The following is a 72,089-nucleotide window of genomic DNA, read 5'->3' on the forward strand; positions in this document are numbered from 1 at the left end:
CTGGAATCTCAGCTATTCTAGCATTATTTTCCTACCAACAGTTGCTTGATAACTTTGCTATTCCAGCATTATTTTTCTACCATCAGTTGCTTCAAATTTTTGCTATTTATATTACTATTATTAATTTCTTATAATCTTTGCTATTCTAGCATTAATTTTCAAATTGTTGCTTTAAATTTTGTTATGTTTAATGCTTTCCTACTAGCAATTATTTTTACTCTTTCTCTACTATGAAGCCCACCTCTCAGGTTTGCTTTTTAACAGTAGGATTATTATGTGTGTATCTAGGATCCCTTTTTTTTTTTTTTTAACAAATATTAAATATGGTGCAAAAATACCTTTTTTGATATTAAATAACAAAACCACAGCTGTATGTCTAACCACAACTCATTTAAATTTTGTGTAAAATATATAATTACCAGTAATCATTTGATTGATATTCATATAAGAGAAGACAAATAAGAAAACTTAAAAAAGATTTATTTTGTTTAAGAATCATTAACTTTAGCAATATTAAAACATATATCCTGGATTTTATCAGATATATATCTGTTTCTTTTCTTCATAGCCTCCTCCATTTCTGTGGCAGTAACTCTTCTTTTCATTAGATATTCTCTCATCTGACCTGAAATAAAAATAAAATGTTAATATGGAAAAAGGCTAATAAAAATAAAAACAAGTTTTTAAAAAACAATAGCACTTGGAAAAGTCTTAACCTTGCCAAAAAAAATCTGTTTGTTAAAGAGCAAAAATATTCCAGCTGTGGATGAATTGATGTCTATTTCTGAATAGTTAAAAGCTGAACTTTGTAGTAGTTCTGGTAGTTCTTCAGTAAAAAATAAACAACAAATTTTTAAATCTTTACAAAAAATTCAATTAAGACAATATTTAGTTTGAACTTTCACAATTTTAAACATTTATGTAGCATCTAAGTGATATTTTAAACATCTTTCACTGTAAAATTTTACATTAAGTAGCAGGAAAGCTTCTGCAATTTTTTATATGAGCATGTTAGTCGCTACATTGCCTTTACCTGGGTGACGAGTATGTTGTGTAATCCCTGCCATTCAGATATGTATGACGTTCTTTTTTTTTTTTTAAATTAATAGAATTTTCAAAGCAATTTATGAAATAAGCTCTGAAATATAAATATTGGATATATAACACAAAAATATATGCATTATACATTGTTGGTATTATCTCATTACGTCCTGACAATATTTGAATTTTGGCCTCATAAGAAACTGAAGCGAATACTCCAATAAAATAGTAAAGTTAAACAGCAGAATCTATGTTTTAACCAAATAAACACCTTTTTCGTATCTAAAAACTTAGTGTAGGGAAATATTTTATCAAATTTATAACAAATAGAACTACACTGTCTCCACTACTTAAATTAGCAAAGTTGCAAAAGGCAGAGAGCATATTGTAATTAAAACTGTTGTGATCAGGATTAATTAATGATATCAGAGCCAAAGTAAAAACAGTCATTTATGTAATTTCAATCAGACACATTTGTTAAGGCATTCATAAATTAATAAAATAACTTTCAACTTATAAATTAAAATAGTTCTCATAACTAACACACTGTTACATTCCCTGTCTTTGCCAATGCAGTCAAAGGAAACCGAATATAAACAAACAATATGACAAATTTTGAGACTTCAAAGGAAGTGGTGTTCAGCAAGTGTGGAATTTAAAATAAAGAAGTCAGGCTTCAGAATATATTTTTAGTAAATGGATTGACATATACTTTCCTTCTTTTGCTAATACTATTGACACTGAAATAAAATTTCAGATAATTAATTTTAATTTAATTGATTTTAATTCAGATAACTGGTAAGAAAGGCAAATGTTATATTATTCAAAAATTACAAAGATGTTAAAATCTCAATTGTGAGTTTTTTGTAATTTATTAATGCATCTATTGCACAGCAGTATACACCTTTTATGTTATAAAAAAAGTTTATCAAATGAATAAATACCTTACTCAATAAGCAATGCTTAAATATGCTAAGACCATTTTACAAGGAGTAATCCTATATTTATTTATTAGGAGGAGTAACCCTATTAATTCCTTTTTTTTTCTGAAAGATTTTCTGTAAAATGGATTGAGTAATAAACTCTCAAAATAAAAGTAAAATTTAAAGAAAAATAAATATTACTTGATTTAGTATATACTAAGGTTAGTTGGTTTAAATTAGATATTTTAATTTTTTTAATTACAAAGTCATACAAACATGCATGTGTTTTAAATTATTTTAATATTTTCAAAATGCTTTTTTTTACATTAAGATATTTTAACAAAAAATATTTAAAATTCATTTGTCTTTCCATTTTATATTTAATCTAATGCTACACTGTGTTTTTAAGAGGATGTCATACCATGGGAGTAACTTTTCATCACAAATTTTGTTTCAATTCCATAACTAGACCTGAAAAATAACTACGCACCACTGTGGGAAGTCAAAAAAAAAAAAAAAAGAGAGAGAGAGAGATGAAACTTAAATTAAAAAAAACTAGTACCTTTTCCGAATCGTTATATGCATATAGTATACATATAACCATTTAATGATCCCAAAACATCAAAATTGAGACTCAAGATAACAGAATTTTCAATTCTATGTCTCCATTATGACTTGTACAGAATTCTGTCAAGCTTTTTCTGAACGATACTTATTTTGTGAAAATTTAGACATAATTTTTGAAAATTAAAAATTATATTAAAAAATCAACACACAATTATAACAAAAATATGGATTTATTGTTTCCTACGAGACACATAATAAAATTTTAAGAAAAAATACTTAGTGAAACGACCATTTTTTCCTGAAGTTGAATTTGTGAAGGTACCGCTAAATGGTAGTAAATTTGGCTTGGACAGACCCCTGTTGCAGGTAACTTAAATTTTACTGATGGATCAAAATTTTGATGCTTCAGTATCTATCAATTTGGCTTGGAAAGATTCATGTGAAAGGAGAGTTCCATCACAATTCCCATATTTCGAAGTTGTAAGGAATAGATTAAATGTATTTTGCCTCTCCAAATATTTAAAAAGAAAGTTCTTTTAATTTAGTATGTTTAACTAATTTTTCACATATTTATATTTTTATTGTTAAATTAACTTTTTATAGTCATATTATCTCTAATATGAATCTTTTGCAAAAATATATTTTAAACTAAGTAAAAAATGTCCAAATGAAAAGGACCTATTGCTATCAATTACAGAAAGAAAAAAAAACGGGGGAAATAATTCTTGGAGTTTTCTTTTTCCACAACATAATTTTGTTTAAAGTTTCCTTAAGCAAAGCAACCCCTCATTAAAAACAGTCATCCCTCTAACACAAACACTAGATGGCGTGATCAAAACCTTGATTAACACATAATTTTAAACTAAATACTTAAGTACTTCACTTACTTCCTGCCAATTCTAACACCATAATTCTCACACCCTTCTGTCCATGCTGTCAGTTTATTGGCTCCTGTAATGTCCTCTTCAATGGATTTTCTAAATCAAAATAAAACATTCACATTATAAATTTAAAGTTATAAATATTCATAAAAAAATAAGTTTTATAAATAGTTATTGGAAAATGGGTGATTAACCAAATTTAATATGAATTGTATATTCTGAGAGAATACACATATTTCTAACTGAAATGCTAAGTAGAAAACATAAGTTAGTTACTCTAAGTTAAGTCACGATTAGAGCAAATGAACACATAAAGAATAAGTGTTAAAATTTAAAAGTATTGTTCATTGGTTTAAGTCTCAACTTAAATAAAAAAATTTTAGAGAAATCAGCAATTTCAAAATACATGAAGCATTCAAATACAAGTTTTTCCAAATATCCACTGATATTCATAGCTTTGAAATTTTTGTTAATATATTGTTGTGTTAATAAAGCAAAATTGCATTAATACTCGGACGGCAATAAATTATAGCATTTTCTAAATAACAGTTTAATAGAAAAAAATTTTTGGTAAAATTTTTTTAGAACTACGAACAAAGGAAAAATATGTTGTTTTTTTTTCATCCTTCATTTACGTCTTCATTACAAAAAGCGGTATTATTTAAAAGAGAATGGATTTATTTTGCAAAAAGCATTTCAACTAATTCCTATAAAATACAATCCTTATACACCATATTTTCATTATAATATAGGAATGTCACCTTTTTAAGTGAAAATACAGCAGGTAGATTAACTAAGAGCCACACATGTATTTGCTCATGTAGACAGCATATATGCTAATTTTTATGTTCTACGAGTTGTGATCAGTAAATTCAGTGTAATTTTTTTTATTAGTAAACTTGATAATATGTTTTCAGAAAATCAAATATTTTTAATTGTTAGACACAAAATAAAGAGCATATAGAAGTGGTTATTATAACTAAAAGCACAATTCAAGAGTCTGAATATCGTATTAAATGTAATCAGGATTTTAAAAACCACATAGCGATAGTAGTTTTAACTGTCTAAAAGCAGTCAAAACCCCATTTGAATTTATAAAAAATCGGAGAAAATAAGGTAAAACTAAGCGTAATCACTGAAATTTGCATAATAACACAATAAAAATATTTGCTTTTTTAAAACCATTTGAAATTCCAGAGCAATAACAATGGAAAAAGCAATTGAGAAACAACATAGATTTACTTGTGTTTAGAAGCTTTCCCTTGTTGCATATCAACAGTCAGCAGGCTACATCTGGCTCACTAGTCGCAGGCTGTGCACCACTATAATATTTCAAATATAGAGCAAAAGAAACAGCATTAAAATAAATAGAAGTAGATACATACACTAATAAAAATAAATCTAATTATAGATGAAAAAGCTGAAGATAAATTCACAACACCTTTTGTTATAGTGATTTTATTTTAATCAACCAACTTAAATTTTTTTAAATTTCCTACATTTTCTTTTTGTTTACTTTGCAAAATAATTTTTTAAATCCCGGCTGTGAATTCGTGAATTTATTATAAATCAATTTAAATATTTCTAATGTTAGCTATAACATAGGGGTGCACAACCTGCGGCCCGCGGGCCAAATGCGGCCCGCCAACCCTCAATGTGCGGCCCGCTACCGCAATCTGAACAAAATGAAAAAAAAATAATTAAATTTTTTTTTTAAATAAAAAAAAATTCGGAAATTTGAAATTTACGCATTTAAGTTTTTGACGCACCCAATTTCATTCAATGTAGTTTTCGATCGCTTTTTTTCGATGGTTACCTCTACTGATTTAGGCATAGTTTTGAAAATACCATTATTTTGAACACATCATTATTACGATAGACGAATTTCTAATTTTAGTTATTACTTTTGACTCTCTTCGAGTGCTCCGATTTTATCGTAAATTCAATGACTTTCCGGTAGTTATTGCTGCCCATTTTCACGTATTTTCTGATATCGCGATTTTTAAAAAATTTATGAAACGCTTTATTTGTGCAAACTTCATGAAAAATCTAATCTTTTTCGGCAGTTGTTGCTACTCATTTCCGCATGGTTTTTGATATTTTGGCACGATATTATTACGAATCGCGATTAAATAATCGCTCATTTAGATAACCATTTTTTGACGTGGTTTATTTGTGCCAATTTTATTGCAAATCAAATTATTTTTCAATCGTTATTTTGGCAATTATTGTTACACATCTCTACAAGGTTTTGAAAGTCCGATATTTTTTATACGCTATTTTGATACTTTAATTTCGCATTTAAATACATAAAATTTTGACGCGTTTTATTTACACCAATTTCACCACAAATATAAAGGTATTTTGATAATTTCCTTTGTAGTTATTACTACACTTTTTACCCGTGATTTAAAAAAAATTGATGTTTTTCATATAATTTGACAGCACGCGAGTTTTGAATCGCGCATTAAAATAATTACTTTTTATGTGCTGTATTTGTGTCGATTTTTACATAAATATAAGAGGTTTTTCGAACGTCTTTTTACTTGTAATTTAGAATATCCTGATATTTTAGCACAATATTACAACTCTTAAAATTCGATACTGTTTTAATTTTTTTTTTGGAACTTAAAAAATAATTACGTATTTTAGCAAAATCGATACCTTCCTAAAAAGAATAAAAATGAAAAATAAAAACAAGTTGTGTACATTTATATTAAACGCGTTCCCCTTTGCTAAAAAATAATTCAAAATGCGTGTATATTTCTTTAGTTCAAGTTAACATCACACACTCAACCTATTCTTTTTGTTGTTACATGATTTAAAAATCACATGTCGAGATTTGTATTTATACGTTTTAAAAATCATACGTTTTAATTCTTCGCGTAATTTAAAATTCACGCATCGTAATTCGTATTTACGCGATCTTAAAATTGCGCAGCGCATTTCGTATTAAAAATAACGAGATTTAAAAATCATTCATCGCGATTCATATTCACGCGATTTAAAAATCATGCGCTGTGAGTAGTCTTTTCGCAATTTAAAATTGTACATCTCAATTCGTATTCACGCAGTTTGAAAAACACACATTGCGTTTTATATTTGCGCAATTTAAAAAGCACACATAACAATTAGTATTTAGGCAATTATAAAATAACACATCGCTATTTGTATTCACGTGATTTAAAAATATGGAAATGAAGAACACCATCTAGGACAAATTCCAAAAGTGATTCAGATTCAAATTTAATACTACCCACAACAACAGCTTCTGTCATAAGACTGTTTTCCAGAATAAATTTGGCCTGTTCAAAATTACAGAGCAGTCTTTTAACAAATTCATTTAATGACTCGAAAAAGCATGATCAAGTGAATCACATGATCAAGTGAATAAAATTATCCCAATATTTAAAAATTTTGCAAATTACAGGATAACCATTAAGAAAATTTTTTAACCATCTTCTTATGCTATACTTCCACCATTTCATATCATTCATGATTGTACGCTGGGAAATGATTTGTATATCATTAAATTTTAACAGTAAAAAATATAATCAAAATAAGTTTCGTTAAGTAATGTAAATGTTACTAATTGTTTATGCATATGTGTATTAATTGTAAATAGAAAGTGTCATGTTAAAAAAATATTCGCCATAAAAAATTTTAAACAAGTATCTTAATAGTTTTTTATTATTAAGGAAAATAGTTTATTCAAGATTAATACTTTCTTTCTTTCTTCCCTATCTCTGCCCCTGCTTCCTATCATTAATTTAAAATAAATGTTTTAAAGTTTAAGTATATTCCCCTTCTAAATGCTAAATCTTATTTTCCGCAGATGGGGTTTTGTTTCAATTTTTATCATTTTTAACCCTATAAATCTTCTTTAAATCAAAGTATTTAACTTGTATTTATTTTAATAACTAGAAAAAAATTTTTAAATTTATTTCTATGAACAAATTTTTTAAAGTTAAAATTTATGTTAAAATGGACTTATGTATTATGTAATATGACTTTCAAAAAACATGTATTTTCCTATAGTTTTTTAATTATTTCAATTTATCTAAATTTTCTTCTGATTAACTGATTCTGTTTTTTCTTAGAAGGCTCAGTTTTTTCTTAGTTTAGAAGTTTTTAACTTTAAACATTTAAAAGTATTTAATTTTATGCTAAGATATTACAAGGTTAACTTAGAAAAAGAATTTAGTGGTTAGAACAATGTTTTTATAACAATTACTACCTAAAATTGCTATAAATATGTTTGTCTAAATACTTTGAGTGTTCCCTTTGGCATGCGGCCCTTCACTAGTCAATCTGCTGCGCATGTGGCCCTTCACTCAAAAAGGTTGTGCACCCCTACTATAACAAAATTTAAAAAAAATATTGATTACATTGATATAACAATGCTCAAGAAAATTAATGATTTTTAAAATGTTTTAGTCCTTACATATTTATTAATTTTTTTTTTTTTAAATGTATTTACTTATTTAAAATTATGCAAATGCCATTGACAAATCAAGCATGTTTTTCAAAAAGATTCAAATAAAAATAGTTAGGTTAAAAATAAATATTTGAAATAATTGATAGACATTTATAGACTCTAATTTGTAATATATTTTTGGAAATTCTAAATCACAAATTTGATTCATTATTAAATTGTTCAAATTATTAATTGTAAATCACAAAATTGCTCATTATTAAATACTCGGAAATTAAAATTCAAAAGTTTTGTTTACTTAATATTTCCATTAGAAAATATTATCTTAAATAAAATAAAACAGTTAATTTTTTTTTTCTTTTTACAAAAAGAATTTATTTTAACATTACATTTCAATAGAATAGGATAACAGCAAGCCAAAATTTTAATCATAACTGCGAATAAATAAATTTTAAAATAAAAAAATTATTTTAATAGAAATTATACAAACGTTACTTTAACATTATCTTCAAATGCTAAAACTATTATACAACATGACGCAAACAATTAGAGAAATTAAATATGATTTAAAAGCTAATTTCGTCACAAAAAAAAATTAGGACGGTAATATAAATATTTAAGATGCAAAATTTTTACTGTAAACTAAAATAAGACTTAAACAGAATCTTTCTTAAAAGAATTCAAAATGTAAATAGACTGCTAAGCCTAACTTGATTGCAATTCAATGCTAATAACAACATTATAATATAGATAATAAATGCGCACGCATTATTTAAATGGAACTCAAATCAACTATTAATAATAAAGATAAAGTACATTTAAATAATAGTGATAATAATAAATAACATAAAGAAAACTCACCTCATTCATACGAATCTGCCGCCACCATGTGTGTAAACACTTGGAGCAAGGTGCAAACGAGTTTAGTCATGAAGAGAGCGCACGGATCAAAAGTTGAAAAAGTTCAGTGAAAGTTCACTAATTGAGGGGAGTAAAAGAACGTTCAGTCTATTTAGTCACAGAGAGCGCATTTTAATAGAATTTTATTAAAATGTACATTTTTTTTTCTTTCTATGTTATTACTTGAATGCGCTTTTTATATTGCATATAAATATTTATGAGAAAAGCAACAAATAGAAAAAAGAAATTAACTCAATTAACTAAATATAATCGATGAAAAATAGTTTTATTGAATAAAATTTTCAACTTATTAATTATTTATTTTATTAAGAAACAAATTTATTATGACATTCAGTTATTTATTTAGTTTATTAAAAATTAAAAAAAACATCAATTTTTTTATTTATTTTCCTTTTTTAAACTATCTCGTATTAATTTCCGAGTTGTTTTCTATCAATTATATATATATAATTAAGGGTTTTATGTTCCTTGTAATAATAAATAAATATTTTAAAATAAATCTACATATTTAATAACTCTATATAAACATATTTAATAAAATGCATATAGATAATAAATAAATATATATTTTTTTATCTAGTTATCGCAAAAATGTACTGTATTTCTTAACTTTACATTCACTAAAAAAAACAGTTTTTGATATTTGCTTTCGAAAATAATGACAGAATTGTGACAATGACAACAATTATGAAAAAAATAAATAAATAAGGACAACATTGTTCTAACAGTTTTTCTTTCTCTCTTTTTTATGTACTTGCACATTAATTAAATGCTGGCTAATATGAAGATTTTATTAAAGCTTATTGACGAAATTAAACTTTTAAAATCACAGTGATCAAGCTTAACACTGAATACTGCAAAGATCTCGAAAATTAATTAAATTGAACAATAAAGGACATATTTTTAATAAAAATTTAAGTACTTTCTAATAAAAATAAGTAACTAATTTTTTCACGAAAATTTTCTTATGTTACGGTGTGATTTGCCGGAGAAGCAAGCTACGCTCATTATGAATAGGTCTTTCAAATTTATTTTAAACGTTACATAATTCAAGGTATTGAGCATTTGATTTCTAAAGCTGTACGAGAGCTGTGGGTGATTTTTATGGATTTCTAAATATTAGCGTAGCTACTTTTGGGGCACCCAGGGCAAACACATTAGGCGGAGCAAACACGTGGAACACCCTCAATCTCTGGATACCAAATACTTTTAACAGGTAATGAAATATCTTTTTATTGAAAATTTAATTTTGGGATCCCCTGGGTCCTGTTTTCCCAACTTCCCTGGATTGTCCTGTTTTCCCAACTGTTAAGACACTCCTGTTTCTTACGACACAATGGCAATTCAAACAGGCACTCATACTTTACCGCATTTTTAGAATTGACCCCAGAGGGCATTTTCATTTTGGTTAAAATAGTTTAAATGTTTAATAGTGAAAACGTGAACTATCAAATATTACTTTCGTTATAAAGTTAACACAACAGTTATATTTACTAGTTTGAAAAGAACTAAATGGGAAACAAAAATATGATTCAGGCAGAGTCGTAGCACCAGAGTTGCACCCCGGGCTATTGGCGACTGTTTGAGAAACATCCCAAAGGATGAGAGAGAAAGTTTTTTATTGTTTTTCATTTAGTTTTTTAGATTTTATTTTCAATTGCAAAATTCCTTAAACGGTAACTAGTTTAATAATCGAAAAAGCACAATATTCATTTTAGAGTAACTGCGGAACATATTGACACCTTAGAGTTGAAATACTATCTCAACTATATGCTTGACACAGGTGGAAAATCTCAAGAACCATTCCTACTGCATAAAAAATATTTTCTTTTATGGTTTTTGGTTATGAGAATAAGAAACTGATTAGTGAAATATCTTTTCCGACGAAGAATTTACTAATAAGGTTTTGTTTGAATTTCCATCAAATTGGCATATGTAATTTTTACGCATGCAGCGTGAATAGCTCTACTGACCAAGCAAGAAAAACCACGTGGGTTAACTTTTCACTTGTTACGTAGCCCATTGTCTTTATAAACATTAACTACATGCTTTATAAACCAATTGTGGTGACGTACAAATATCTATGACTTACATTATAAAAATAAATTGGATGTTGTATGTCACATGGTGATTCAAACGAATAAACGAAGGCTTGTCATATTATGATTTTATATTTTTATTTTATATTCGTCTTTGAACAGCCAACCCAGATAATAATAATACTACATAAATAAAATTATTACACAAAATAATTATGTGTGTTCATTCTGAAAATACTTACAATTTTTATTAAATGCACATTTTGCGCAATTAAAAGGCATTATGTAATAAAGATGGACTTTGTTTTTATTTTTCTCGTTACACGTGAAAAATAGGTTAATTTAATTTTGATCTGTACCTCAGAAACATCACTTCAAATTAAAATCGGACATAAATTTGAATGAAAGTATCTTAAGGGAATATATTTTTCTGCAATATTGACTAAATTTTCTTAACGTGATATTCTATGTAATGTAAAAAGTCACGGGCCTTGTTCTGTTGTTGCCTAAGAAATTCATTTGGCTATAAATGTCAAGCTATATATTTTAATGATTATTTTTTATGACTCAGTTATAAATGTATAGTATTGATTTAAATCTCTGTTAAAATTTCTCAAATAGAACTATATATGAAAATGCTGGCTATTTCGGTTAGAAAACCTAAATTAATTTTTTTTTTAAAATCCATATCATTATTATGTTTTTAAACATCCTCATGTTTCCAGAAAACCTTGTTAATAATATGTTTTGGTTAAATTATAGCGAATGCAATATTTAATTTGAATGTAATCCCAAAAATATTTCTAAATGAAGCAAATTTAAATACATTATGTATTCCAGCGATAATGAACTTGTATTAAAGTTAGATTCAGGTTGAAATTTCTGCTATTTATTTGCTAGACAAGCTTGAAATGCAATATACCAGCAAAATAAGAAAGGGAAAAAAAAACATCATGATCAAGCAAAAATATTTGCTGGTACCAGCAAAATTACTAGCATGTCATGGTATGTATTGGCACACTTTATTTGCTTGTCTAGCATACAGATACCAGCTTGTGTTGCTGGAATATCTTGCAAGTCTAGCAACAATAACGACCATCACTTGCTAGTTTTCAATGCTATTCCAGCATGAGAATTCTACCATCGGTTGCTAGGAATTTTTACTATTCCAGCAAGACAATTCTACCATCGGTTGCTAGGAATTTTTGCTATTCCATCACGAGAATTCTACCATCGGTTGCTAGGAACTTTTTCTATTCAATTCAGAAACATCACTTCAAATTAAAGTCGGACATAAATTTGAATGAAAGAATTTTAAGGGAATATATTTTTCTGTAATATTGACTAAATTTTTTTTAACGTGATATTCTATGTAATGTAAAAAGTCACGGGCCTTGTTCTGTTGCTCCCTAAGAAATTCATTTGACTATAAATGTCAAGCTATATATTTTACTGATTATTTTTTATGACTCAGTTATAAATGTATAGTATTGATTTAAATCTCTGATAGAATTTCTCAAATAGAACTATATATGAAAATGCTGGCTTTTTCGGTTAGAAAACCTAAATTAATTTTTTTTTTAAAATCCATATCATTATTATGTTTTTAAACATCCTCATGTTTCCAGAAAACCTTGTTAATAATATGTTTTGGTTAAATTATAGCGAATGCAATATTTAATTTGAATGTAATACCAAAAATATTTCTAAATGAAGCAAATTTAAATACGTTATTTATTCCAGCAATAATGAGCTTGTATTAAAGTTAGATTCAAGTTAAAATTTTTGCTATTTATTTGCTAGACAAGCTTGAAATGCAATATACCACCAAAAAAAAAAGAGAAAAAAAAACCCAGCATGATCTAGCAAAAATATTTGCTGGTACCAGGAAAAAAACTAGCTTGCCATACCGTGTATTGGCACACTTTATTTGCTTGTCTAGCATACAGATACCAGCTTGTGTTGCTGGAATATCTTGCTAGTCTAGCAACAATCACGACCATCACTTGCTAGTTTTCTATGCTATTCCAGCATGAGAATTCTACAATCGGTTGCTAGGAATTTTTGCTATTCCAGCAAGAGAATTCTACCATCCATTGCTAGGAGTTCTTGCTATTCCAGCAAGAGAATTCTACTATCCGTTGCTAGGAATTTTTGCTATTCCAGCACGAGAATTCTACCATCGGTTGCTAGGAACTTTTGCTATTCAATTCAGAAACATCACTTCAAATTAAAGTCGGACATAAATTTGAATGAAAGAATTTTAAGGGAATATATTTTTCTGTAATATTGACTAAATTTTTTTTAACGTGATATTCTATGTAATGTAAAAAGTCACGGGCCTTGTTCTGTTGCTGCCTAAGAAATTCATTTAACTATAAATGTCAAGCTATATATTTTACTGATTATTTTTTATGACTCAGTTATAAATGTATAGTATTGATTTAAATCTCTGTTAGAATTTCTCAAATAGAACTATATATGAAAATGCTGACTATTTCGGTTAGAAAACCTAAATTAATTTTTTAATAAAAATCCATATCATTATTATGTTCTTAAACATCCTCATGTTTTCAGAAAACCTTGTTAATAATATATTTTGGTTAAATTATAGCGAATGCAATATTTAATTTCAATGTAATCCCAAAAATATTTCTAAATGAAGCAAATTTAAATACGTTATTTATTCCAGCAATAATGAGCTTGTATTAAAGTTAGATTCAGGTTAAAATTTTTGCTATTTATTTGCTAGACAAGCTTGAAATGCAATATACCACCAAAAAAAAGGAGAAAAAAAAACCCAGCATGATCTAGCAAAAATATTTGCTGGTACCAGCAAAAAAACTAGCTTGCCATACCGTGTATTGGCACACTTTATTTGCTTGTCTAGCATACAGATACCAGCTTGTGCTGCTGGAATATCTTGCTTGTCTAGCAACAATCACGACCATCACTTGCTAGTTTTCTATGCTATTCCAGCATGAGAATTCTACCATCGGTTGCTAGGAATTTTTGCTATTCCAGCAAGAGAATTCTACCATCCGTTGCTAGGAGTTTTTGCTATTCCAGCAAGAGAATTCTACCATCCGTTGCTAGGAATTTTTGCTATTCCAGCATGAGTTTGAAATCAGCATATTTTTGTTACTGGTACCAGTCTGAATTTTGATGAACATGCATGAATTTTGTCTTATATGAGACTTAATAAATATACAAACAATACTTTTGGATTGATAACAACAAAGTGGAACAGTTTTTACCGCTTTTTCCAACTAAAGATAAAGTCTGTAAGGTTTTTACTTTTAACACATAACCATCTGGAAGAGACCTTATGAAGAAGCAAACTGTTTTGCATTTTTTATTCTTACATTTTACAAATTTTATATTTATTTATTCTCCATAATAACAATTTCATAATCTTAATAATAAAATTTAAGCAAGTTCTGGGGACCTACTTTAAATAAATATAACAAGGTCTAAGGATTTGACAAAAATAAAAAATGCTATTTTCGCCTAAGCTGTCTGTAGAGCATATTAAACTGGCAAGTATAAAAAAACATGTAACAGATTGTTCAGGTATTTACCTTTCCATGCTTGGGAGCCAGCTTAAACAGCTAATAAGCATGAGATGCTTGCACATAGCTTATCATGCTATTACGATGAATGCTAGGTATCTAGCATGTGATGCTGGCAAGCAAAAAGAAAGCATATAATAGCTTGTTAAGGTACCTACCTCTACATGCTTGGGAGCCAGCTTAAACAGCTAATAAGCATGACATGCTTGTACATAGCTTATCATGCTAGTACGATGTATGCTGGGTATCTAACAAGTGATGCTGGCAAGCATAAAAAAGCATATAATAGCTTGTTAAGGTACCTACCTCCCCATGCTTGGGAGCCAGCATAAACAGCTAATAAGCATGAGATGCTCGTACATAGCTTATCATGCTGGTAAGATGTATGCTAGGTATCTTGCATGGGATGCTGGCAAGCATACACTAGCATGAAAATCTAGCAGACCTAGCAATACATAGCAAAAACTAGCATATTTTTGTTGCTGGTACCAGCATGAATTTTGACGTGGGCAGGATGTTAAGAGTTCGCCGTGCGACATGCGGCCTGGCATTGTCTTGCTGGAATACCGTGTTGGATGCGCCCTGCAACAAGGGCAGAACAACGGGATACACAACTTGTGTGACGTAGCGGTCCGCTGTCAAACTGCCGTGAATGTGTACCAGGGGCGTTCTGCGATCAATCATTATGCCACCCCAAACCATGATGCCCGGTGTAGGACCGTTGTGACGCTCGGCGTAATGTGCTGGTTCGTAGCGTTCTCCGGGTCGCCGCCATACCCGTCGAAGGCCGTCATTTCTCCACAGACAGAAACGAGATTCATCCGTGAACAATACCTGATGCCATTGGATGGTCCAGGTACGATGACGATGACACCACGCCAGGCGTCTACCCCTGTGTAAAGCTGTCAACGGTACCCCTGTTGCTGGTACACGTGCACGTAACTGTACTTCATGCAATCTGTTGCGTATGGTTTGGATGGACACAGATCCACCTGCTCCTGAAGGCAACCGGATTCGGAAGGCACGTGCCGTGGAGAAAGGGTCTCGAATAGTCAAATGGCTAATACGCCGGTCTGTGAGCTCTGACGTGCACCTGTGCGCACCACTTCCTCTTCGGCGTGCACGTAGACCTTCCTGAATCCATCGTGTGACACAACGTTGAATGGTACTCACGTTGTGCCCAACACGAGTTGCTATTGCGCGCAGCGACAAGCCAAGTTCATAGAGTTCGATAATACGGTCACGTTCCCCGGTCGTTAACTGATGGTATTGAGCTCGCCGACGTCTCAGAGGCATTTTCTACGCTTTTTCGAAAGTCGCAAATGCTGCGCACAACCTCAGATGCCGTTTATGAGAAGGGACAGTTGCTGGTCTTTATAGCCCGAATATGCGTACCACGTGATCAGATGCGTGCGCAAATTTAATCATTTGCATATCCATCTCACTACTTTCGCTCCTGAAATTTGCATGACGCTACGTGCATTATTTCTTGGTGTTGCAATTTCACTTTTGAGGAGTGTATATAAATTAAAAACACTATCAAAATTAACGGGGTTGTTGCCCTGTTATTATATATATATATATATATATATATATATATATATATATATATATATATATATATATATATATATATATATATATATATATATATATATATATATATATATATATATATATATATATATATATATATATATATATGCTCTGATTTTTTCAAGGTAGGAACTAACTATGATAAACTATTCCTAAAGCCACTGGACGGAATAGTTTGGATGTATGACCTTTTATACTGGATTAGTTAAATATTTTTTAGTTACTTTTTAATATTTGTAGCCTCTTAAAATTAATTTAATTTTAATTGTCCAGTATATTAAACAGTTTATTTATTTATTTATTTATTTAATTATTTTTATTTTTGTATAAGTGGAATGGGCTCTGGTTCGTAAAGAACCACCCCAAATGAATGCAGGTGATACGTGTATTCTTTAAAATTATGTAAGGTTGTATGAATGAAGAATAAAACCTATAAACGGTTTTCTATTCCTGTATGCAGGCTCTGATTTTTAAATAAGTCACCCTATGAAAGATGGATATGTGTATTCTGTAAAATTATGTTAGATTTTATGAATGAAGGATAAGTCTATAAACGGCTTTCTATCCTGACAGACTGACTTTTAAATTAATTTCCCTATTAATGATTTTTTTTTTTATTTTTAAGACTGCTAATTTATTCAATCCGTTAAACATTTTTATTATTATTTCAATTTTATTACCTTTTTACTAATTGTTTCTCATAGATGGCAGCACTAATATTTTACCTAAACATTTTTTCTTCTTCTTCTATCAAATGTTTTTTTTTTTAATTTTATTATATTCGATTCAAGCTATAAGCAATATTTTACATCTTCGCGATTTTTGTTAACTGTTTTATTATTGTACTTTTAAACCTAAACCGCGTTTTAATTCACGCCGGTAAGTTTGATTTCCTTTTACATTTTTCTTTTATTTCATGATTTTTTACAACTTAAGGTTTTTTGCGATATCGACACATATAAAGAATAATTTTTATCTTAGGATAATTATTCTTTATTCAGAAATATCGCATTATTTATGGCAATTAGATGTGTCTTGACAACGACTATTTGCTTTTACCATTCTTGTTTCTCTACCATTTAGTTTTTTATTCTTATTTTATTCATGTTTTTCATGTTAATTTGTGTTTTTATATATATATATATACAAGAAAACATGAGGAAAGTTAAGAAAAACAATAAGTTTCATTTATTGCGCTTAAGCTGCAAGTAAACAGAACTCATCAGATAAGTTCAAAATGAAGATAAAAAGAAGGTTTCTCTTGGATTATCACTAATAATCAACCGATTTTAGATTTCATTAAACATAATGAAATTAATTCTATTGCGAATTTTGAAAATATCATTTGCTGCGATTTTGATTATTGGGAAATTCTGATTAATTTTCGTCTTTTTAGTAATTATCTTTACAATGGAAAGGATATTTTTCTTCAAATTGATGGAATACCTCAAGGATCTAATTATTCATCTCTCTTAGCTAACTTATTTTTGCATTATTATGAAAAAAATTGTACTCTTAGTATTAAATTTGTTTTTAGATATATTGATGACTTAATTATCTTTAATTTCCAAGATTTTACTATTTTATTGAGTGATATATACCCTGAGGAATTAATCTTGCTTCGTAATCATGATGATAATATTAATTTCAATTTTTTGGATTTGGGTATTATAAAAGTTGAAAATATCTGCTTTGTTGATTTATACGATAAAAGAAATGATTTTAATTTTAATATTAAAAACTAATTACTTGGAATTCTAATGTTTCTAGGAGAATCTATTTAAATACCACTTTTAATGAAATGAACAGAATTAAAAGAATATGTAGTAATATTTATTTATCCTTTCAAAATTTGATAAAAAACAATGGATACCCAACTAAAGTAATAAAATTTTATATAAAATCATTGAATTAATCGTATATTTTTGTGGATATATTCACTAAACATTTTTTTTGTTAATTTATGTTATTTTCCCATGTGCAAATTCATTTCGCGTAAATCTATTGCCAAAATTATTTACTAAATAATTTCCTTTGTTAATCTATAAAATTTTTCCATGTGCAAATTCATTTCGGGCAAATCCGTGGGTAAAATTGTTTGCTAAAAATTTCTTTATTAATTTATACAACTTTTTCATGTGCAAATCCATTTCGGGCAAATCCGTGGCTAAAATTATCTACTAAATTTTTATTTGTTAATTTTTCCATGTGCAAATCCATTTCGGGCAAATCCGTGTTAAAATTATCTATTAAAATTTTTTTCCTTTGATAATTCATAAAATTTTTCCATGTGCTAATCCATTTCGTGCAAATCCGCGGCTAAAATTATTTGCAAAACAGGCAATTTATGTTTCTCTTTTCTATTTTATGTTTTTTCCTAAATAATTTTCTTAAACTATTTATGGTCAATTTTTAAAATTATCCAGTATAATATTACCTTGCGCACATCCATTTCGGGCCCATCCTTGGTAACTAACAAATCAATGCACAGAATAGCAAATCACTTCAGCAGTGCAGTAAGAACGGCACTTTAAAACCCTCTATTTACACTCAATTTGCGCTTTTGTTTTCATAATTTGTAATCTGGCAATCTTTCTGCGAAAACATTTTTAAATCATTCTTGAAAAATTTCCCGTCCATCATGCCGTCATTCAGTCCCTGCCGTCCATGTAAGTAGATCTGATTTCGCTACTCGCTTTATAGTCTATTTTTTATATTGTTTTTTCTTTTTCATTTATTTTATTTTCTGTTTTTACATGTCATTTTTATTTATTTTTACTTTTTGTGTTCTATTTTATTTGCTGTAATTTTTGTAAAAAAAATTTTTTTGAGTGCTCCTCACACTATTTATTAATATATTTTGCTTTGGCTTTATTAATACAATATCAGAAAGCACTCTGTTTTGCGGATATAATCGTGCGGACTGATGAAAAGATTATATCTCTTTTTTCTTCGGTTTTTAAAATAAAATTTCATCTCTTTTTTTTTTTTGAAACTGTTGTTTGTTATTTTTTTTACTTATTATTCCCCCCCCCCCTTTTTTTCATATGTCTATAATTTTTCTTTGTTTTGTCTTCATTTTGAACTTATATATATACTATGCTATGCTATGCTGTGCTGTGCAATGCAATGCAATGCAATGCAATGCAATACAATACAATACAATACAATACAATACTATATATATATATATATATATATAAGAAGCAGTTAAGAATGATAATAAAGAAAAATTAAATTAAGAATTAAAGATTCTTTAAGTTTAAGCTGATTAAGTTAAGGTTCTTCTATCTAAGAAATACTCAAATAAAATCACTTAGCTGGTTCTTACCAGGGCTAGAGAGAACGTATAGAAGGGCTGGTTCATTTCATACTCAAAGGTGAAGTTGCAATTTCCCACCTCATGAAGTCACTCCGCACACAGATCTCAAAAATCAGAACTAGAGGATAAAGAACCAATAACATAAGATGAAAAAATGCGCTGTAAACAAGGAAAGGGGTAAAAAAAATTTAAAATGAGGAAAAAAAATAAAAATAATTGAAAATATAAAGAAAAATTAATTTTCAATTATGAAAAATACAACAACGAAGAGATATAATTTCATCATTAGCTCACACTATTATATCGGCAAAAATAGTATTTTCCGATATTGTATTGGTATAGCCAAAACAAAATATGTCAATACAATACTGAGGCACTTAGGAATATCTTGCACTATTGATTTAAAAATATTTTCGTAACTAAATTGCCAGATTACAAAATATGAAATTAAAGCGATAGAGGGTAGTCTCATATATTTTTAAAGCGTGTTCATACCGAAGTAACGAGTAGCATCTGATAAATAGGATGTCCCAGCATTACTGGGCAAACCTTAAGAGGAGGTAGGGGACATAACAAGGATTCAGATTTGCATAGTCCATGGTCGGAAATGTCATGAGAAAGTAACATGAAAGAAAGGTACAAAAAACAAAGAGACACAAGACTGAGATCAACTGAAATATTTATTGGTCAAAGATATTATAGTGCTGTGGTAGATGATGGTTGAAAATGTCTTAAAAGATGCTCAAAGTTTTTACCATTGCAAGCAATGCATGCGATAACACCGTCGGGCCATGAATCGGCGGACTTGAATTGGCGATTCTTGTAACCAGATCCCGCACTCAGCACTTTTTAGTGCATATGAAGGAAAGAAATCCATGCTGTTTAAATCAGGAGAGCATGGTGACCAGGGAACCGATCCATCACGCCCTTTACATCGGTGACCATACACCTAATTGAAATGTTCGGCGAACATATTTGGAGATGCCCCATTTTGTTGAAACCACATATGGCGCTTAACGTGTAGTGGTACAGGTTCAAGTATGCTTGGTAGCAGATCTTGCAAAAAGATGAAATAACTTGCCGCTGTTAGAGGTGATGGCAACAAGTAAGGTCCGACTAAGAGGTTTATGGGGAAAGAAGTTATCGACTATACCAACCTTCATCTATCAAAAGTTACCTCAAGATTGAATCGAGTTAGCATGTCCTGTATACTAGTGAATTGATGTCTAATAATCGTAGTGGTAGTTACGCCACAATACTCCCCCACAAGAATTTTATTAGGGATAGAATTTGATGAACGGATACCACTAGTTGCCGTATTTGCAAAAATTCGGGAAAGCTGTGTTAAGTTCATCAGATTTTGAGCACTTGTGGTGAAAGCTGCATTAATTTCACCAAGGTTTGAGTGCTTGACGTGAAAGCTGTTTTAAGTTCGTGGTTGTGTGTGTGGACCCTCCTGTGTCCTAATAGCAGACGAGAGAGTGCTGGAACAATATGCGTGTAAATGAGACTGAGAGGCAGCAGCACGATGAGGACGACGTAGCAGTCACAAATAGCAATTTAATTTTTTAATGTGTACCATAAAACACGTCCGGGTCACCAATGTAGGGAAAGAAGTTATCGATTATACCAACCTTCATCTATCAAAATGTACCTCAAGATTGAATCGAGTTAGCATGTCTTATATACTAGTGAATTGATGTCTAATAATCGTAGTGGTGGTTACGCCACAGGTTTAGCGACCACACTAGCCCAAACATTCACTAAAAGTGATGTAAGGCCGCATGTGGTCTCACTCCAAGGGTATTCACGCCAGCTGATAAATGCGCATTTTGGTGATTAAACACATCATCTAGCGTGAAGTACGTCTCATCCGTAACTAAAATTAATCGCAAATGCGAGTCTCGGCGACATTGGTCGAGATACCACTGTTCAAAACGCACACGCGCTGGATGATTTGTGGGGAGCAGTGACAGTACTAATTGGAGATGGTATGGTAAGTCTACCTTCATGTTTCAAAACAAGATGAGCACTACTCAGAGATCCTCCTACAGTAGCAGCGACAGCTAGTATGCCTCGAACGGCATCCAGCACATTTTGTTCTATGTTGGGAGTTTAAGCTACTCGTGGCCAGCCATTGCATTGCATATTACCTCGTAATGATCCATATTCGCACAAATTGCAATGCATATTAATAAACATTCAGTGGCCTGGTGCATCTCTCTGTGGATATCTTTCGCGATGCAATCTTTGTGCTGCTCGGCCATTTCCTTCTGTCAATCAGTACATCACATGAATATCTGCCAGCTCGCTGTTTGTAAAACGTGGCATACTCCAAAAGCTCAAATGACAGCTGAAATACAGGTTTGTGTCCTCCAATGCGTTTGTAAACAGCATCACCTAGAGGTAGACGATGGCGTTTCAGACAATGCGTTGCTATGCAAATCTATCCTTGTGATGTCCCTTACCTCCCTTCATAACTTGTCCCAGTAATCCTGGGACACCCTGTTTATCAAATGCTTCTAGTAACTTCAGTATGAACGTGCTTTAAAAATTTATTTCACTACCTTCTTTTTATGCTTTAATTTGATAATTTGTAATTTGGCAACTTGGTTACGAAAATTTTTTTGAAATCATTATTGCAAGATATTTGTAAGTACATGACATCTCTCTCGGTCTCTCGCTTTATATGTTCCTATTTGTGTATTATTGTGTGTATTTCGCTTGATGTTTTGCGATTTTTGCTAGATAATTTTTTTTACAAATCTATTTCTTTCATTTTTTTGGTGCTTTCCACAGTATTGTATTCATATATTCTGAGTTGAATTATTGTGAGAAATTTGATTTTATACTTAAAATACTTTTATACTTTTGTAAATACTAAGTATTATACAAAATATTACTATTATATAAGTCCAATAATTTGATTAGAAACCTTTTCTTCTCAGAGTGAGATACGTGAAAATTGTCATATTATGTAATGCCATTCCATTGAAATATCTAAAGATTGCACTTAATTTAATAAACTCGTTGCAGTTAGCAACATTATCATAACTTAATTTTAAGTAAATGAGGTAAGTAAAGATTCAGTTTCGTTTTCAAAATTGTTTGTAAAAGATTAAAACGCAAACATTTATTTGGAGATTCAATCTACAAAATATTATTTTCTAAAGGAAATGTAGATTTGTTGACAAACAAAAGCTTTGAGTGAATTAACATAAGTGTTGATGTAAATAACACCTCTATTCAAGGTGAGTAAAGTTCAACTAAAGATTAAATTACGAAACTTATTTAGATAAACGAATTAATTTTCGGCTCATTTGAAACTTTATTCAGGGATACTTAATTAAGTTATTACCATGTAATGCTAAGTCCATGTAATTTTCAATACGAATGTAAAATTGATGTTCGTTTGATTTGCTGAAAAAATATTTCGAAATTTATTTATAATAATTAATAAGTTTTTGTTTTAACGTAGTTGAAAGTCTTACTGCTTCTAAATTATACCCACAAGCCCGTTTTTTTTAAAAATAATTTTTCGTTTTGGTATTTTTTTTTGTTGTTGACACTTTTTTATGCTAACTTGATCTTTATTTTTGTGTTGACTTGATCCTTTGATGAGACACACTTTGTCCATAAATGCTGACATTCAATGATTGTAATCAATAATTACATTCAATATTTCATATTGCTTATAAATTATAAACAAGTGTTTTTTTATAGGAATAGTTTTTATTATTTTTTATTTTGGTGAAAATTTTATCGTCGACATAATATTTACGACATTGATCGCAAGTAAATTAGACAAAAATTACTGGTTTTGGTACAGTTGTGTCCAGTTGTTTCGAAGTAAACAAGATTGTATTATTTTCGTTAACATATAAAAATATGAATACTCATATAAGTAACATTTATTGTTTGTTGTATAACAAATTAGTAATGTTAAAAAATCAATAAAAATGTTATCTAGCTTGAAAAAGTAGTGTTTGAAAATGATATAAATGCAAGTAAATACTTAAAAATTCATCCTTTCGAAGTTTTCCTTTAATTTAATTATTTAGATAAGTTTTGTATTTTGTCAGTATTGCTTTAAAGTGACACTTTTGTTAGCATTAATTTATTCACTCTCTTGATTTACGAAAGAAATAGAAGATCTCTTGATATAAAATACTAGTTGGTAGAGTTGGCTAGTACTTAACAGCTAATTCGCATGCGTTATTAACTCATATTTGCTTAGAAGATTGCACTTTCAAGGTTTGTTGCAAAATGCTAGCGGTATATGAAAATAAGGATGAGCTATGGCATAAAAACAATCTTCCCAGTGGCAAACTGTAAAGTACTATCCGACCAGCCCGTTCCCCCAATCACCGCTCGCTCAACCTCCACCAATCATCGTGCTGGAAAAGTATTTCAATTACCATAAGGCGCACTACTAATGAGCTAATCTTAATTGCCAATTAAATATTTAAATGAATGAGTAGAAGTAGTAGTACTTTATTTACATCGCAATATAACTGCACAATGGATAATTGGCGACAATCAGCGAAACATCCCTGAGGAAGATATGTGATCAAAATTTTAAACTTCTGAAGAGCGGATGGCTTTCCCGTTTTAGTAGTCCGATAACATGGGTGTGAAGTCGAAAATTTTACGGTAGAACGATTTAACTAGGATTGATACCGCGCACTCTTGGTCTCTACGCAAGCTGATCAAAGTGGTCACCCACCAGCTCACTAACCGCAGGCCAGTGATGTTTGACTTCGGTGAATTACTGGGAACCGCGTTTTGTGATCCATCAACCGTGGAACCTAGATAAATGAGTTATTGTTTACCATGCAGTATTTTACATTGAATCGATTGGAACCAAGATTCTACTATCTGTAGATGAGACAGAATGGTTTTACGTACAAAAAATACAATGTTTGACTTGTACCTATTTGCGCTATTGTCAAGAACATTCCATTGTTTGGTCAAAAACTTACTTTTCAATTTTTTTTCTGCTGAAATATCTTATGATACTTCAATTGTTCGAAATCAAAACAAATGAAATTATAAAGACTACGGAATTTTATAAATCTGTTATGTGATTGTTGTATTTTTCGTGTTCCTGTTATTGCCTGTAACTGCAGATTACAGTTAAATAAATAAAAGCGTCGACAGCAGGTCATGATAAATAGTTTTCTCCCGCGTGATCCATAGGGTAATATAATATTTAATCTACATGTTGTTTCGAATAACATTTGGACAAATCAAGGCCTACAGCCATTGGTCTCTTGTGAATTAAGTCAGGAAGGTGCGCCTTATGTTTGACAAGAGAGCACCGCAAAAGATGAAAGTACGTTTTAGCTCAGAGCCCCAAGGACAGACAGCAGCACCATTCATTAGCTTAATTTACATGATGTTTATAACTAAAATGGGGGCACCTGTAGTGAGATTCAGCAATAGAAAAACCAAATTTGGAAAGAAAGAAAATCAAAAAGGAAGATTTCGGATAAAATGTTAAATATGAAAATAACGAAAAAACAGATTTAAAAATTTAGCCATCCAATAAGGAGAAATATGGCGTTAGTGATATATCGATAAGCTCATTTTTTTCCGATTAAAAATAAACTTGAAAAGTGAAAATTTAGAAGAGTTTCTATAATACGAAACATATGATAGTTTACTCATTAATTAATATAATTTTTCTAAAACGTAATTCTTCGCAATTTTATGCTTTCACATGGTTTAATTTCACATTTGTTTTTAGCGACCATCACCGTTTTCTCTCTTACGACGAGTTTTGCAATTATTCCCCCCCCCCCAAAAAAGAATCGCCTTTCCCATATTTTTATTTTGTCTGTTTAACAAATTTGATACCATTTAAACTGAACACAAGTGTTTTTGAGTACTCAAATTAGTTATAAACATCGTATTTGCTATTTGCATCTTCAAATGCTATTTTGTAAATTTTTTAAAATAAAAATAAGTGTTTGACCACTCATTATTATGGTTAAAGTCACAAATAACTGTTACAGGCATCTGTTACACAATCTGTCACTTCTTCGGTAAACGCACATTATTTTTAATATTTTTAACAGATACTTGCACTTAATGTTGTTTTGATAACATTTGTAAGAACTTGAAAACAAATGAAGTTACTAAAAAGAAGCTGCAACAATAAATTTTTCTTCACCAGTAGCTCACAATAAATTATAAACTTAAACATTCATCTTGTTGTAAATACACATAGAAAAACAGGAAAAAACAGGGAAAACTAATGAATTTCCTCGCCAAAACGACACTTAGCTAGTGTTCGAATGATTAATAAAGATGTAAGTGACCTTCCATTAAAAATGACGGGAAGGGAGAAATATATTTCTTATCTATAGGATATTTTTTCATCAGTTCTTTCTTATGTACCATTATTTCTTTATGGTTGCACATTACGTTGAGAAAAGATATCTTTAATGTGCTGGTGTTGTGCTTAATGGTTTGCTTAATGGTTAAAAAGAGTGGAGATTAGCATCACCACGGTTTTCATTATCTTACTTCAAGGTCAACTGTTATAAGACTGTCAACTGCTGTTAGAAATAAATACAAAACAGCCGAAAAAAATAAACTAATATTTTTCTTGCTACAATTATAAAAAAGAAAAATTTTACGCAGTATAATCAATAATGTAATGTAACGTGATTTGACATGAAATTAAACGGTTAAATTTATGGTTGTTTAAGACTATTGAAATCATCTGGAATAGTTCAGCGTCTTCATTTGAAATCCACAAAACATATAAAAAAAATAAAGTTTTAAAAATTGAAAATCAGTTTTTTAAGTAGTAAAAATATTGTTGAATGTCTTGTAGGATATCATTAGAAAAAAAATTTTTACTCTATTTTTTTTTAAAGAAAAAGGTAATTTTTAAAGTAAAGATTTTTTTTCGCATTAAAAAGTTTTTGTCCTACGATAATTCACTGAAGAATTATTAATATAAAGTTGTAAATTCATTTTCGGATCCTATCTGTAAAGATCGAAATTTATTGAATTATTTGTTTCTAAGTGTACTTGAATTAAAATTTTAGACCAGAACTTTTTCTATTAAGTGCATAGATTCATCACGAAATATTTAAAGTATAAATGTGCTAGTACTTTTTACCGTAATTTGGTTCTGAATTCTTTACACTGTAAGGCTTACAGTCTACTATGAGATTTAAAACTATACATCAAATTTTTACCAAAGCTGTAAAATAATTACAGAATTTTGATTCATTTTTATTACTTAGTGAAAAATAATAATTTTTTTTATCAATAGAAATATTTTTTAAACAGCGAAAATTTATGAAATCATTAAGAGATAAGCAGGAAATTATAAGCAAATTATGTTTCAAATCATTACTTTCAGTAAATTAAATACATAGAGGAAGAATTTTTTTAATAGGTATAATGAGCCACCGTCAGAAAAAACTTTGTGTTTTGATTAAGAGATATAATGAATAAAAAAGGAAAATTAGATAACTTGTATTAGAAGAGAAGATGAAGTTTTGGATGACTATTCGTTACTCAAGGAATAATTTAATGAAGGTATAACAAACAAATAAAAACTTAGTGAAAAAATTTATTTTTTACTTCAAACTACCTTTTTATGAGAAAGAAATCTTTCAAATCAAAAGGAGAATATTTTACTAATTTTTGTTTTGTTTTGCAGGAAATGAAATATTGCAAAATCCTGAATAGTTTTCATCATTTCTTTCTCGGATTAGTTTTGAATAAATTTAGTTGTATATATTAGTTTTACCTAGATGAATAATGAATGAGTTTTTAAATAAAATCGTATTAATAATTCAATTTTTTAGTCGTTAAATTCTTAAATTTATAAAATAATTTTGAATGACGAGAAATTGAAAATGTTTTATTGATAATTTCAACGCTATAGCAGATGATGTCTTTTTCAAAAATTTATATTAATTACTAGTCGCGTTTGGTCTTTCAAAGATGTTTGGTCTTTCAATCACAAAAAGGATTGCATCCATAATTAAAATAAATTAATTCAAATTTTTTTTCCTACCCACGCATTATTTATCCAATATTATATCATTAAAATCTTTTGTAAGCATTAAAAATCGTCATTGTTGGAAGATTAATGTATTTCTGACACAGAAATCAAATCAAATCTCATAACGTATAACTTTGCTAGCCGAAGTCGATTTTGAAGTATATATTTTTTCTCTCAGAGTCCCAATTTCAAATATATACTGCCATAATTTCTTTTTGAGCCGCGATGACTCAGTGGTTAAGGCACTGAACTGTCATTAGGAAGAACTGGGGTTCGATCCCAAGTGGAGGCTCGAAGCCCACCCTGCTTCAAATCTATGGGTACCAACTTGTCTATGAAGTAAGGGCGGTCTATGCGCAGTGCTGACCACATTATCACAATCATGCTGTTAGTCACGAAATTGTGGAGCCTTAACCTCCATGACTCCCCTGGCCCACAACGGGCTGTTGCGGGAATGCTTTACTTCATAATTCCTCTGTGGATGAGGTTATCAAGATAAGAATTAGTTCGAGAACTTTAAATTGCTGAAAAAAAAAACGAATTCTCAACTGTTAAACTCGTAGTAAAAAAAAACATGTTCGTTTTTCTACAACCTGCTGAAACACAAGAATAAAAATTTAACACGCTGAAGGATTCATTTTCATGTACGATCTCAACACAAGTGTTTTTTGAAATTTCAATTTGTTTGAAAGTTATTTTAAATTAAGGTGATTTTCTCGCCACTTTTTCACCCTCTTTTTGGATTTATTTAATGAGTATTTATCCATTTTTGCATAAACATTTATTTCTATCTTAAGATATTCATTTTACATGCTTACGGTTGATCTGATGCCAAAAGTAACGATTAAAAAAAATGAATAACTAAGAAAACTTGAGAGAGTGAAAACTTAGATGTTGCAGGTCTAAATTTCAGGATTTCTTATCAAAATTTTTAAAAATATGAAAAACTGAAGAGATAGATAAAATTTGATTTCGATTTTAGCCGTTATATAATAACAATTGAAACTACATCTCATTTATTGTTTCGTATTGAGTTCCTGTATTTCTAAGTTTAAGTATCGTTTTCATTCAAAAATAGCTGGTAATCCAAGTGATTATAACAATTAACTTATTAAAAATGCTCATATATAAAATTGAAATTATTATCGATTTTAATAACAAAATGTTATTTTTTGTAAAAAAAATATCACCTTTAGAGAAAAAACGATGATGAAAAATAAGCAACGAAAGGGGTTGGTGGGCGGAGCGAGCAGGAGCTCCCTATCATGAAATAAAGAGTAAAGAAGTACCACATGGAGAACAAAGTATGATTAAAACTATCCGGTGTAAACTACCAAAGTATGATATGAACTACAAACTAAGGTTAAAGTTACAGTTTTTCTGGCTGTACAGGAACACGAAAAAGTGCGGAAATTTTTATCGAAGCGCTTCGTAAGGATCTTAGTTAAAATAACCATAAACTATAATGTTATAATGTGTGATAAAATTCAGTAAAAGTGGCAAAATTTGATAATTTTATAATGATTTTTCAGTGCATGGAATAAAAACCACCAATTTTGTTCTTTTTAGTTTTGTACTTTTTACTAAATTTTTAGTAAAAAGAAATGTAATTTTGAAAACCAAAATTTCTGTTAAACTTTTTCTTATATAAACGAAAAAATTACTAAATAAATGGTTTAAGTAAATTTCAAAATAAAATATATTTATTAAAATTATTAAATAGTTCCATTAACATTAAATACTGCATTGTACTAATGTTAAGAAGGAAAAAACAGGTTACCAAAATTTTTTTTATGGTAATAAATTTACTTTATGCGCTGTATGAGCAATTGACACAAAAGGTTTTTTAAAATTTGTAGACATTAAAAGGATTAATAACATTCAATACAAGTACTTCATCATTATTATTTTTTTTACAATTTTCCTCACACCCAATTCCAAAAAGTATCTTACTTATTTATGCAGAGCAAGAAATGTGATAAAAAGATATAGGTCCCCTTTTTTTTATTCCGCCACACAAAAAGAGATAAAATAACTATTTTCCCACTTTACTTCCTGAGAAAAACCAATGATTCTTTCTACAGTTTTTTGCAAGTTCTATATGTTGTCTTTCACGGTACAGAAGACAAATAGAATACAAGAAAAAAAAAAACGATCTTGCTGCGATTTTATGATAGTTATTTGCTAAAGATTTCTTTTTTCACGCAGTTCTTTTTTAAGTGAATGTCACAGAAACGCATATTATTATCCCAATCATTTTATAATTCGTAAAGTATTAATAATGTTAGTTGTAATTTTTCTTGCACTTGACAGAGCCTTGGTAATAACTAAACACAGTTTCCTTTATTTAACATAGCTTTTGTACTACATAGCTCAAAATTAAAAGAGAATAATTAAAATAATATGAATATTAATAAATATTGTAGAAACACATTATTTACTGTAAGTTTATTTTTCATGAAAGTCAGATGTTATTATGTATAAATATAATCACAGCTATATATAAAGTATTAATATATATATAAGGTATTAGTAAAATAATGAGTAGCATAGCAAGAGATATTACACTTACATATTTGTAAACTTTTATAGTGGTTGTAGGGTTTCTGTAAAATGGATGTGATGTAAAAAAAAATAATTTTTAAGTTTATTATACCTTTTCCAAAAACGAGAATTTCAATTTTAGAAAATGTTTAAATTGTTTGAATTGCTATTGATTAAATTGTTCAGAAATGTTTTGGAAATGTCCTCAATTGTTTCTGCAATTTTAGATATTTCTTAGTTAAAAAAAACCCAACGATTTTGAGTTGATTACTATTTTTTACTGCCATAAAATGGATAGAAAAAGGTGTCTAACAGGCGATAGTTTCCTAACACACGACACCCTTATTTTTTTACAAAACTCGCATTAAATAGCTGACCCAATTCTGAGTTTACGACTATCAATGTTCAAATCCACAGCCATGTAATTTTGAACCCAACCCAAATGACAAAGGAATCAAACAAACAAAGGAAACTTCTGGATCAAGCATTAGAACAAACTAGCCTTCGTGGAGGGACATTTGATAGAGCTAACCCACATTTGCGTTACTTACCCATTTAAACCACGAAAAGCTCCAACGGTTAGCCCGACGAAGAGGGGGTACTAACCCAAGATTCATCCACCTCTGAACATATTTTACGTCAGCACTGCAGTGTGATTTGTGAGGAGAGTTCGTGTTAATTACCAGCCATTGCTGGGATTCGAACCTAGGTAAACTCATTGGGAGGCGAATACTCTATCCGTTTAGCTACCACGGCTTGCGATTTCCTTACTTTATTTTGTAACTGCCGTTGAACAACTGAGGCAATTTCTCGTTTACGACCACTAATGTTAAACTCCGTTGCCTTGTAATTCTGAACCCAATCCAGAAGACAAGAAAACTACTGGGTCAACTATTGGGAGAAATTTGCCTTCGCTGAGGGCTTTTCCGAAGGAACAAACCAGTACTTGTGTTACATGGTGTGGAAAACCACGAAAACCTCACATGATTAGCTTGACGGCAAAGGACTCTAACCCATGATCCGTCTACCACTGCGTTTATTTTACGTCAGCACTTTGACCCTTACGCTTATTCACCGATATTCTTATTGCAGCCGAAGGAGATGGTAGACTCAACAAAAAATAATCACAAATATATGCTATGGGGCCGTAGTGGCTCAGGGGATAGAGCGCTCGCCTTCCAATGAGGTGACCCGGGTTCTAGTTCCAACGAAGGCTGGTCGATACGAATTCCGCACACGGCTCGCACCGACCACAGTGCTGACGAAAAATATCCTCAGATGTAGGCGAATCACGGGTTAGAGTCCCCTTGCCGTCAGGCTAGCCTTGGGAAGTTTTCGTGGTTTTCCTCTCCAAATTCGAAGATTTTCTTTCTCGATACCTAATTTAGTTTAGCAAAAACTATTAGCAAGGGAATTATGTCTACAAATGAGCAAGCCGTCGATCTTACTTTACTTAAACTTCGAATTAAAATTGAAAAAAAAATCGACTTTAGTGTAATTGCAAGTAAGGAAACGATAATGCCAGAAAAATGTGAGAATTGATTTTTTGGTAGAAATGCAAATAAGCAAACGTTAATTTTAATTTTTTCTGCAAACTTAAGGAAAGAAATGTATTTTTGTATTTACTTTAACAAGACACGTTCCAGTCGAAGAACATTTCCATTAAGTTCTAGTTTTAAACAACATTTCAGTAAACAAATTTTAAAATCTTTTCTTCGATTAAGTTGCACTTTAAGAGCACCTTTTTTGTGTTTTATATTAAAATAGTTTGATGAGAAAAACAAAGTTTTCTCGGTTGAAATATTTAATGGAAATAAGTTATGTTTATGCGCCAGTAACAGTAAATTAAAATTTTTTATTAAAAATTCCTTTTCGTAAATGCAACATTTTTGATGGAAACTAAATTTTCGTTCAATTGTGCTTTTTACATCAATAATAAAAAAAATTATAAAGCAATATTTACATTTTATTCTCGTCATTTTGCAATATTTAAATATGTTTTTAAAAAATTGTATCAGGAAAAACATAAATTAGTAAATTTTTTGTATTAATGACTAAAAAAAAAGACTTTGATTTTCACAATTTTACAACAATATACTAGGATACGAAGTCAAGGATGTTATGATAATAAAATTGCTAGATATTTTTGGAAACAAAATTCTACTAGGTTAAAATGTTGAAATTGATATTAATAAAATTAGTTTGAAGTATGAAATCCTAACAGCCTGTAATAGTTTAATTGCAACCATAAGAGATTGCAATGTTTTAAACAATTCTTATGTTCAAAGTTAATTGCATGCACTTGTAATATTTTATTCATAATTTGGTCAATTTAGTTTTCAAAATAGAGCTGTTTTAAAGAGTTTATAATGAGCTGAAACATTGCGTCCATTACACAACTAATAAAAATGATATTCCTAAATTATATTATTTTTCATTATCCCTAAATCAGAAAAAAAAATAAAAAAATGTCGTGAATAAGGCCCAAAGGAAAGACTATACTATTGTATTGTTGGTTTGAGTTGAGCATACTATTGTTGTCACTGATGTTTTGAGCGTTCAACTTTACGTAACATATTATTTTGTTGCGCAAAAACCATAAATTTTAGAGGCTAGAAACTTCTATGTTGTACAGAAAAATGATCTAGAAGTAAGATGGAAGAAAAAAACCAGCTATAAACATACGATAATTCGTTTCAGAAATGTGAGCAGTTTACCTTGGTTTAAAAAATACGATGAAGGCTCTTCCGCAATTGAATGATTTTTATGCCATATTCTAAGGTATCATTATTGAAAATACCAAATTTCACCCCGTTTACAAATTATTACTGCATATTTCAAAACCATATTTTATTATTAGTTTTACCCAAATCGTTACCAAAGCGCTTCGATAAAAACTACAAATCTTTTTTGTGCTTTCATATTGCCAGAAACACGGCAAAGTTTCCCACATTCTGGTAGTTTTGACTCAAATTTTTTCTCAGTGCGTAATTATATAACCCACGTTAATCTTAGTTTCTTCTTATCATTAGTTTTGTTCGTTTCACAATCTGCATTCCTAATTTTAAATTTTTCATATCCAAATTTTTACGATTAACATATTGTTGGAACATAAATTTATAATAATTATGTATCTTACGAACGAAATCTTCTTTGTTTTTTCACCCTTAAATGTTGATATTCGAGTTAAAAAAACAATGAATGACCTGTAATAACGTTGTTCCGTAAGTGGAGAGAGTAGGGGTGGAGTCTCCTAACCCTTAAAAAATGTTAGTGCCTGTAAACAAAAGATAAAAATGTAAAGATAGAAACAACAATTTAAAAAGACAACGATTTCTTGATTCATGTTTCACAACTAATGCACTAAGTTATATAAAAAACAGAGAAACATAAATAATAATTATAATTCTCTTCGGAAATAGTGTAGTGTAGCGTAGCGTAGTGTAGTGTAGTGTAGTGTAGTGTAGTGTAGCGTAGCGTAGTGTAGTGTAGTGTAGTGTAGTGTAGTGTAGTGTAGTGTAGTGTAGTGTAGTGTAGTGTAGTGTAGTATAGTGTAGTGTAGTGTAGTGTAGTGTATATATATATATATATATATATATATATATATATATATATATATATATATATATATATATATATATATATATATATATATATTACAAGATAACAATTGGAAAAATTATTGCAATTCCTTTCTTTAGTAGTTTACATTTTTAAAAACGTCAAAACTTGTAAATTTTTTTTGTCCGAAAATGTCGAATAGAAATGCTTTCTTAAAATTAAATAGTAATTATGAATACTTAAATATGTTTAACACCATACGAAAAATAATATGAGATAATTTCATTTTCTAAAATAACACGAAGTCCTGCGATCACTTTATAAATTCTTATATTAAATGAGGTGTAATTTCAAATATATTTATGTCTAAAGTAAAAGTTCTCAAACTGTGCCCTGCAGAGCATTTACAAGGAAAGTTCAGGACTTCAAATATTCATTTTGAATAGAACTTGGTATATTAGTATAACTAAATAGTAGAATCTTCTTCAAATAATAAGGCTCACTAGCAAGCTATTTCAGAGAAAAAAGTGTCTGAAATTTTAAGCACTCTTTCATAACTAGTAAAACCATTACAAGGCTGCGGTGACAAACCTACATGACTACGAGACACTTGGGGATCGATTCGCGTCGTCGATTGCTTCAATTTCTTTTTATCTTACAATTTTTTACTTACCTTTTCTCTTTTCAAATGGGATTACTTTAACTAGAAATTTATATCAGTTATAGTATTTTTTAGTTTTTAGATATTTCTTGTCACTCAAATTGCGGTATCTGCTTAACCATTCAATGACATAATAAAGATTAAAATAATAATGGTTAAAATAATAATATTTAAAAATAAAACTAGTAACAGTCAAAAAGTAAATTCGTTCAATCAATTAATATGAATATATATTTTGTGTAATGAACAATAATTTGGATGAATGTAACAAAACAGAATTTGGATATGAAAAAATTTATTTGGCATTTTGCATAGATAATAAAATATAAAAAATGTATACACTCTATCAGTCGTAAGTTAATCTACGAAAAATATACTTCATAAACGTATAAAAAGGTTTCTCAATTTTCTGCATTTTTATCAATCACATTACGCTTTATTAAATTTTTTATCCTTTTTTTAAAAAATCAATGATGCAAATTGATAAAGTGTTGTTGGTATTTTAAATTTCAATTTTAACGAGAATTTATTTCTCAATTTCGTTCGATTAACCATGCAGAACTATTAAAATATTTATTTGTTTTTTTACCTCTGTACTAATAAGACAAGTCACAGGATTGTGTGTAATGGGTACATTTCAGGGCAGATGCTTCAAAAGTATTTTTTATTGATTGTTATAAATACTGTTCACAAATATTATTATTACAACCATTAGCATTTTATTGAAAGACTTTTACTGTAGTTTAAGCGTCAAATAATACCCAATAACTAAAAAAATACAATCAATAAAATGAAATAGCTTAGATCTAAAAGAAATCTCTACTAAAAAATAAAAAAATAATGTCATTTGAACTCCAAATAGCATTTAAGAATTAAAAAATGCAATAAGTAAGATAAACTTATATTTTGATTAATACTATATGTGAAGAGAAAAATCTTTATAATAAAAACTTTTTTCAAAAAAAATCTTTATTAAATAAAGTTGAGGAAAAATGAAATAAAGTGATTGACTGCGCGATTTAAACCCCTAAGCATCCCACAGTCAGACCACTAGGCCACTGCGTTACTGGCGATAAGAAGATTTAACTAATGTGTAAAGCGTGCTTAATTTTCTCTCTTTAACTGGCTAGTGCGCTTTACTATTTTAAAGAGTAAGCACTCTTAAAGCTTACTACTAATTTACAAAGCTTGATCTCAAAGGTCTTGATCTAAGTCTTGTCCTCTCTTGTTATGTGATTTTCCTTAAAAATTTCCCAATGTTTTCTGGGAAGGTAAGACACGTTTAAAATTAAAAAAATATATATATGAGTTTAATATTAAACAATTGAGAATTAGAAATGTATTTTAATGTTACGATCATTAACGTTTCCGTTGAGTTATAAGAAAATATGAGTATCAATTGTTATCACTGTTCAGACAAAAGTTTGACGGTATCAGCAGGAAGTCAGCAATCAACCATTTACTGACTCATTTCTTCCAGTAAATGTTATGTGCTATGCGGCAAAACAAATGCTATGTATGTGTTATACGACAAGGCAAATTACCCCCTAAAGGCAAATCAGAAAACACTATCCTTACGTTAGCCCTATGTACAAATCGGAACCACTTTTTCATTAAATTTCATTAATTAGAATTTTCATTCTAAAGTTATTGTAAGAAAACTGGCAGAAGTCTGTTCATCCAATTTACGGTAAAGAAAATGTTTTACCTTTACGGTTTGAAACTGTTTACAACACAACTAGTAAAGTTAAAAGGCCATGAATGCAAAACTAAGCAGTTTTTTAACCATTTACAACTAGCAAGCTTTCAAAACTGCAGAGAAATTTAATTGGTCATTAAAGATAGTTTAACAGCTTTATGTTGCTCTCATCTATGCGTGAATGCGAGAATCACATTCTAATAGTCCAGGATCACAAATTGCGATGTGCTAGCTCAAAAATTTACATGTGCTGACGGGAAAAGAGGAAATATTGGGGAGTCGAACATCCGTCGGTCATGAGATTGACAGATTAGCCCTTTCGCCTTTAATATGTACTCAGCTGCAAGAAACTAAGTGGTTTAATTAGGTGGGCTTTGTTGGTGCGATAAATTTCTGGTTGTTTAACCGTATTAGGTGAAACCAGTTAATAAACGGATTTTCTCACAGTTAACAGTTTGAATACCATCTTATTTATGGCTATTTGACTGTTTTTTTTAAAATATGGTAAAACATTAAATAAATTGTTATTTAATAATTTTTTTTCCGAGAAATTTCCAACAGTGTTGTAAAAACAATGTTGTTACAAAATTTGTGACAAGTGTAATGGTGATAAAATAAGAAATAAAGAAATTGGGGATTTACAATATTTGCATTATTTTTTTTACCATCAATGTTGCATTATCTGCTATGGGAAATCAACCTAAATATATAAGTCTACTCATGTCTACTCATTGCCAAAAACGGTGAAGCATTACTCATTGCAAGATTACTCATTGTGATTACTCATTGCATGCTTATATGACTAACACAACGACCAAATAACATATTAAATACTATTTTATAACTCACTATACTAAATGTAGTATTTATATTTCTGATAAAATTAAATGCTCCGCGCTGAATTCTCAATTTTAAAAGCGCTTCGTGATTAAAAAAAGTTTGAGAACTTCTGGCTTAAAGTATTTACACATATTTCAAAACGAGTTAAGATTTTTGTTGAATTTTTATTCTTAACTAAATGGAAGTCATGAATGTAAGAGATCCCATTGGGTTTAAACAAGTCACGTGCTTTTATCCAAGAACCAATCACTGCCCTTTCATCCTGCTGAATGATTTTTCCAACAACACAGCTATGACATTCACTCACCGGACTTCAAGAAGTGCGTTAGATCTTTTAAGTTTAGAATCTATTATAGAAACTAACTGCATAGAATTTGGATACAGAGTTTTTGAAAATTTATCGAAAAGAAAAATTATCCTTTTTAAATTGTAAGTGAAAAAAAGGCTTATTATATATTTTTAGTATATAAGTTTATATAATTAAAAAAAAACTGCATATTTTCACATTTATTAGTTAGTTATTAACTATTTGGAGTATATAAGAAGTTTTCGCCAGAATTTCAAGCACTAATTTATATTCAATTACTTTGTTACGTATATACTTATAAGAGCCTTATTTATAGATAAATCATTATTTTATTTTCCGATTAATTTCTTAGGAATATTGATATTAGTTTTTTAGTTGTGAGAAAGTATTAATTTTGTATTAGTTAAAAATTTATAAATATTTAAAAGCAACTTTATTACCAGAGTGTTTAACGCTACTTTTTTTAAACAACTTTCTTTAAAAAAATGTTTTATTATTGTGTTTTTGAACAACTTTTTAGAAGTGATGATTTATATAGAGGTTTCATTATTTCGATAACAAAGTATTTAATAATATTATATTTTGTTGTATAATTAGACAACATAGATGTATATATTTTTACTAATTAAAAATCACTAAAAATTAGTTAAAAGTTTTACTTTCTTTCTAAAATGATATTTGGTCGTTTGTGTTTGACTTAATTATGTTTGTAATTGAATTTAATATCTCCAATTAAAATTTTAAATAAAATAATTTTATTCCTTAAAGTGAGGAAAAAATGGAATAAAATATTAAATATAATATTAATGAATGGAAATAAAAATATTAATTTTATCTATTTAAATGGAATAAAATATTAATTTTATCTCTGAAAAAATTAAGAATTGTCCTAAGTACTTGAAATTCCTTTATTGTGTTAATGAAATTGCTTTTTGTAAAAGGAAACTCTGTTTGACAAATATAATTTGAATATTTGGAAATATTATTTGAATATTTGGAAATACAATTTGAATATTTGAAAATATAATTTGAGAATTTGGAAATATAATATAATTTGAGAATTTGGAAATATAATTAATGAGTTACCCTTACACACTTATTCTTTATAATATAATTAAATATCAATTTTAATTCTATTTTTTTTGTCTGAAACTCATTACGTATATGATTCAAATAATTTCGTTTTCGAATTCTGCATTTTGAGTTAATCACAAAATGGAAGTAATTAAAAAATTTATTAAGAAAATTTATAAAGTAGAAAATTATAAAGTAAAAATTATAAAGTAGTTATTTAATTCAAAAGTAAGTGGATTTGTGATTATCACAAAATGGAAGTTATTAAAAAATTTATTAAAAACAAAGTAATTATTTAATTTAAAAGGAAAAAAGTACTCTTTTCAATAACTTTAAAAATAGCTCAGTGAATTTTATCATATTTTTCTGCATAATAAACAAAACATTTGTGATTATGTGAAATATTTATTTTAGTTATCAGTAATATTGTGTATATTTTTTTTCGAAATATCTTGTACCCTTTAAAAAATTCTTATTTTAACCTTTTTAGATTATTCTTTATATAATTTATGTTAGATTTCGTGTATAAAATATGGGATATTTCTTATGTATAGTTTATAATGCATATATGTAATTGCATATATTTCGTAAAAAATAAAATTGAATAAATTTTATACATGCAAAACAGAACAGTTTTAAAGGTATCAAGATAGAATATTCATATTATGAAATTCAGATCTGAGTGGTACATTATTATTATTATTACAGTAAAATTTAAAATTTTATTAACAATTGTTATATTCAATTAAATTTTGAAATGTAGTAAAATATTCAAACTTCTTATGTTTTTAAAATTATTTTAAGCTTCTTAATTAGCTTTAATTATTCACGCTTAATATGAGTAAGCACCTCACTAATTACTTGTTTTGAGTATGTTTTAAGATCGCATTTGCATTTCTCTTTCAATAGCTGGTTGCTAATGTTGCTAATGAGGACGAGCTTAATTAAATTGGAAGAAAGTTTGAGTTCAGCGACTATGCATAACTTTCAGTGTTGAAATAAAAAATTATAAATGATGTTTTGAAAAAATTTGATAATAATCCAGATTATTAAACTATTTGGAAAAGTAAGATGGTTAAGTTACAGAATTAGACATAAGGACATACTTTCTCCAAATAAACATATTTTTTTCAAAGATTCGAATTTTCGACCATCAAAACATGGAAGTTGCCGCAATCTGAAAAATTGCTTCAACAATTTGAGAGCGTGGTCGAAAGATTGGATAGGTTAATTTTATTTTTACTTTTTGCGTAAATCTCGAGAACTTTTTAAGCAAATTGAAAAATTTTTGCACGTAATTGCTAAATTCGTTTATCTAAAGATGACTTTTAGCAAATATTTATTTATTATTATTTTATTTAAAGTAAGTCGAAAAGGTTTTGAATTGTAAGGTAGAAAAATTTTTGAATCATTCTTTAAGTATACAATTTTATTATTAAATGTTTATTATTTTATTTAATAAAAGCTGAAAAAATTTTGAAATAAAATTAAAAAAAAATTAGCACTAATGGGTCTAAATTTTGGAGTGCTTTACTAACCGAACAAATGGGACCATATATCCCTGATTGTATTTTCTCATATTATTTGGGGGTCAGAAATCCGAATCCCTCAAAAAATAAGTTTGCTTTTACTCAGAAAAAGTAAGTTTTGTGTCCGATTTCGTAACTAAAAGTATCACCTGCACTAATTAATTAGCTTATTGAGGTCCCCTCCTTGAACCTTTAAGGTTGATTGATTAAAGATGATAAATAAAGATTGGATCATTAAATCAAAAGTTATTCGTGGTACTCGTTTTTTTTATTGTACTTTAAATTTAATTTTACATGAAAAAGTACTTCGGTAAAAAATTAGCGAGCTTTTTGGTATTCCTGTACATTCGGAAAGAAAATCAATATTGTGGAATAATTTTAAAAGCATTTTGAAATATATAAATTCCTTTAATGTATTTTTAAGTTCTGTAATGGGAGAAAAACATATATTACATGTGTTACTTAACATTTTAAAAGCACTGGTGAAAAGTAAAATGAACTTCTGAAACATATTCTATATGTTTGCATGAGAGATTTGTAATAGATTTCAGGAATGATAAAATGGTGAATATGAATAATATTTATTTTTCCATTAAAGTTGAATTAAATATGTTCCCATTTTTTTGCGTATATTGTTTTACGTTGTATTTTATTCAAGTTTGTAAAATTAAATATAATTTTACGAAAGAACTATTACACTATTTCACAGAAAAAAATAATCACGGAAATGTAAAAAAAAGTCTCTCAGACTAATTTAAAATGCACAGAAGTTTTTAACTTCGTTAGCTTCGTAAAACGTAAAAATGAAATTTCCCCATAAAATTTTTAGTAGCTTTTCTGAAATGTCTCTTAAAGAATACGAAAAAAATATGATTAATATTGTAAAAGCTATCTGAAATCATATTTTTATTGATAGGCGAGATAATTTGTTTTCTACAGCGTGTTTTGAAAACCCCAGAATGCAAAGTAATGGATACCATTGTCATTATTATGCTATTTTATAATGAATTTTGGCTTAAAAAGAAATGTAAATCCCATTTTTTCAGCTAAGTTACAAATTTTCTAAGTAAATTGGTTGTTAATACATGCCTCGACTTTTTCGCATTTTCATTAATTGACTTTTTTGTCGATTCTTCCAATGGCACTTATTTTCGAGAATTATATAATTTCCATTAATTCGAGAATTATATATATTAACACAGGGTTTAGTTGATGATGTCTCTCTGGTAAAAACTGTTGTTGCTGTTATTGTAGTTAATTTACGTCGCACTACAGCTGCACGATGGGCTATTGGCGACTGTCTGGGAAACCCCCCTGAGGATAATCCGAAGACATGCCATCACATTTTTGATCCTCTGCAGAGGGGATGGCACCCCCGCTTCGGTAGCTCGACGACCTGCACGCGAAGTCGAGCACTTTACGGTAGAACAGTTTAACGAGGACCAATACCGCACACCCTCGGTCCCTACGCAGACTGATCCAAGTGGTCACTCACCCGCACACTGACCACGGCTGACTTCGGTGATCTGCAGGGAACGGTGTCTTAATGATCAGTCCACTGCAGGACTGGTAAAAAGTGAGTTTATCAGATAATTACCGGTTAAAGCTGGTTAAATACGCCATCAAAGAATAAAGATTCTGATGCTCAGTTATAATTTGACGCATTATCAGCTTTTATTTGACGCATACATTTCCATACCTTATTTCTATACATTTTCCATAATCACTGCGAAAAACATGCATATCTTTCAAAACTTAAAATATTATTAGCATCATGATGTCCATAATATCAATCATAACCTTTTTCAGATATCCAATTGATATTTTTTCAATACATTTATGTCACCTCTGTGAATAATGACTTTTCAGAAGTTTAGTAAGCAGTTTTAGTTTCTGTTTTAGACTTTACTTTAGTAGCGTTATTTATTTTATTAACTTACTTGTTTTTTCAGCTAGCTTGCTTACTTTACTTACTCACTTAATTAAGTAACTCACTTAATTTAGTAACTTACTTAATTTAGTAACATAATTACTCTACTTAATATTTCAAGTACTACTTCAATTTTTCAGTTAGTGATTAATATTACATTCTGTTTCAAATATTATAATATAGCTTAATTTAGTTTTTTGAATGCCTTTAAGATTTTCTTTTATAGTTTTTAGCATTGTTTCACCTAGAAACCAAAAATATTATTGGTTGGGGAGAGGGAGACAGGGACTAACTGAAACCCTTTTAGTTCTAATCTTCTTTAAAAATAAAGTACAGAATGACTGAAACACTAGAAAAAACATTTATGGGAATTTAAAGAAATATTTCGTTCTAAACGTAAGCAGTTTATTGAAACTTAGAACTATATTGAAAAGATTAAATCCCTATCTTTTTCTATGCGCTGAATCAAGAAAGACTAGATTTAAGGCTTATCCTTTAATACTTTTATTCTTATACAACAAATTTTAAACTCACTTCAGTTTTGATATTTGTTAAGAAAAATGGAAGGAAAATAAAAAGTTTTATAAAGAATTCAAAGAAAATGTTTAAAAGAAGAGAAAGTGTTACTTTTTATACTGTAACTAGATATATTTTTGTTAACTGCAAATAACGGGTAACATTGAAGTTTAAGCAACTCACCTTTTATTCGCAAAAGTTCACCGTAAAATACCCCGGATCAAATTACGGTAAAACACACGACCACTCAGGGTACCGGTATTTTTTTTACCATAAAATCCATTTTTACCAGAGCATGTTAAGGCACAAAAATTCTGATGTACCGCAATTTTTACAGTCATTTTTTTCCGTAAAATCACTGAACAACTGTTGTTTAATAAATATTACTGTAAAAATTACGGTATGATATTTTACTGTAAAAATGAACTTTTGGATATTTTACGGTAAATGGATTTTATGGATGATTCACCTAAAGTGTCTTTAACCCAGAATTTGATCCAGAATTTTTTACAGTATAGCTAGTTTTGCTATTTATCTTGGATTTTTGTAAACATATAATTAACTCATAATTGGGTGGGGTTAAGTTAACTCATATAATTGATAAATGTTTTCGTATAAATGTTCAAAAAATAAAGAATAAAATAAAATATAAAAATATCGAGATATGAAAATATTGAAATGTAAGAATAAGTATTTATTTTTGAAAATCAGTAAAAAAAAGCTTGTTTCTAAAAATCAGTAAAGTAAAGGCTAAGACTTACCTTGCTATTTGTTATAATGTTATAAGCTCATATAAGGATAAAAGTTCTTGATAATTTTATTTTACATCCTTCAAAGAAATCAGACTTAAAATGTAAGATAAAAAAAATAAGACAATAACATTAATGTTTGTAAAAATAAACTGAAAAGATTGTTTCTAAAAATTGATAAAGTAAATGCAACCTACCTTAATCATGCAGTAGACTTATATAAAAAAATAATAAATGATACTCGAATCATGATAATTTTATTTCATATCCTTGTATGAATTCAGGCACAAGGGAAGTAAAATATTGCGAGTTTGTGAAAAAAAAACAAACATTTGTGAGCTGTACAGCTTTTTTTAGCTAAAAAGCTGTTATTTTCAGTACATATTTAACTCAGCAAACCTTTCATGAATAATTTGTCAAAAGTGAGAAAAAAACAAATGTCAATAATTGAGAATAAAATGAAGACTCGATCAATCACGAGTCAAAGTTTCTGCGCCAAATTTTTCTCAAACTTCTTTTCTATCTCGTTTCACTTCAAGTGATATTCAATCTTCATTTTAAAGTTCATTTTGTTGCCTCAAGATGACACTCAACCCATCTATATATGTAGTTTTAAACTATTCATTTACATTCTGTACACTATTTTATCGCCAAGCATGGGCTAATAAATTTATTTATGCAAAAAATAAAAACTTTTAAGGATATATTACTTTGCTAAAGTTTAGTTAACAAAAAATTTAAGTGAAACTACTCATATTTAAAACATGTCATATAATCATTTTTTCAAGTAAAATAGATTTGTCTATTTTATCTATAAAATTGCTCATGCACAATTTTTTTTTTAAATAATTCAATATTATTATTTTAACTTTAATATTTTCTATTGTGCATTTTTCTTATTATTTTAATAATTACTATAATTTTTATTACACATTATTTTTAAACTAATTTTACTAAACTTTAAACTTTACATATATTTTTATAAACAATTTTACAAAATACAATTCATTAATACGGTATTGAACTAGTAAGGCAAAGAAGTACGTAATAATTAACGGGTTGCATAGCATTTTGCGTAGTTTCGTTTTTTTAAAAGCCCTTAAAGGTGTTTTTATTTTTCATTAAGTGTTTTTAAAAACTGCTTAATTTTCCCTTTTCCAAAATGAGATATTTTTTCTTTACCATGTTGATTTTCATCACAAATTATGCAAAAAGCAGGGTTTTCACATTGTTCTATTCAACGTTTTCACAAATCATTTTGATGTACCGTCGGTCCACAGCATATGAAAGGGCTAATCATTTGACATGTTTGAAATACTTGTGGATTTGCAAGTGCATATATTGAGCTGGATTCAGAGGGAGGAATTCTTACATTCTCTTGTGCAGCACTGCTGCTTTTTGCAAGGGATTCACAATTTCAGACTTCATTTTCCACCTTCTGAAATCGAACCGAAAAATATCTTGAATTTTCGTTGATTACTGGGACCAGCTAAACATTGCCAAATTTCTTTCCCTAGTAGCAAAAGAAAATTTTATTTCTCTGGTTAATGTTATCGTTAGTGAAGCGCCATTGTCTTTGTCACTGGCAAGCTAATGACTTTCTCCCGCTCTTCTGTTTACAGATCAGTACTAATCCTTCAACTTGACTTGGGGATCATTCACTAATGACGTATTTTCACGTAGGTCCTCAGGGCAGTAAACAATCCCAACGCTTCATCACTTTAAAATTTCCAACTCTCTTTTATTCATTAAATTTAATAAAGATAATAATTAATTGAGATTTTTAAATTTTATCAGAGGGACCATCCACTAATTGCAAAATGTTTTAAAAACTTTTATTGCACTTTATTACTTTTTTTTTACTAATTACCTTTTATTATTCTATTATTTCGTAATTTTTTTTATGAAAAAACTCAATAATAATTAGAGGCAAGATTTTAAATTAAGTATGAAGCGAGGATCCTTCACTATTTTAAATGCAGCAAAAAATCTTATATTATCAAGATTTTTCATTCAAAAAAACTTTATTTTATCTCTTAATGATTTGATTTAAAAACAATTGAAATGAATAATACAATTATCTGAGATTTGTAAAATATATGAGTGTAGGGACCATATAATGATTTACTTCTGACAAAAATGTTTAGCTTCAACTCATTGTATTTACATATCGAAATTATTTGCATTTTTTTAATCATTTCATCAAAGAAATACTGAACCAAGTAAAACATTTTAATAAAAATTAATTAGGGACTATTCGCTAACTTACATTTGTAATATGAATTTATGAAAGTATTCTTAGTTTGCTTAACTTTTAACATATCTTTATAAATTCGGTACGATCAGTAATATTAATCTTGTTAATGTTTCGTAGAATATGCTTTTATGAATAAATTTGTTTAAATCTAAAAAATATACTCGATAATCTTATAATTAAATTAAATTATATTAAATTATAATTTCGAATACATTTTTTTTGCATATTTAAATAAAGAAATTATTAATTTAAGAAATAGAAGGAGAAACTCAATATTGAACATATTTAAAATTCTTTATAAATTGTTTTTATAGTGGCTAATATAGTCAAGAAAAAAAGTTCTTTTTCAGAAACTAGTTATTTTATCATAATTATGTAAAGCCTTTGAAATTTTGCATTTTGTTAATGCATATATAAAGAACTTTAATTAACAGGAAGAAACAAAATTTATTATATGCATATCCTATTTATAATATTATTTTAAAGTGCTTAAAAATATTTTCTAAGTGCTTCAAAAGTGCATGTTTTTGTTGAAAAATTTGGCAACTCACTCTGATTATACAAATGCTTGGTAAAAATAGAAGGACAAGTGAATGTGAAGTAAGTTAAGATCAATGAAAATGGTTCATTCAATGAAAATGATTTGTAAAAGAAAGACTTCTTTGAATTGAACAACTATTAAATCGAAGCCTAAGAGAAATAAGTAATAACAGTGAGCAAAGAATTTATTTGTTTCTTTTGGACAAACCATTCATATTTTATCACAATATTTTCTTTAAATTTATGTTAAATAATTTCTTTACGTTCTTACAAATCTTCATTTACTAGACAGGAAATAACTTAAACATACCTTTTATTCCCTTTATTCTATTTTAGACGGGAAAAGGTATTTTTAGAAATATCTTACTTAAAGGATAAAGGAAAAGTAATCCAATTATAGTAAACACGCCTAATTTTGAATTCAATTATTTTATTCTTGAAATTTTCCAATTTATATTTAATTTATTATAGCTGTTATGACTTTTTCTTTCATATATAATGTTTAAAAAGAAAATACTAAAATATTTGACACATTTAAAATATCAGAAAGATTTACCTCAAATGAATTATTCTCGCACAGTTGAAGTAATAAATTAAGAGTAAATTTTTAAATTAATTTATTTCGAAATGTCAAAAGTTTATTAATAGATATTTTGTTAAAATCCGTTAACTATCTCCATTTCTGAACAATTGTCTATTTTTTGCGAGTGTTTCATTTCAGTTGATGTAATTTTAAAAGCTTATGCATTAATAAGCCATCGTCTATTACACTTTAATTTTCCGATAAGTTAAGAGGATGCTATATCGAGGGAGAAACACTTCATGACAATTTTACCGATGTAAGAAATTTAAAACTTATGGTATAAAAGAAGCGAGATCAGATACATTTCAAGTAAACCCTGAAGTTTCAAATGCTGAAAATGTTCGTCCAAAATAACAAAATAAAAGCAAATTAGGACTGAATTAAGCAGGGGACCATACATATATACAGCCAAAGTGTTTGCAAAAATTTGAACAATTATTTTCGTTGTAATCCTGTAATAATTTGTTTGCATTTTATGTTCTGAAATAAAAATGTTCAGGATTTGAAACGTCATAGTTTTCTCTCCCCTTAGTTTAACTGAATTCACTTTTCTCTACACTTTATATTTCGAAATGCGCCAACACGCCTGTGTGGGGGTCAGGGAACTGGCCTTTCATCAGAAAGGTTCCGGGTTCGAATCCCGGGCAAGGCATGGATGTTCTTTCATTCTCTGTACTATCTGTCCTTACTGTGGAAGCAACGTTGGGCCACCTATTATGGTGCCAATGAAAAGTTCAATAAGAGCGGATAAATTCCTTACCTCAAGCGTGAACCTATTTTGAATATTTAAATGGTTCGTCATTTACTTCTGTCAGTTTGGCGAATTTTATTATAAGCGAAGAATACTTTGTGTTGAAAATGCAAATATCTGCGCAAACTTTTCATCTCATTTGGCTTCGGAAGATCTTATTTTTTAAACATCTATGTACGCATTTTTCGGATAGACAGGAACAAAACAACTGTGACGTCACGAGGGAAAGTTATGTCATAGCTAGCATAACTGAGTGTCAACGTATGGATTTTCTTCAGATATAAACGTAATTTTTATATATACTAATCGAACAACGTAATGTCATAATGGGTAGTAATAATGATACGTAATGCATAATACCTAATAATAATGATATCGAACAATTGAATGTCGAAGAAATTCATTGAGATTATTTTAAATTGATCCAAAAGTTTTGTTTTATTGAATATTTTTAAAGTTTTAACAAAAGAATGTAAGACAAAAAACGTTTTTCATAAAAATTTCTATATATCCATAAATATTTAAGCTACGTTTACGACATTTTTTGCATATAATAGCCAAAGTAACAGTTGTATGTTACAAAGTTATAACTACATTTTTTGGCATAGGGTGTTTAAAAAGATATTTTTCCGTTAGTAATTTATTGTTGGCCCCTCAAACCTCAAAAAGTTTCAAACTTCAATGATATGTATGAAAAAGCGTATGATCTAAACATTTAATAATTTACAAACTGATTTTCTGAGTAGTTTTTGAGAAATATCAAAAAACAAACATGAGAAATCTGCCCTTGCAATATATATATATATATATATATATATATATATATATATATATATATATATATATATATATATATATATATATATATATATAGGGCACTCATATATATGAATCAAAAGGAATATACTCAAAAGGTGATAATTATAGAACAAATTGTAAAGGTATAAATTTAAATGTGGCAATTAATCACTGTCAACCTGTCACCATTTCTAGAAGATAATGAAAAGTTCAAATGACCAGAAGCTTACGTTGAAAGTGAACATGTTAGATGACATTCCCCCCTTCCCCCAGTGAACGACGATTTCATAATTTTTGAAACCAAATGTGGGGCCACAAAAGTAAGAAGAGGAAAGGAGGGAAAGAATGCCATGAATATTTAGGATTTCTTTTTCATTTTTTGCCTTGGTGCATTGGCTATTCTTCAAGGGGTACATTTTATAAAGTCGATTATAAAGCCTTAATAAACTTATTTCAGCTAAACAATGAATTAATATGAAATTTTGGACAGTGGTATGGTCACCCCACTGGCTTTAATGAGGTTCTACGGCTGTTCATCAATAACGTCAAATTTTCTTTAAATACTTTTACCACCCACTTTGCCTCATGTTGCTCCATATTGCATAAATATGTACTTACAATACAGTAGAAAAGAACTTCTTATAGATCTTAATTTAAGTTTTATTTAACTGTAAGATTTAATCGCATTTGTGAACTAAATGATTCTAAGATCGAATCAGAAGAAGATTACAACATTTTAATCTTTTAAAAATACATGATTATAATATATAAAATAGATAACATTGATACTTTTAAATAACTGGTTTCATAAAATTCATTAGGCACTTAAACAATTTGAATTTTATATTTCTTTACAAAAAAAAAGGGAAAGAAAATTATTTAAAAGGGAATTAATTATCGATGTCCCTTTCCCTAGCAAATGATGTTCCTACCAGCAACTCTTTCCTGATATCGAGTTCATTTTCCCTTTGTTTGCTTTCTGAATGTTCTTAATCCGTTAGCATTACGGAATCGTCCTGCCCCTAGACGTTTGTTTACAGTTGTTATTAAGGAATTGTTACCTTTTACGGGAAGAATGACCAAACGAAATCACTTAGAAAAAAAGAACAACTTGAAAACATTTCTGATTTTGCCAATTATGAAACTAACTATTTGACCAATTTAGATGCTATTTAATCTTTAACAAATGGACAGGAAAATATTTTCAATGAAAATATACCAACTACATGTTTGATCTGAAAATTTGTTGGCTTATTTTTTTTTTCTAATAGTATTTCCCGTTATCATTCGTATAATAAAGTAAAACAATTAAATCATAACTTTTAATGTTACTCACTTGATTTTTACTTCTTCTCTTCATTTATTCAATCATTATATTTCTTTAAATAGCAATTATTATTATTTTTTTCATTTTCAGAATTTGGCGCTTGGATGAAGATTATAAAGGAGATTGAAGAAAGAAAAATGATTGAGTGAGAGATATTGAATGCCTCAGATTTAGACTATGTATAAAACTAGTGAAATAAAACCAGTTGAATGCAATAGTTAAATGGGAGAAGGTCAACCAGTTATATAAACTAAATTGCATTCCTACTCCATATATTGTTAAAACATTAAAATTAATTACACAGAAATGGATAACCTCGGTAGAGAAATATATCTAAATCCCTCAATATTTAATTTCTACGCGTCGTTGTTACTGTCCATTGCTTCTACTGAATTAATAAATTCCGACACTTGAACGCAGAATAAATCCTGATGAAGGCTTAAAACTATCTTGAGATGTCAACTGAAGCCATGATGAATAATTCTGAAGATCATTGGGGAGGACTTCATGTGTTTAATTCTGATACTTCAGAAAGCCAATCTCTGGAAGAAGAAAGTAAAAGAGGATTGGAATATCACGTTGGAACCCGAAAAAGCCTTTTAAGCGCCATGATATTATTTTCACTTTTTGGGAATTTCTTAGTCTTCTGTTCCTTCTATCCCTATCGTAAAAAAGGAATACCTAAAGCCAAGGTATTGTTTTTGTACCTTGCGATTGCGGATTGCTTCGTAGCTTTCTTCACATTGGGTGCTCAGCTATTGTGGGAACAAGACAAAAGAAAGTACTTTATAGATACTGTCAGTTGCAAGTGCATGAAATTCATGCAAACGTATTCACTAGCGTTGTCCGGATACATGCTAGTTACCATAGCACTAGATCGTTACAATGCAATTATTAATGCTCTCACCAGAAAAAACGACATGAAATGGTGGATCATATTCCCATGGGTCATCTCTATTGTGCCAGCTGTTCCATGTCCTTTTCTTTTCCATACTCCTGATGGAATGTGTGTATCCTTGTTTTATTCAGAGAAAAACAACATTGCCGAAGAAACTTTGCAATTTTGGAGACGTGTCTACATTACAGTTGTGGTCGTCATCGTGTTTGGATTTCCGACTGTATTGCTGCTATTTGGATACATCGGTATTTATTATAAAATAAGTAAGCAGTCGGAAGTGTTTTCAGCTTCAGAACAAAGCTCGTCGTCTTTACCAAGAGCCAAAAAGAAAACTTTCACGTTGGCGATGGTAGTGACATCTGTGTTTCTTTTTACAAGTATACCTTATATTGCTCAAGAGTTTTACCTCGCTTTTGGAGATCCAGCTACAATAAATGCCAATGCATACCTTATTGCTACAAGTGGAGTAATATCGGCTTTTAACAGTGTTTTAAACCCATACATATACCTACTCTTCCAGTATACTAATTGTTGTATCGGCAAGCCTGTGAGATCGATTGCTAGTCTAATACGTTCCAGAAATTGGGGCTTTCGTAAGCCTTTGTCTGCTTATCGAAAAAATACGTCGGTTTTGTCAGTGTCGTCAAAAACATCTAGAATTGAAGTGAATAATGACTTGATATCAAGGAAAATTGAAACTGCTTTGATTTGTAATGATATACAAAAAGATAATGAAACTTGTGTGTGAAGGAACTCATTCACATGAATAAGAACACTAACTGAAATAGATATTTGGATTTATAGTAAATTATGTAAATAAGAGTAGAATTCTGCGACAAGGGTTTTATAATTATTATTATTTAACAAATTTTAAGACGAATTATTTTAAATCAAATTTTTTGCTGCATTTATAAAAATATTTGATCTTGTCTAATTCGGTTGTGGGGATTTCAAATCTGAGATTAGTTTTTCTCCTGAATCTGCAGATGTTTTTTAAAATTAACAATTTTAGTATACTTTTTATGGAAATGAACAGGTTTAGAAACGTAATATATATAAAGGGGGCAACGTAACTGTCTTGGCAAACATCTAGGAGATTTAGAGCACATCCGGATAAAAATTGCGTAGGAACTCATGCCCGAAGATGTCGTCGTACACGACTATTGGCACTTTCCTATTATAGCTTGTTTACAAGAACACGAAGAAAAATCATTAATAGGGAAGTGCTCCAAGCGGCGTATGGTTACACTTCCTTGCATGGGTTCCTGTGCAATTTTAATCCTGATGATGTGCTCTAACTCCTATAGAAGTTTGTCGCATCATTTACGTGACTCTTTTTTATATATAACGTTTACAAATTTGTACATTACGATAATAAATAAACTAAAAATGCAATCAAAAAAATCTTTAGCTTGGAGAGAAAAGAAGATTGCAAATTTGAAACCAGTCATACGAAAGTATATAATATTTTTCTCCCTGTGTAATTAATCAAGATGATTTAAATGTTTCTCAAATACTATTGCTAATCTTTTGTTTAATAATTATATCAACCTAAAATCCAAGTTATTCGTACAAAGGTGTTGTAGGGAGATTTTCCTTTTTTCCCTTAAGAGTTACCGATTTGAAATGCATTGAATACCTGAAACATCTATTCCTTACATGCTGAAATTAAATGTTTTTGTTACCGTCTAAAAATATTTTGAAACATGCATAACAGACTGAAGTTTGCACTCGCACATTTATATATGAGTATATTTATTTCTTAAATAACAATTTTATAATTAATATTTTAGTAACAAAACTATTGCTTCACATACTCTCTGTGAAACAAACTTTTAAGCATTACCAATAACTTTTAAGACAGCCCACTGACATATTTTTTAAATGGTTTTGCCACACGGCGTATTTTTATAGTCAAATTTGGAGACTTTTTCAATTTCAAGATAAAATCGACTTGCTAATTATCACTTAATTTGAATTTTACACTTTTACTACATACTTGTCAAATATTAATCAGCATTCACTACTTACATTTATTCAGGCTCATTGCAAGCTGAATTTCACATTAATTTTTCGTGATAAGTGTAAAATACGTTCTTAAGAAATTTGAGAGTCTAAGCTACAATTACTATCCATGCCATAAAAAAACAGTAGTCCTTAGTTCTAAGAAATACTAAATTTCAAAATGAACTTGGTGATAATGTTTTTAAATCCGAAATTTTTTTTTACACAAGAACTTCTATGTTATCATTTTAATACTGAGAAAATACGAGGGTTGTAAATTAAATAGTGGCAACTTAACCTTGAAACTCACAGAAGGGCGGGCATGCGTAAATAGGGTATGGGAGCGGTGAGGTGGCACTGTTGTCGATGTGTAGAGTGCAAAAAAAAGTCGATTTGCTTGGAAGGGTAGTTGTTGCGTGGCGTTAAAGTGAGGAGTTTCGTTTCCATCACTCTAAAGCATGTTGTGAAAAGGCTTAATGACGAAAAAAGACGAGATGCTTGAACCCATCGTGCTACTGTCCTATACGGTAAAACATTTGCTCTACAGGCTTCCACTAATCCTCGATAGCATTCTGTTGCATTTTTCCACGGGCAACCTCGATTGTAAGCCACGACCGATGATCACCTTTTGAAAACATGCTTTAGAGCGATGGAAAAGAAACTCCTCACTTTAACGCCACACAACAACTACCCTTCTAAGCAAATCGACTTTTTTTTGCACTCTACACATCGACAACAGTGCCACCTCACCGCTCCCATATCCAATTTGCGCATGCCCGCCCTTCTGTGAGTTTCAAAGTTAAGTTGCCACTATTTAATTTACAACCCTCGTATATACGATGCATAAAAATTATCATTCGATAATTGTCTACGAAACATTTGTGGAAGGGGAAAAAAGGTCAAAAAAATTATAATCGCAGAAATAATTATCGACTATTATTTCTTTTATATTTGATAAAATTAGCAATTGTGATAAGAAAGCAATGTGATAAAATTGGGATAAAATTTTCCTTTGTTTTCAAATGCATAAATATTTTTACTGTATCTTTAATAGAATGCGAATAAATAAAAATGCGAACTGGACAAATAAATGAAGCGGAAATATGATTAAGGGCTTCAACAAAAATGTCCGAAATTAACACATGCCAAACAGTGAATCAAGCTGGGTTTCTATTTATTTTCGCAATTTTTTTGAAATCTTATCAGAGTGTAAATTCAGAGGATTTTGGATCTATATAATTTTCTTAGCTAAACTTTTCATCAATTACTGCTATTCCTATCAATAGAATCTGTAATTATATCCCTCCTTTTTTAAACAGGAATATAATCAATATTAATGCGAATTATTCTATATTTGCGTAACATATCGTATTGTAAATGTATTTTTAAATGTTATCGTACTATACAGAATTAAAAAAACTTTATTTGTTCTTGTAAATGTTTCTTTTTTTTATTAGAAATAACGTTGTTCAATTTTGCGAAGAGTTTTTCTATGTTCTCAATAAAATATTCAAACGTTTTTATCTCATAGAAATAGATTTCTGCTCCAACTGGTTGTAAACTATTGTAGATGTAACTTAATATTAAAATAATTCTAAGTTCTAGAGACACACAGCCGTTTCGATAGTGTTATCAGTGTCAAGGCAAAGCCGAGCCACTAAGTGTATCGATATTGGACATGGCATTTTCTTAATATACTTAAACGGTCGTTAATCTCTTAATTTTTTTCTGTTTGCACTTTTTACATTGTTTCCATATTATTTAATTTAAATTTGGTTGCAAATGTAATCTTTCTGAAACTCTTTTATGAACCTATAATGGTACAGTGAAAAGAGATCTTTAAAATAGACCCCAAAAACCACTCCCATTAAATATCCTGTAATAAAATGATTAAACCAATAATTAAAATCTAAATAGGTACTATAGATAACGGTTTTATTACTTATATGCATGGTTAAAATGATTAAAGTTACGTTAAATATGTATTTCTTAGTAAACTATCTATTACATATTGTTGAATCAGTTTTTTACACAAATCTTATAATCATTAGCTTGATTTTTAACTGAAAACTTAATGTTTTTCATGCCATTGTACATTAAACCATATGAAATGTTTCTCAATGTTAAACAATGAATGTTTAATACTTAATGTTTAATATGAAACGTCAATGAATTGTTTTATCAATGGTTGAAAATTTCTACGCTTTAGGAAATAAATATAAATGTTTCGGTATTTTTTTAAATGTTTCTGTCCAAGGCAAATGTTGAAAAAAATGATATATATTTTGAGGTGAACATTTGTGATGTGCTTCTGAACATTCGATGAAATAACTGAATTCTCAAACTTTTCATAGATTTTCCGAAAGTACAATAATGGTTTTAAAAAAATTTCTTGTGCCAAAATGCTTACATATTTTTTAAATCTCATTTTGTCACCATTTCATGCTAAATTTCATTCCATATGTCATTTTGTTTCTGTTGCGTGTGGAAATCAGGAAAACTCATTACGGAAATTTCAAACTTCTCATCCATGTTCACTATAGAAAGGCTTAGGTACTAAAATGTTTTTTTTTAACGGTTTGTCATTTTTTTTGTTGTAATTTAATTTCATATGTCATTTTATTTCAATTTTGTTTTTGTTTTCGTTCATTTGACAATTTTTTTTCAAATACCTTTTCATTTTTATTGAAATTACCTGAAATTTGAAATTTTCTTTAATATGTCATTTTGTTTCATGTGTGATTTTATTTGTGCTGTATGTGGGAAAGTCACGTGTTATGTATGTGACATGTCACATATTTCGTGCTATATAATTTGAGTGAACAAGGAAGTTTTTTGGATTTCATTAATTGGAATTTTAATTAATAATTAATTCATTTAGAATTTTTTTACACACTACTGATATATGCATATTGCTGTACTATGAAAGAAGAGATATAATAAAAGCAAAATTGCTCCTCATTCATGAGGAAATTTTTGAGAAGATGATGGAGATCAACCGGATATATCCTTAATCTAAAACGAGATAGTCCTGCTGACATCACTCCTACTTGGGCACCCGATGGAAAATGTAAAAGAGGAAGACTGAGATTTACTTGGTAGGGATACATGCTACAAGATCTGTGCAAAGCAAAACTAAATGAATGGGAGGGGGAAAAAGGACTGACTCAAGTTAGGGTGCATGGAAAAAAAGAGACTCGAGACCTTATGAGCCAGCTGGCTCGAAGAAGTAAAATATTTTAGAAGAATAATTTTTCAATGAATTATTTTAACAGAAAAATGTATTATTTTGTTCTGCCATTAACTGAAATTCAATTTTACACCATAAGTTGCCATAAGTGCCATATTCAGTTCCTTTCAAACATTTTAAATCGATTATAAAATTTTACTACTTTAACAATTTTTGAAAAATATGTAGGCATGAAAAATAAGTCACAACAAACAAAATGCCTTGAAAGAGCAGCTCTTTAATTAATATATTCTAACTATATCGTCAACAAATAACGTCCCTAAACGCTAATATAAGGAAAACTGTGAGCGTTTTTATAAGCACAGTTTAAACAGAGAACTTTGTTTTTGAATCTCATGGGTGCTACTTGCGAAAATAATTCAAATACTGTTGATGTTTTCTGATGCTTGTCTTATTAGACTGTCTCTAAGCTTTAACAGCAACTATAATTCTTTGTTCTGTCATTCTGTATATTGAAAAAATATATGTGTCGTTATACTTAAAATGCTGTTGTTATATGAATAAAACTGTTTTATAACATGAAATTTTGCTATGCTCAAATTGAATTAATCTAGTAACTTAAATGAAAATTTATTTTTTTCCCCAATTAGAACTTTTGGTTAATTTTGTACAGTGCTTATGAACTTGGAGGGTAGGTACAGAGCATTAGAATGGTATAGAAATGCAAGGAGGGAAAAGCCTTTCTAAGCCTCCTCTTTTTCTAAATTTTTTTTCTAAACTCTTTTTCTAAGCTCTTTTTCTAAACTCTTTTTCTAAACTCTTTTTCTAAACTCTTTTTTTCTATACTCTTTTTCTAAACTTTTTTTTCTAAACTTCCAGTTCGTGCGCCTTTTAACTGGTACTTTTATTTCTCTAAATAATTTTATTTTTTGATAATGGTATGTTTTTTTATAATTATTATTGAAAACTGTTTTCAAATAGACTCGGTAAAAGCTATTTCATCGTAATTTAATGATTTGGCAAATAACTTGATTAACTCGCTTAGTTGATCACCTAAATCATTAAAATGCTATAAAGCAGCTATTTATGAACCTATTGGAATGCAGATTATTCAATAACAGTTATCAAAAACAGCAAACTAGAATAATTCAGTTAAATAAAAGTACCAGTTCAAACGCGTATGAACAGGGAGTTCAAAACGGAGAAGAGTCCCCTAACGGCGTATGATGGCATTTCCTGACCTGGTATTCTTTTCCAGGATTTCTTCCTGGTTTCGTAGTCGGATCAATGCTTAGAATCCTGTCGTCAGTTTAACCATAGGATATTTTCGTGGTTTTCCTCTTCATGTAACGCTGATGTGGTTAGTTCCATCTATAAGTCCTCCACAAGGGCAAGTTTGCCCCAATGGTTGATCCAGGTTGGGTTCAAAATTACAAGCCTACAGAGTTGATATTGGACATTGATACGAGTATTGCTATGATTATTGATAGTCGTAACTCAGAACTAGGTTAACTGTTCAATGCCGGTTATAAAATGAAACAAAATTGCTATGATAAACTCTACCCGGCTCCAAGTGTTGCCGCTCTGCATCATGTAATAGAATTCTTTTATTCTTTAACTCCTTAACCATCTTATTATTTTTAAGAAAACGGTTAGCTAGGGCCTATTTTTTATTAAAGGAAAATATGTATCTACAATATACGTATTCATTTTCTGATTTATGAAATTTGTTTTAGCTTCAAATTAAAAACTTCATATGTCAATGTAACTCTGAGTCCACCAATATTAAAAAATATGTTTTCATAGAACACAGACAACGTGTATTCACTAAGAGCGCAAGTAGCTGAGCTACGAGTATGAAATGCTTATCCAAATTACATATATTTGGATAGTGTTGACACCTAGTTTTAAATGAAAATTAAAAGTAGTCTGGTGCAGCATATTAGTGTGCAAAATAAGAAATAAAAATTATCCGGGCCCAGGAGATGGATATATTTAAAGCTTTTTGGTGCATTACTTTCGAACGCTGTAGATCCGAAATATAAAGGGTACGAGTAATAGAAGGCTTAAGCTCACCCCGTGATTTTGACGGGAGAGAGGATGAAAGGGTTAAAGTAGACTTTAAGCTTTAGAATTATTTTCTGATCTTCAGAAAGACAGGGGTTGATAAGGTAAATCCTAAATACTACTTAATCACTATATTTTGTACAAATATTCCTATAAATCTCGAATAAATTAATAAATATATGTTTCAGTTAATATTAACAACATGCACCGTAAGCCTAAGCACGATCGAATATGTTAAAAAAAATCAAAAACTTATGAATCTATCAAAAACGAGGGTGTTTGAATAGATATTTAATAAAAATACAAATGTTGGTACACAGTAACCAGGGATTGCATAAAAGATATCCTAATATTTTCAGCCATTATAAATGTCTCTCATATCATTATGAAAGCATAAATTCCTCACGAATAAACATTTTAGAATAGATTTAATTCAAAATGAAGATAAGAATAGACTTCATCTGAAATTCCGACAACAGGTCATTTCTGAGGAATTCGCGGAGATATAATAAACTCAACTCTCAGAGACGTTTATATAAGCAACTTTAACGTATTTTTAGAAAGTGGATCATTCAGAATAAAATGTTCGGTTTCGAAAACTTTTTAAATTATATAAATAATTTAAAATCGTTAAAGACTAATAAAAACGCATTAATTTAAATATATAGAATTTTTTAATACTGTTAAATTTATCGTGTTTGTCGAATATGATCAAACTTCATGAAAATTGTTCTTTAACCCCTTAACGATCGGTTGCTTTTCAGGAAAACAGTTATAAAAGTGCCTATTTTTTCGGCTTTTGTATTTGTATTGCGCATTTGATTAATGCTGATATCTAGTTTAAAATAAACTATCTACAATTACTTTAAAAATACTGACACCTGGTGTTTAAAATGAGAAATAAAATTTTTTCCGGGCAAAAGAAATGAATTAGTTTTATTCTTATTGGTGCTCTACTACTGAACACTCCAGCCAGTCAATATCACGGGAGCGAGAAATAGAGGGCGAAACCTCGCCCCGTCATTTCCACTGGAGCGACAAGGAAGGGGTTAATGGAAACAATGTCGAGCTTATTTGTCACCGAATCTCAATACTTGACATTTTCTTTTAACTACAATTTAACAGCATATTATTTAATAAATTGAAATATTTGCAAAGATTGGTTTCGGTAATATGATATTAATTTTACCTTAACGATTTTCATACCTATTATTCAAGGTGACCAAAGAGCACGGAAACTGAGAAATCCTCGAGAACTACGCCTCGGATCCAAACTCTATTAATACACGAGTGTAATATTTTCAAGTTATACATTTCATGATACTAAATTCAATCGTTTAATTTGGAGTGATTGGGAGGAAATCTTAAAAGTTGCAAATTTGGATTTTCCTGAAAAAGTATCCCGTTTCAGTTTGCAAGTTTAGCTAACAGATGGTGCTGTCATCGCAAGTGAAAATGGGATTTCAACTGTTAAAAATGGAGATATTTTGGAATTACTCATCGCCATTCCTTGAGATTGAGGTGACTCCCGAGGGGTAGAGGTGTCATTATAGGTAGTTTTTACCGAAATATTAAACAACTATATATATATTTTTTATTTGACTTGTGTATTCCAAGCTATCTTATTCGGGCCATTTAAACCCCATTTTAATTTTGCGATTGCAGAGACATCTGTAATCCAAACTACAAAACTTTTATTTAAAATGGTGCAAATTCAAATCTACTATAAAGAATGGAGGTTTCTATTTAAGAATTTTTACCACTAACTAATGAGGTAAGCAGTAAAGCTTGGCATCACTAAATTCGTATTGTGAAGACACACCTGTAGTGTATCTACCACTACAAAAATACAATTCCAATTCACTAGTATATAAGACATGTTACCTCGATTCCATGGTGGGGTACCGTTTCATAGATGAAGGTTGGCATTGTCGTCGACAACCCTCTCTCCACATTGGTGACCCGGACGTGATGTGGACACGCCTACCTTAACAGAAACTCCCACTTCAATTTGAACACCCCTATTTCGATTCTATAGTGGGGTACCTTTTTATAGATGAAGGCTGACATGGTTGATAACTCTATACTCACAACTCCCCTTCTACACTTTTAGATTTTTCGTTCGATGCGTATTTTTCGATATTTCAGACTATATACATACTTTTCGAACACTTTATAACAACAGGTTGACAAATTCACTTAATGACAACAGGTTTGACACATTCAATGATAAAACTACTTTTATTTAATTAATTAATATACACTAAGTAGTAGTAAAGCCATTTATGATTTAACTATTTTCAATTATTTATCAAATTTATTTTATTTCTTTACTTCACATTTTTTTTACTTAATTTAGCAGCATAAAATAACGCAATGTAATAGCAAAAGTGAATTCCTTCTAGAATTTAAAATTTCGATCTTTGAAAATGATTATCAAAAAATATCAGATGTTAAGGTTTAAAATTTTATTTTTTGTTCAAAGAATTGTAGATTTCTGAACCTATCATTCCCTGTGATATTATATGAAATAAGATAAACTGCGAAGTTATTCCAATAAAGTTTGCGGTATGTTTTCGTCGTTTCAAAAAAGCAGTATGCTTTAGGTTTTCATTTTGGCATGAAACATTTTTTAAGGATATCCATATCTTTTGTAAATAATATGTTGACTTAAGCGAAGAAAAATTCCGTCCACTGAAAAGATTCTGTTAAATTGATACTCACAAACCAAATTGATACAGAGAAAATTTATTTGTATTAAAGTTTATTGAATTATAATTCTCAAAGCAAATAAAAGATTTAAATTGTTAAAAATAAAAAGAATTACTAAAATAGTTTTGTACTAAGCATTTCTGAACACTCAAATATAAAACTTTTAATTTGTCTTAAAACATTATTTAATACCAAATTTTTTATCGTGCATTGTTTATTACAAAATATTACTTATTTTGTAACACATTTCAATGATTTGTAAATCTCACTTTCAAGTTTTAGTAACTAAAGTATGAACGTAAAATTAAGAAAAACAATTGAAAATATTATTTAAATTTTTGGAAAGATAAGCTGTTGTTTTTGAAATGTTAATAATTCATTTAATTAAAAACTCTGTATTAAAACTGTAGAACTGTATTAAAACTGTAGATTAGTAAGTAGCTTTGAAAACTTTTGCGAGCTTAATCTGAAATTGCAATTTGGATAACATGAAAAATATTTGTGTAGTTTATCATTAATGGGATGATGATTTGCCTTCATGATTATTATTGCATGAAAACAAGTTTTGCGTAATAAATAAACATATGCCTTAGTAAAGAAAAAACTAGTAAGCGAAAGAGAAATAATTTTTTTTACGAAAATTAAAATATTATTGCTCTTTAAATTTTGCTATAATTTTTTTTTCTTTTAAAAATAAGTAAAATATATTTATTTTGTAAATGAAAAAGTAACCTGTTTTGAAGTTTGTTATTAAGATTGATAATGAAAGAATTTTATAGTGTAAGTTAGTAAGTATAGAGTAATTAGTGTTTTGAATTTAGTGACGTAAATACTTAAGGCATATTGTTAGGAAAAATCGATTTCGTTTTAAGGTATAACATTTATTTATCTTATAGCTTGTGCAAAGCGGGATAAGTTTATGACTTGTTAGTTGAGATGAGTTAGTAAAACCATATTTTGCTTAGATAAGAATTAAAATTATTTTCATTATTAAATAAATATAAGTAAACACACCATAAATTGAGATTTATAAACATAAATATTTGTCGAAAATTAAAAATAGTGAATAAATGAATTAAATTCCGAACATAACTTTTAGAACAAACTAGAGAAGGTAGATTTTTGTCATATTTAACGAGAATTATATTTTTGATTCATTATTAATTGATATATTGCATTATTTATTATTATTTTATTTCATGATAATCGAAAAAATTAAAAAAATTGTAAGATATTACTTTTTTTACATCATTTTAAAGTATGCTATTTCACATGACAAAATATTTAAGCGAAATCGGTTGATAGCTCTTGAGAAATCTAACTTTAATTACACGACTTTTTAACTATACGACTATTCAACCGATTTCGCTCAAAATTTGTATTTTGCCATGTAAAACAACATACTTTAAAATGATGTAAGTAATAAATACCTTACAATTCAAAATTTTTTCGACTAGTATTAAATGAAATAGTAAAAAATAGTGAATATTCACTAAAATTTATCTTTTAAACGGAATTATCTTTGGACAAATGAATTTAATACTTGGGGGTAAAAACTTTTCAATTCGCTCAAGTTCTCGAGATATGGCGAAATACACAAAAAGTAAAATTAACTCTAAGGAGTCCAAACTTTGGAGATATCTCCCAATCAAACAATGGGGACCCGGATTACTGCTACCTCTTATATTTTGGGGATCAGAAATCCGTTGAAAAAAATGCATGTTTATTCAGAGAAAGTACGTTTTGTCTGATTTGGTAATTAAAAATATCGTCTGCATTAATTAATTAGTTAATCATTTATATGGCAACGGTTTACCGGAAATTATAGTCCTTAATATTACGCATTTAGTCAAAAACACGAAACTGAAAAGTAAATTTGACCGAATAAATGGTTTTTATGCTATTCAAAGTATCTTTAAACACACACGACATTACAGCATTTACCAAATTTTAACACAAATTATAAAACAATATTTTAATGTTAATTTTACCAAAATTTATTACCAAAGCGCTTCCGTAATATTTGCCATGATTTTTGGTGTTTCCATAGAGCCAGAAACACGCTAAATTTTGCCATATTCAGGCAGTTTTAACCATATTTTTTTTTCAATGTACTAATAGAAGGAAATTCTTATACTTCATAACATAGTAGTATAGATAATTTCCTGAAAAAAACACTCCCAGTCAAATTTTCCTAATTCCAGCTTTAAAAGATAACTTCCTTTCACTTGGATAAATTCGCTTCTTGATAAACTTAAAAGGGTGATTAATTTGACAAAAGGAACTTAACATGCAAGCGAAGTTAATTTTACATTTTCTAATTAAAATCTTTTGTCAGTTTCAACGCATAAGTTTTGTCGCTTTTTTTTAAAAAATTTCACAGGAATAAAAACGTCTAAATAAGACATATTTTCATCTTATAGGGAGCGGGAATTAGAAAATTACGCTTTAGAGCTGAGTTAGCTTGAGGTTTTAATAATAAAAATTGGCGATTTTTTGCGAGGGAGACTTTTTGATATAAATAAATTAATTTTCTTGAAATATTTCTTCTAGAAGAATTCTCAATGAATTATGAGTAAATCAGGAGTTCTATAATCACTGCTCCTAATCTGTATTTTTAGAACCATTGTTAAAAAAAAAGCCAAAAAAATACACCAATTATGCTTGATAATTACTGGAAAAAATTTCAATTTCGCCAAGAACTTCGCAACTCTTTATCTAGTTGATGCGTTTGTCTAGTTAGTCGTTTGTCAACATAAGATATTCAAGATCAAAATTGGAACCGAAATTTTCAATAAATATAACTGAAAGATGGATAAAAAAAAACTGAACAGTTAAAATGTAAAATAATATAAAAGAATAATAATGAAAGTTACGTAAGTTTACAAACAATACTTGAGCTCTGAGTAGGAAAAATAAAGATTTCACTTCGAAAAAATCTACAAATCATTATTTATTTTTTCCTCCATTCGAACGCAGTTTTTACTTACGGTTTTGGCTGCTATTTTTCTTTCTATTAACCCTCTTGGGAAATATTGTCTTTTCTCATCATGCCCTACCTTAGTTGTATAGATATTTCGTCCTTTGCTTGTCTGTTAAGTAAATTAGAAGACATTTATTTGAACGTTTCTATATTAGAGTCTTTTTTTTATTTGTGTACTTCACCGTACAAATGAAATTATTGCATGGCTCGAATAATCTATGGCTTTTCCCATTTAATTTCCTTTTTAGTTTATAAAGAAAGTTGTTGATGTTGCTCTTGTTAGCTGTTTGTGTTGTAGTTCTGTGTAGGAAATGTTTTTCTTTTAGAATAGCACATTAAAGGCATTCTCTTTTGTGCTACGCAGTAAAAAAATTATGATCAAATTACAATAAGAATTACCGGCACTCAGGGTGTCGGTTCAGTTATAATTACAGTAAAAATTACAGTGTAATATTTTACGGTAAAATGGATTTACGAATAATGCCGATGATCCAGAATTGTTTACAATGTAGGAATAATCATACTGAATTTTGATGAAAAACTCAATTTTAATTTAGTTTGGAAATTATTTTTAAATTATAAAAATTATTTACTTGCATTAAATTACCACATAAATGTTTAGCTAAGACCTTAGCTATCTTATTCTCGTTGTGCAAGAACATTACTGACATGAGTGACGCATGAATAAGGCAAACAAATTTGAATTAAGCGTAATTTGATGTCTGAACCGTGAATTTCAATAATAAATGTTTATGGGCTAAACATGTAACATAAGATTAAAGACACTTAACTTTTTGGATTGAACTCCTGGCTTAAACCAGTATTTCAGAGTGTTGGTCAATGATTACCAAGGTCAATGGTTGATCTCTATAGCATTGTCAAAGCTTTTTTAAAATCATTATTTCTAACACCCAAAGAAATGCATTCAGTTAACATTAATTAAGCCGAAAATGTTTTTCTTTGTGAGTGATTTTATGCTGTTTTAGACAGTTTTACAGCCGAAAATTGTTAATCTTCTTTAGTATTAGAGATTTTATTCGACCAGTAAGATTTAGGAACAACTTTTCATGAAAAAATCATAATATTTAAGTAAATTAATACTTTATATAAAACATTAAAATGTTATAAGTTATGAACATTTTTTTCCATGCACAATACCCTTCCCCCAAATGAAACGTTGTACAAAGTATATATGTAAATTCTTAATATCTAAAGAAAGAATACAATTAATTCTCAGAAAACGAAGTCACTCTTAGAGAGGAGAAGACACTCTTAGAAAATAACTTTATTAGGAAATAAGTTATATTGAGGGAATGCAGATAATTTTTTTATGAGTTTTAGACTGTTAAGCCATGCTGGAGTTTATTACAAAAGCATTCAAGCATATTTATGTTTTATTTAATAAAAATCAATGAGTTATGTTTTTCATAAAATACTAAAGAATTATACCTATTCTTTTTTGCAGCAGTATTAAGTTGGACCATTACCATATTAGTCTCCTTGTGAAAAGAAATTAGTCGACTGTGTGTAAAAGAATTAATATCACTCTCATGACGACCGGCCTGTGTAGGGGTCAGGGAACTGACCTTGCACCAGAAATGTTCTGTCTAAACAAATTTCTTTACACATTAGTTATACAATCCAGTCATTTTGACTGCTTTTGGGCAATATAGGTACATACTAAGTTTCAATCTTTCCAGTGTTAAATCTTACATTTTGTAATTTCCTGTTGATACAGCGTTTTACCGGATATTCTGGTTTTCAAAATTATGGTTCTTATAACTATACATTTAGTAAAAAATACAAAACTGTAAAGTGAATTTAAACGAATGAATAGTTTTCATACCACGATATAAGATACCACGATGAAGTAACCAAATGTTACCACATTTACCAAATTTTATAACATATAATAAAACCATGTTTTATTGCTAATTTTATCGAAATCATTACCAAAGCGTTTCGGTAAAAATTACAGAGCCTTTTGGTATTTCCAATAGAGCTGGAAAAGAGGTAAATTTTACCATATTCTGGTAGTTTTGCCTACACTTCGTTTTTTCTCAGTGCAATTACTCTGATACTTAATTCAGAGATTATCTTTTAAACCGGGTACAGAATTAGAAAGAAACGGACAAAAACATTACCTCATATCCATCATGTGGATAGGTTGATTACTGTCGTCGTAATAATATGCAACAATTTGAAATAATAAATTTAATAGTTTTGAAAAATTATAGAAAATTTTGGAATGTATTTTTTTATTTTTTGCAAATAATATTTGAATAATACGAAGCCGTTAGTTTAATGAATTTATTGATTGCTTCTAAAAACTCCTTTTAAAAGCACAAAAAAGGAAAGAAAACTTTAGAATAAGAATCAGCAAAAAATGACTTTAATAGAAAGTTGGGAAGATTTTTCAGTATTTCATGCATTCCAAATACAAATTTTCTACAGACGTTTTAAGATTGAGAATATGGAACACGTTCTGGAGTTCATTTTCCTTTTTTTAGGCTTTCAAGTGCTAATTGATCCCAAGAAAACCTGAACCATATGCTTCAATGATTTTTAAATCAATTTTATCTTGATGCTCGCAATCTTTAGATACAAAGAGAGTAAGTATTTCTATTGTTAGAGAAGTAAAACTTTCATACATAAGCAACTTGAGGACGTTTGGGACTGTCTCTTTAAATATTAATTTAGAAAAGATATTTTAAATTGTTTCTTAAAAGTTAGATAGTTTTAAAGTAGAATGTCTTGTTTAAAAAAGTATGAACGGCTCATGGAGGCCTAGATTTGCTTTATGAGTAAAACTTTACATAGAAATGTAAAAAAAAATTACTATAATCAGAATAATAAACTTTATTATATGAGGTAGATTTACTGTCGGCTAAATTTTTATAATATTAATTGTGAGTTTGTTTGACATTTTTTCCCGTAGCATTAAAATAAAAGTCTTTGCTTTTATGTGTTAATTTAAGATTATTCCATACTTAATAGTTTTTTTAAAGAATTTTAAAACAGTACATATTTGTACAAGCGTCCATAAGTGCATTTCATCAACATCAAAACTTATAGTATTTATTTAATTAAAACTTACAGTAAATTTATAATAATGATTAATTTGCGGCTAATTTAATGAAATAATCTTTATAAATAACATGTTTAACGGACAAAAATTGTTGAATGGATTAAAAAATTCATAACAAAAAATAGCGTAAAAAGACTTATGCTGACAAAGAATTGATGAAAGATTTAATTTTACTTAAAACTGTTAAATATTTCCTACAAATTACTTTATAAGATATTCATAGGCGCAAGTTTCAAACCATTGCTCAGCTCTTACGTTTTAATTAAAATGACTATCAAAAATATTTTGAATGAGTAATACCATACTAAATTAACTGACTGGACAAAGGCCGGATAGCCTGGTCGGTAGGGCACTGAGCCCGTGTCCAAGAGTTCCTAGGTTCGATCCCCGCCGACCGAAGACTCCTAGTGTAGTAAATGGCGACTGATGCACGTTAAATCTGTCGAGTCGCAAAGTCCTCCATGTTCCCATAACGAATCAATACCTCTGGGGGTACTGATTCAAGAGTTTACTTGTCTTCTGGATTGGTTCGAAATAACAAGGGCATGGAGTTGAACATTAGTTGTCGTAAACCCAAAAATTGGGTCGGCTGCTCAACGACGGATATAAAATAACTGACTGGACAGTTCAACTAAAAATTTGGAGTGTATATCTAATAAACTTCATCGCTCTGTTCTGAGGCCTAAGCTTCAATATGAACAAAACAAAGCACAATCCAATTTAACATCTTATCAAGGCATCTTATCATCCTTAACATCTTATCAGTTCCATAATGTATATGTTACTGGCAAAGTATGAAACGCAGGCACTGTATGGAATGACTAGGCATTGTATAGAATGCCTGACGTTTTTAGGCAAAGTATGAAATGTGAGAAGTATTACATACCTTGCCTAGGCATTGTATAGAATGCCTAGGCATTCTATACAATGCCGGATGCTATTTAGGCAAAGTATGAAATAAACGTCCTGATGAGGTTATTATGTAAATGATGCGCATGTTACTGTAAATGAGCGAAATCGGTGATTATTGACTTTCACCGGTGAATGTTGACAATCACATAGTCGCTTTGCTGAATGTCCGAAATATTTATTACATCCGATTTGATATTAATTTATTCGTGGATATAATTACATTTATTCGATATCTTAATACTTACTGACTATAGATTAGAAGAAACATCAGTGTTTGCAGTATCGGGCAAATGTATACCGGGCAGTGACCCTTGACCTTAAAAAAACATCAGTGTAGGGTATACCGGGCAAATGTATACCGGGCAATGGCATTTAACTAGATCTAGCATATATTTCGGACATTTACCAAAGGTCCAGTCATACTAGTTCTAGTTAAGTGCCATTGCCCGGTATACATTTGTCCGGTATACACTACACTGATGTTTCTTCTAATCTATCGTCAGTAAGTATTAAAATATCGAATAAATGTAAAACTACCAACACAGTAGCATGCATTTCTCAAAAATAAAAATTTTATTCTGAAAAAATACTGAGAGTGCCATTGAAAAGCACTTATTCAAAATGTGAAAAGAAAATTAAAAAGTTATGCAAAACAAAATTTAAGCCCTTCTTATTAAGGGAAAACAAAATCATATAAAAAATATGAAATTAACCTACTTGTTGCAAAATGGCAGGCTTGAATGAATTATATTTCACTAAATTTTTCCATTTAAATTTCATTACACTTCTCCATTTCTGTGTAGCACAGTAAAAAAATAATTTTTGTTATTAGTCAAAAGTCACGAGCCACGCGCTGAAAGTCATGCGTTGAAAGTCATGAGCCTTGCCAAGTGATATTTGAAACGAATAGGAGATGTATTTTATACTTTGCCGGTTTCTCATTTGGCAATCTATAGAATGCCTAGGAAATGTAGGAAATATAAATCATTTAATACCTTCCCGGCTAATTTTAGGCATTCTATACAATGCCTAGCCATTCTATACAATGCCGGATTTCATACTTTGCCGGTAACATTTACATAAGTATCCATACGCTGTCAGAAATTATTGAGCTTGACAGTATGGTTCATGTGTAGAAGCTTATGGTCCCACTTTAAAATTATTTTTTTTTCTGAAAGCTTACCTTTCTCTGCTTAAATTCTGCCCTTTCTCCCATAAAATTGAACTCGTGACAGGGTGAAAACATTTTTCTACAATAAACTGCATTTGAAGCAACAAGAGAAAAACATCAAATAAGGATGTCGATTTTTTACTGTTTCATACATTAATGTAGCGGGCAGAAAACATGTCATTCGGAATTTAATATCTTTACTCGTTTTGCTCTGAGATGATTGGATTTTTCAGTTTAAGCACCACTCTGAAACCAGAGAAAGTGATTTACTGAGGTGGCAATATATCATTCACTTTTTATCTGAAAAATTCGCACCATGAATATTTCATGAAATCCTATGACGAGGGAAGTATCTTATAGTAGTTTAAGATACTTGATTTTAAAAATAGAAAATTGAATATATTTGATTTGAGTGTGACAGATTACATGCCTCTTAGCCATATTTTTGACAGATTATTTTAAGCAGGTTTACTCATGAGTGAACTTACAAGTAAATCTCGATTACTTAACAACTTTGAGTCAGTTTTTTTTAAATATAAAAAAATTTCTAATAATACTGAATTGACTACTAACTTTGGGTTCTGGTTTTGGTTTGTTCATGTGCTTAATTTAAATTTTTGACTGCTAGAAGTATTTTTCAAGAAATGTTGCGACAAATCGTATTTGTTCTTCAGAATTTCAACTGAATCCAGTTTTTCTACCTTACATATTGAAGTAAAAAGTTCCAAACAAAATATATTTAAATTACTTTTTCTTTAAATTCATTCATTTCTTCCTCTATTTTTTTTTCTTGAAGGATTTCAATAAGCATATATATATATATACAAAGAGAAAAAATATGTTAAGATTACCGTACTGTATGATAATAACATTTCGGGTTAAAAAAACCCACAATTCTGGTAATAGAAAATAAAATACACGATTGATTAATCATTAATTTGGATTTTACTTTTTACGTTTATATGGAAACGTTTTACGTTGTTGTTGTTGATTTACGTCGCACTAGAGCTGCACAATGGGCTATTGGCGACGGTCTGGGAAACATCCCGGAGGATGATCCGAAGACATGCCATCACAATTTTGATCCTCTGCGGAGGGGATGGCACCCCCGCTTCGGTAGCCCGACGACCTGCGCGCGAAGTCGAGCACTTTACGGTAGCACAGTTTAACGAGGACCAATACCGCACACCCTCGGTCCCTACGCAGACTGATCCAAGTGGGTCACCCACCCGCACACTGACCGCAGCCAGTGATGCTTGACTTCGGTGATCTGCTGGGAACCGTGTCTTAACGATCAGTCCACTGCGGGACGGAAACGTTTTACGAGAAATTCTGGTCTTCAAAATTATATTTCTTATTACTACACATTTACTAAAAAATACATAACAGTAATACATACATAAATTTAAACCCAATAATCAGTTTTTATGCCATGCTCGAAGGTATCACCAAAATCTTGACCAAATCATTTCGATGAAATTTACCGAATACTTTGGTGTTCCCATAGAGACAGAAACACGGTACATTTTAAAGTATTCTGGTAGCTTTGCCCATGCTTTTTCTCAGTGTATTTATCATATAATCGGAAAAATTCGTTTCTCAAATATTTCATGAAATCTAACGACGATGTAAATTTTTTACGGTGGTTTAACTTACTTGATTTTTTTTAAAAGTGAGAAATATTGAATATAACTGATTTGAGTTGAACAGATTACTTGCCTTTCGTCCTTACTTTTGACAGACTATTTCAAGTTGGTTTCTTAAAATAACTTACATGTAAATTTCGATTGCTTAACAATTTCGTCTCAGTTTCTTTGAACATAAGGAAATTTCTAACAATACTTAACCTGTTTTAAATTTATCTTTGGTTTTTGACTGATCATTTTTGCGCTTTAAGTAAACGCTCGATTGCTAAAAATACTTCTAGAGAAATGCTGTGATGAAGTAGTTTCTGTTCCGAAATTGAACTGACAGCATTTAATTTTTCTACTTTACGTATTGAAGTAAAAAATTCCGAAACAAATTGTATCTAATTGACTTTTTTTTATAATTTTTAAGGAAATCCCTACCTTTATTTCTTTATTCTGCTTGAAAGATTTTAAAAAGCATAAATGCACGGAGAAAAATATTCTGCTAAGACTACCGTAATGTATGGTAATGATTTTTTTGAAAAAAAATTATAATTCTGGTTATTAAAACCGAGATACATGATTTTTAAACCATTCATTTGGAAATTCGGATTTCATATGGAATCGGTTTACCAGAGATTCTGGTTTTTCAAAATTACACCAAGCATTTACTAAAAATTATTGCCAAGCATTACACTTATTACCAAGTATTTTGTAAAAATACAAAACTGTACAGCAAATTTAACCGAATAAATAATTTTTATGCCATGCTCTAAGGTATCATGATAATATAATCAAATTTTTCCTCATTCTGCAAATTTTTATCGTAACTAATAAAACCATCTTTTCTTGTTAATTTTTACCAAAATCAATACAGAAGCGCGTTGATGAAATTACTCAACTTTTTGGTGTTCTCAAACAGTGAATCTTACCAGATTCTAGTAGTTTTGACCATATTTTTCTCAATTTATTTCAATGTTACAGTTTCAATCTTTCTTTCTTTATATTTTTAACCAAAATTGAATGTTTCAATTTATGAAAACCAATCAATTCGATAAAAATGTTAAGTACTAACATTTTATTTCATTCATTATATTTTAAAGGAATTCTACTTCACTATTAATCGAGAAAGGTACTACTAAACTTTTTTTAGCATTACTCTTTTTTTTTTGTTTGGCTTTTAACTTCAACAGAAATCAGCTCAATAATGCTGATTTAACTTATTTTTAACTTTTCTCCCACTACTTCTAGAAATTTTTTTTAAATGTAAACATTATTTCTCATTCTAAAAGATATTTTACTCCACTTCAAACTGAGTCAGGTACTGATGATTTTAAATTTTCTTTTTCTTTAAAACGCCAACACGAATTATGATCGCTTAATAAAAAAAACCTGATACAAAATACTGCTTGCTTTGTAACAAAAATGTTTTTGACAAGGATATCAATCTAATGGTAATTATAAACCATATATCCTTCAGAAAAAGTGAAAGCAAGTGGTTAGATAACAGATGTAATTTGTCCGCTGCCAAATGTTTAGAAAATAGATTGTGCTGATTTTGAATTCAAAGCTGATTTCAATAGGCGTTATTTTTACGTTATTTGTGCGTTCTTAGGCATTTTTTATATAATCTTCAACTCAGCGTAAATTTTCTGAATAACTATAAATGTAATTTTAAGGAGAAATTACATTTACTCTAAACATTTTCTGCTATAAACATACATTATTAAAAACTTAAAATAGATGTCCATAATATTTCAAAGTTTCTTATAGTCAGTTATAAAATTTAAATAGTCTATGCTGTTTTTGAAAATATAAATAACTAAAATGTTTTGCATTTGAGCATTTTTGACATGTTTACAGTTTAATAAATGTAAATGATTTTAGAGGTTTAAGGTATGCGTTTTCATCAAAATTCTCTGTCAAACATGTGATTATTTAACCGGAATTTGGAAAGCAAATTTATTTAAATGATAGAGCAATTCTTAAAGAATCATGAAACGATACCGAAAATAAATTATTTCTGTGCTGAAGTGGAAAATCTTTTTATGTTAGAGGTAAAAATTTACCATAGTCTTCCGATTTTGAATTCGAAAAATTCAATTTGTTTTACAGGCCAATAAATAAGAAGATTAACTAAACTATACAAGATTTGTAGATATAAACCAAGCCAGGTGAAATACGAAAAATGCATTTGGAAAGTTTTTGAAGTATGACTAACTAAAGAAGAGGTTTTCGTTAAACTAAACATGTTACGATTAATTAAAAATGAAAACATATTTTTAAAAATTCGTATTTGACTTTGACGAAGAGTTACATGCACTTTTTTAATCTTTAAAGGCAATTTCGAAATTTTTAACATAATTTGTTTCTGCAAGAATGATTGTTTGGGGAAAAAAACTTGTGGAATTACAAAATTTTTGCAAAGAAGAGGAATTTGC

General features: G+C 29.3%; 1 protein-coding gene and 1 long non-coding RNA gene across 3 annotated transcripts; one reads left to right on the top strand and one right to left on the bottom strand.

The window, feature by feature from the left end:
• Positions 1–463: 463 nt before the first annotated feature.
• Positions 464–8,791, bottom strand: LOC147808052 (uncharacterized). Of its 2 annotated transcripts, none has more exons than XR_015434684.1 (4): positions 8,709–8,791; positions 4,655–4,734; positions 3,419–3,508; positions 464–625 (listed from the first exon to the last, which is right to left on the bottom strand). It is a non-coding gene; the product is annotated as an uncharacterized LOC147808052 (long non-coding RNA). The 2 variants fall into 2 exon arrangements; XR_015434685.1 differs by having other exon boundaries at positions 4,655–5,006; positions 7,770–8,772.
• A 28,136-nt stretch (positions 8,792–36,927) lies between these two features.
• On the top strand, positions 36,928–52,185 carry LOC107452793 (mesotocin receptor-like). The gene is made up of 2 exons (XM_016069374.4): positions 36,928–37,063; positions 49,086–52,185. Exon 2 carries the CDS (start codon positions 49,451–49,453, stop codon positions 50,639–50,641), a length of 1,191 nt encoding a protein of 396 aa, XP_015924860.2. The 5' UTR covers positions 36,928–37,063; positions 49,086–49,450; the 3' UTR covers positions 50,642–52,185.
• Positions 52,186–72,089: the final 19,904 nt, after the last annotated feature.

The sequence above is a fragment of the Parasteatoda tepidariorum genome, chromosome 6 (genome assembly GCF_982258835.1).
Source record: "Parasteatoda tepidariorum strain Cologne lab strain chromosome 6, Ptep-v5.0, whole genome shotgun sequence".
Taxonomy (NCBI): Eukaryota; Metazoa; Arthropoda; class Arachnida; order Araneae; family Theridiidae; genus Parasteatoda; species Parasteatoda tepidariorum.

Bases quoted from the DNA above. Each gene is read 5' to 3' on its own strand.
- LOC107452793 (XM_016069374.4), top strand. From the start codon at position 49,451: ATGTCAACTGAAGCCATGATGAATAATTCTGAAGATCATTGGGGAGGA.